The sequence below is a fragment of the Polyodon spathula genome, chromosome 2, assembly GCF_017654505.1.
Source record: "Polyodon spathula isolate WHYD16114869_AA chromosome 2, ASM1765450v1, whole genome shotgun sequence".
Classification (NCBI taxonomy): Eukaryota; Metazoa; Chordata; class Actinopteri; order Acipenseriformes; family Polyodontidae; genus Polyodon; species Polyodon spathula.
The window spans coordinates 9319046-9379993 of record NC_054535.1 but is presented as its reverse complement, the minus strand read 5'-3'; the positions used below and the strand labels follow the sequence as shown (position 1 = coordinate 9379993).

Here is a 60948-nt window from a genome sequence, read left to right as displayed (position 1 = left end):
TCAAGCAGGTGTACTCAAACTTTTGACTGGTACTATATATATATATATATATATATATATATATATATATATATATATATATATATATATATATATATATATATAATATATAATACATTAACTTGTTTGCGTTATTGAAACACTATGGAAGTTGTGCATTTACATGTCTGTTGTGACCATTTCCAATAACTGGGTACCCTAACTAGTATTTTTTTTATTTTATTTATTTTTTAAAATTGAAATCACCCAACACGCAACACATTATTTCTCCAGAGAAAAAAATAAAATTAAAACACAATGGCTGTTCAAAGTGGTCAACAATTAGAATATTTCAATTTCTATACAGTGCATGCAAATGTTTTAACCTTTCAAAACATGCCTGCACAACGTGTTCCATGTTAAGTGGTTACAGTGAATGACATTTTTCAATAAAAACAAACAGGCATTAAATATGGTTTTGTTTCCAAACCTCATAACATCTAGGCTACAAAGCAAATGGAAGTGCACAACAGATACAGTGCATGGAAATATTTTATTAGCTATAATCATTAAGTGCATCAGAACCATTGTTTTAAGTGAGCACATGAAGCAATCAACATTATAAAGAAACTACATTGATGTACGAGAAAAGCCAAGAAATCCACACACACAAATTGCTTAACTTAAGTGCAAAAGCATCAAAGTGCTTTAATACAAATTACAAACTTAAAACACACTAACTAAACAATTAAATCAGTACAAAGATCAAGACAAAAATACGGTACATTTACAACACAAGACCGTTAGGTACACTATTTAATTTGAAAATATCATAAATTCATGAATTATAGTGCAATTGATTTATGCATAAATATAACTAATTACCTAAAAATTAGTTTATATTATCCAAACAAAAAAAAGTAAATAAAAATAAAAGAGGCTTTTAAATTAATTTAAAAATCAAGGCTGCCACAGAAATGACTTCGTACTGTACTGTGACAATGAAAATACTGCAATTAAAACACCAGTAAGTGGAAAGTATTTTGTAAACAGCTACAAATCAAATCACTAAAAGGTAATATACAATTGAATATAAAATCGTCAATAGCTACCAGAAAATGGTGAAACAACTTCTGAGTAGTAGTTCTAAAAACAGAGGCACTGTTTTGTTATACAAAATGTTTTAGGAAACATTCAAACAAGCTGCAAGTTAAAACACCACTTTAGCAGGACTTGCTCTTTAAACTGATTTCAAGATCACTGGCATTGTTTAACATGTAAAAACCAATGCCCTTTAAAAAGAATCAACACATAAATAAATAAATACAATAAAAAATACAAAAACACTTACAATACTGGGAATAATTTGAAATCCAGGTAAATTGATGCAGGTACATTTGTTTTCCCCAAGGGAATGCATTAGAAAGGGTTCTAATTGGGGCCTACATTTGATAAAGTACGGTTTCATAACAGGATTACATTGTTTTAAAATAGCTTTACCAAAAAATTAGAATAATCTGCAGTTACAGGTCCAAACTACCAAACAAGTGACTGCTTTACATAGGCCTATGGCTAATGTAATATGACAATAACACCAAGTTCTTTAAAAAATATGATATGAAACATCAGCTTTATTTTACCAATAAGATACTAAATCATTGCCCTGTTTTAATCCACCATATTATTTTTTTTACATAAAGACAAACCATGTGGGTTTGAAACAGCTTCTAACTTGACTAGTGAAATAATGAGACCCTGAACTGTAAAATTTGGTATTAGCTGAATGACAATGTAAAGGACCATTCTGATATTTGGACAAATGATTTGGATAACACAGCAGCAACGTTAGTTTAAGTGAGGTTTTCAGTAGTAGGAGTGTGAGACAAACTTTAATAAATACAAATGAATCAATAAAACCTAACCAGCACACATTCACTAAATATACCACTCAAGCTTAGTCTGTGCACATTTTGAACATGCTCTATTTTGCATTCCAACTTACCCATTACACTTTGCAATACAACTTTAAATCTTTTAAATTATTAACTGCCTAAAACTGCATTTAAAACAAAATGAATCTACAGTGTGCTCTAATTTAATTCAACATTTCTGAACTATAAAATTCAGCTTTTATAGTTACTTAAAAAAAAAAAAACAAAAAAAAACAAGTGCATTTCAAAATATTTCTCATTCTCATGTTCCATATCTACAATGTTTTGGTTAAATTAACCTTCAACTTGTCAGGCTTCTCTCTTTTGCCTTTCTTTTTATTAGACTTATATTAACTGAAAAAAAATAAAATGCTGCACAATCAGTAAGCTCATAGTGTTTTCTCATAAAAGCATTTTATAGAGTATTATCTTCCCATGATTTTTCTGTCTACTTCATACTCAGTATATGTGTTTAAATAAAGTATATACTAAATCACCAGCTACCTTTAATAGTAAGTCACTTTATTCAGTCTGGGTTTTTTTATCCCACCGTGAAAGCTGCACAACAATCATTAATGCTCCAAAAAGCTTGTTATCTTAAATTAAACCTGAATATTTCTTGATAATAATGCAGTAACTGAAACTAATAGTGCACCACATATTTATATCCACAGTGAAAAAACCTGAATAAACTATTTTTTTTCTTTTTTTTAAAGGCATGTTTGTGTTTTGAAGTGTTTACTTAAATACCTCTGGTCTAGGTTTGAGTGTTCAAATCAGACCAATAAAATAAATCTACAAGTGTTTTGAGCTGCTTGTCCCCGAATCATTCACACTAAATATACCAGTGTCTTGTAAGCGGGGCTTCTTTTTCGGTGGAGTTTTCAGTGTTCCAGATCGTTCTTTTACTTTGTACTCTAAAGTGCTATGAGGTACACCATAAATTCCTTGTGCTTTAGAGACGCTCATTTTCCCACCCATCACCATTGATATGGCTTCCTCCAGGATGTCGTGGTCATACTGGCGGTAGCGGCCACGCTTTTTCCTTGGCTGCTTATCCCTCCTATCCAGATCATCCGCATTTTCATCAATCGAACCATTCTTTATATTAAGACACAATGGAGAAAGGTCACCTTGCATTATGCAAGAATCAATACCAGAGTGGACTAGAGGTACAGAACATTCAATTTTGCTCTGCTTAGGTAGTATAGTCTTGAGTTTTTGAAGAGCTGACCCTTCTGGCATTGAAGAAGTTTTAGACACTTGATACATTACATCCACAAGACCAGAGATATCAGCTTGAGGTTTTGACACAGAACTGACTCGTACCTGAGGGATTTTTAACTGTACAGGAGGACTGTTTGAACTTTCGTAGTGAAGGCTTTCATTTTTTTCATTTAGCTGAGTTACCATCCTCTGTACAGTTAACTGGTGGAGGTAAGTGGAAGCTCTTGGGAATTTCAACCCTGAGTTTTCAATTAGGCTGAATTTACACTGTTCTGTACGTTCAGCTTGAGCCCGAGCCCAAGAAGCCACCTTCTGCAGAACAAGATGAGTCTCTTTGCTTTTTGAAAAGTAGTCATCCCGAGAGTCTTGGCTGATGCTTTCTGAAGTTGTAAGCTTTCCTTCAGATAAGGCTTCCAACTGGAGAAGTAAAGTTTTTTGAGGTATGCCGTAAAGTATGGCTGCTTTGTGAATGTCCAGTGCTCCTGACTGAATGTCTTTCAAGGCTTTTGAAAGCAAACCTTGCCAAAGCTCAGTGCTTCTTTCCACATAGTCGTCCTTCTGCAGTCTCCTAGGATGGATGGAATGAAACGTTGGTAAGCTGATGCATGACAGACTGGCACACAGCTATGGAAGGGAAGGGTCCACTCCTTTATTACAGTCCTTACTTGGGTAACATCACTGCTTCTCACATTGTTTTAAGTGTCTCTGAGTTGTGGCAGTTATTGTTTATAGTTGCAAAGGTTAGAGTCCTGGTAGGACAGTCTGTCAATCATGCGGTAAAAACTTCTATGGTCGCCCTTCATCAGATTGTGTATGCGTTATATGCTTGCTATCCTTTCAAAGTTGCTTGAAGTGCAAAACATTTTTCCTATTGATAAGCTGTTCGGTACAGTTGAGTATACTGTACTGTACTATGCTGTCAGAACTGTGACGTTACCGCTGAACAAGTAATAAAAGAGTCAACCCCTTTGTCAAACAATGCACTAGTTAAACACATGCACGAAAAGCTCACAACAAAAAAATTATAATCTGAAATTTCTGCTTGTGAAAATAAATGATGACACACACACATATACACACACACTTGCAGACAAAAGCATTTGAGCAGTTAAATGAAAAAAACCACAAAGTGATTTCTATAATTTCTAATTGTTCTATTGAAAGATATACATTATATACAGTAATATGATATTACATTACATAGAGATTCAGCTTTGTAATAAAACACATTATTACATAACATGCATGAAATGAAAAACATGCAAAAACTAAATTTCATACTTTGACGAAAGCATTTGGGCACCCTTACATTAGTATTTTGTGTGCCCACCCTTCATTTCCTTTACAGCTTGCAGTCTGTTTTTGTATTTTGAAACCAGTACCACACATTTCACCCTCAAGCACATTCTTCAGCACATGCATCTCTGAGTTCAGCAATTTATTTTGGTTTCCTTTTTGCAACAGCAGCCTTCAGGTCAATCTACAACATCTCGATGGGATTCAAGTCTGGAGACTGAGATGGCCAATCCATAAGTGTAATCTTCCTTTTTTTCAGAAATTCCTTTTAGACTTCAAATCCTGCTGGAATACAACCTTCCATCCAATAAGCCTTCCAGCACTGGGTAACAAATGAGTGCAAAATTTATTGATATTTTATTATCATTATTTGTTTATTTAACAGATCCAAGGCCACTTAGAGACCAGGGTGTGTGAACTATGCATCAGCTGCAGTGTCACTTACAACAACATCTCACCTGAAAGACGGCGCACAAGGAGGTTAAGTGACTTGCTCAAGGTCACATAGCGAGTGAGTCAGTGAGCTGGGATTTGAACCCGGGACCTCCTTGTTACAAGCCCTTTTCTTTAACCACCGGTAAACACAGCCACCTCATTTTGCAGCATTCATTGATCCTTCTACAACATAAAGGTCACCCGTGCCTGAGGGACAAAAACAAGCCCATACTATCACACAACCTGGGCATGATGAACCTTTCTTTAAATTCTTCTCCTCTCTTCCTCCAAACACATAGTTGCTTTCTTGGTGAAAAGTTATATTTTGGATTCATCTGACCATAAAATTTGGTTGAAGAAATAATTAGGCTTCTTCACATATTCAATGGAAAACTCCAATCACTTTTTTGTGTTGTTTTTAAGAAAGGTTTGCATCATGATTTTCACCCATGGACATTCATCTTAAGGCATTCTTGACCATCTTCTTTCAATTTGTGTCAAATCTTTTGCAGTAATCCGAGGATTTTGTCGGGTTGCTCGAACGATTCTTCCAAATTTTGCAGAAAGTGCTTCCACACCTGGAGCTAGTTGCAGTAGTTCCTGTTCTCCTGTGTTTGTCAATAACAGTCCACACAGTGCTTTTCGTTAAACTGAGTCTTTCTGCTATTTTCTGGTAGTTTCTAATTTTTCGTTTAGTTGTATCACTGCCATTTTTAAATCATTGCTGTACTCCAGTTTTAACCATTATTGAACAAATTTCCAATTTAATTTTCAGCATTATACATTTATTTATTCTATAATTATCATCAGGTGTTGGTTTCCAATCATAATACTTGTCAACAATTAGCAACAAATGGGTTTCATACGAAATATGTTGATTGCCCAACTACTTTTGTCAAAGTATGAAATTCGTTCTTGCATGTTATTTTTCATTTTATGCATGCTACGTCAAATACTTATGTCTGCGACCATGTGTGTGTGTCTATATATATATATTATATATATATATATATACACACACACACACACACACACACACACACACACACACACAGTGGCTTGCAAAAGTATTCAGACCCCTGACCAATTCTCTCATATTACCGAACTACAAATGGTACATTGAAATTTCGTTCTGTTTGATATTTTATTTTTAAACACTGAAACTCAGAATCAATTATTGTAAGGTGACATTGGTTTTATGTTGGGAATTATTTTTAAGAAAAATAAAAAACTGAAATATCTTGCTTGCATAAGTATTCAACCCCTGTGCTGTGGAAGCTTCCAGTTTGTACAGATGATAGAAATTGCCCTAAGGAGGCCACAATTACCTTACCATTGGCCTCCACCTGTGAACCACTAAAGTTGCTGTCACATTTTCTGGATAAAAACCCCACTGTTGAAGGATCATTGGTAAGGCTGTGAATCTGAAGGAAAATGAAGACCAAAGAGCATTCTACAGAAGTTAGAGATAAAGTAATACAAATGCATAGATTAGGGAAAGAGTACAAAATAATATCAAGTGTTTGGATATCCCAGTGAGCACAGTTGGATCAATAACACTGTGTAACAAATTTTTTTTTTTTTTTGTTCCTGGGTAGTAAGTGTTATTTCCTAATTGCTTATGCCTCAAAGGTATAGAAAATGGCTATTATTCCCCACAAACTTTGCTTCTGTGACCAGGACAGTGATATTTCAACATATCACTATTTCCAATTGGAAAACGGGCGCTTTTGTGTCTTTTCGTTCACATAAAGTCAGAAAAAAACAACATGAATCCAAATTAACATGTATTTATACTAAAGTAATACAAAAATGACTACAAAAGATTTAGAAGCGAGTAGTTTTTCGAGATTTACGATTATACTGTAAATACTTCTTGGAAATAGTGATATGTTGAAATATCACTGTCCTGGTCACAAAAGCAAATTTTGTGGTGAATAATAGCCATTTTCTATACTTTTGAGGCATAAGCAATTAGGAAATAACACTTACTACCCAGGAACAAAAATTGTGTTACATAGTGTAATCAGGAAGTGGAAGCTGCATCACACCACCCAGGCACTGCCAAGAAAAGGCCGTCCCTCAAAACTCAGCGCTCAAAGAAGAAGGAGACTTGTGAGAGAAGCCACAGAGAGGCCAACAATCACTTTGAAGGAGCTACAGAGTTCAGTAGCTGGGAGTGGAGTAATGGTGCACCATTCAACCATATCAAGAGCTCTGCATAACACTGGCCTGTATGGGAGTGTGGCAAGAAAGAAGCCGTTACTCAAAAAGTACCATCTGAAAGCATGCCTGGAGTTTGCCAGAAAGCATGAGAGTAACCCAGCTGCAATGTGGAAAAAGGTTTTGTGGTCAGATGAGACCAAGATAGAGCTTTTTGGCCAAAACTCAAAGTGCTATGTGAGGTGCAAACCTAACACTGCCCATGCCTCAAGACACACCATTCCTACAGTGAAGTATGGTGGTGGCAGCATCATGCTGTGGGGATGCTTCTCATCAGCACGGACTGGGCATCTTGTTACAATTGAAGGAAGAATGGATGGAGCAAAATACAGGAAAATACTGCAAGAGAATCTGCTTTAGTGCGCTAAAAACTGAAGCTTGGGAGGAAATTCACCTTTCAGCAGGACAATGATCCCAAGCACAAGGCCAAAGCAACATTGGAGTGGCTCATGAACAAAAAGGTGAATGTCCTACAGTGACCCAGTCAAAGTCATGATCTCAATCCCATTAAAAATCTGTGGCACTATTTCAAAACTGCGGTCCACAAGCGTCGTCCAAACAACCTAAACAATCTGGAGCAAATCTGCCAAGAAGAATGGACCAAAATCACTCCGACACTGTGTGCAAAGCTGGTACATACTTACCCCAAAAGACTTAAAGCTGTTATTGCAGCGAAAGGTGGCTCTACCAAAATTAATGTGTGGGGGTTGAATACTTATGCAAGCAAGATATTTCAGGTTTTTATTTTTCTTAAAAATATTTCCCAACATAAAACCAATGGCACCTTACAATAACTGATTTTGAGTCTAAGTGTTTTAAAATAAAATATCGAACAGAACAAAATTTAAATGTACCATTTGTAATTCAGTAATATGAGAGAATTGGTCAGGGGTATGAATACTTTTGCAAGGCACTGTGTGTGTGTGTGTGTGTGTGTGTGTGTATATATATATATATATATATATATATATATATATATATATATATATATATATATATATATATATATATATATATATATCTCAAAGGTTATATCAAAATATTTTTATATGCAATTAATTTCCAAAGGTTTTCGTCAGGGTGTGTGAAATAAATAAATAAACGAGATCCTTCAATAATAGTCTGTCACTCTTCACTACTTTATAAACACGTAAAGGGATACATAAAATAGGCAGCAAACATGATGCATCAGCACTCCCAGTAACTACCAATACAATTTAAAATGTAATAACTGAGACTGATATTTCCATAGTCAGTGTGCTCATAGTTAAATACAATCAATAAAAATACAAGCATGGGTGCCCAATACTGCCCTGAGAAATTAAAGTGGTAAAAAAAAGCAGGGAAAAAAAAAAAAATCAAGTAAAAGACCAACCAAAACATCTAACCGCTGAAGAACAGAAATCACCTCTGAAGTAGACTGTGTTGAACAGAACTTACCCTGACGCTACATCAGATGGCATTGATGCTGAAGTGGCACTAGTTTTCTTCGACAGATCAAGCACCCCATCTACTACAAAACATGAATAAAAAATACAATAAAAGTCAAACTTCAGTTTAAATGGACAGATCAAGACACTGGTAAGAGTATCGTACATTATTATTTCTACCTTGTTCGACATTCTGTTGGTTTCTATTCACAGTGAGGTCCAACGGTCCTTCTTGATCTTGTGGTTGCTGGAGACTGCTACAAACTGTATCCAGATCCACCAACGATACAGTTGTCTCCTGAATCTGATGGCTTTTTGAAGCATATTCAATAGCAAACTGGCGGATCATTTTTTTAATTAATTCCTGAGCAACTAAGGGGATGTTCGGATCACAGTTCTGAGGAAGGTCTAGTAAAGAAAGACAAAAAATAAAACAAAACACACAAACTGCATTAACAAATATGTTAAAATTATCACTACATACCCAACCATGTACATTCTGACTCCAGAATTGTTAATTACAAAAAACAGGTGATTTCTGTTACATCTTCCCAGCTTTCCGATCCTTTTTTCTTTAGATACCGAAGGCTTGAAAGACCTTGAATCACTATTTAATAACATAAAAAGCACCTGAATTATGTTTTAATTAATGCAACTAAATAAAATAAAGACAGACCAGAATTAAATAAATAATCCACCAATATCTTTTTGAAAACAGGTTAAAAGAAAAATAAACCAGGCACCATTTTCAAGGTTACAAGAAAAATTATTTACTGCCACAAGACATGAAATGAAGAGCCAATTTGAAAATGATGATCTCACATCACCTCTGCTTTTACCAAAACATTTCCATTTTACAAAACTATGTCCATTATCTTTGGCATTGTTCAAGACTTCCAAACAGTACGTCTAACAGAGGGTTTACTTTACCTTTCTTTCGAAAGACTGCATGAAGAAATTTGTCTGCTTGGCATTCAATTTGCTCAGTGTTAGACTGGCCCTGAGATGGAGATTCTTCTGTTGGAGTTGTCTGTGATGAATCAAGAATAATTGAGTAATTCCTTTTGTATACAGGCATAACAAGCTCAAAAGTTAAATCTGGAGTGTAACAATATGTTGTGAATGGGGGCCTATTTCTAGAACTCTATTGCTATGCTATGTGTTTATCTGTGTGGTAGTTTGCAATTTCCTTTTTACTTGCAGTATCATTTTTGGTTATACAGTACTGCAGGGAAGGGGAATGAGACTCAGTTCCACTTACTCCAGGTATTAGTAGGAACTTGATTAGCCACTGTGTATGCCATGACCAAACGTTCTGCATCCCCTATAATTTTAGGATCGAGACAATAAAAAATAAAATAACCTGAACAGAATTTCATTATTTGATTCATCATCATGTAATAAAAAAAAAAAACTAAATTATACCGCAGGAGTCAGCCAGAAGCCATAACAGTAGTACAGTATTTCCTGTTAGATTTCAAAATGTCACATGTTTTAATTTGCTCCTTTTTTGTTAAGTATATGGAAAACTACAAAGTGGTATGTAATTCAATATGTGAATGTTACATTATTCAGCAGGCTTCATTCGACTTTATGAAACTAAATTAGTTAATTCTACAGGGTGATACAAAACTTTTGGCAACAGCTGTCGGGAACAAGCTCAGGTCTTACTAAACTGAGTAAATCCAGGAGTGGATCAAACTGCTGTTGAAGCTTTTATTTCCTGTATTATGCTAGATGCGATTATACTTCATTATAACTAGCACATAGTTGTTTTTTGTCTCTTATTATTTAGAAAAGCAGCACCATTACAGGATTACATTCCTGTGACGGAAATATACATGAGTTCTGGTTGGAAATCTCCCTCCCGATCTGTGAGGGAGCTAAGTAGCGAAAGGGGAAGTCTTTGGACGGAATGGCTTGGGAAGTCGGTCAGCCAGGAAGGCGGCGACACTCCGTTGCAGGAATGTATTGACCTGGAAGGTATATGAGGTGGCAGCTGCAAGCAATAAAGGCAGCTGCAATCATTTATCAAGGAGTCACGCGTAACAGCATCAAGGGGCTGAACACTCGTTAATCTTTTCCTTCCCTGAGTTTTGTGCATTAACCTGGAAGGGCTGAGACAGCTGCAGTAGTAACTGGTTGAGAACTGTCTGTGTGAAAAGAATATTCATGAGTGTTTGTTTCTTTTTCCATGTTGTTAGTAATTGTCTTGTTTGTTAAACCACCAGACAGCTAAACACGTTTCCGGAGCTGTCGCTTTTGGCCAGCCCAAGCCTGAACAGCACTTCACAACTGTCACAAAAATTGCTTGTTACACCCACCACAAGCACTAATATACACACCCTGGACTGGTGACCGTATTTTAGTATTGTGGGGTGGATAACGATTATTATTTGGGACTATAAACCTGTTTATTTGGCTCTGTGCATTACACATCGTTGTGTATTGCCGGAGCATTTTCTTTTGGTCACCAGACACGGATTAATATAAACCTTTGCAAACCAGATTACAATTCTGCGATTACTCCTGCACTGCATCACCTCTACACCTGTTCACAATCACCAGCCACTTTGTCACAACTCCTTACATAAATCATATCCAAATATCTATTAGTTATGCATTACAACTAGGGATGTTACAATATGAATTCTCAGACGATTATTGTGTAGGATATTATCACAATATATGTCGCAAAGAATCCCGCAGCATGATACGCATTTAACATTAATAACTATTTAAAATGGAGATTTATTATTATGTATTCTTATTATTACAATGCTTCCAGTACTGAAAAAAGTTACACAAGTCTACAGATCTGAAGGGATTAAATGTGTGTGTACTATATCGTATTTAAATATGTATCATGCACGTAAAACTTTTTTTTTTAATATATATTATAATATATAAATAATATGATATATTTTTTATATATTATATATTTTTAGATATTAATATACACACACACACGTATATATATATATATATACACACACACACACAAAAAACCGGTCAACAGTTTTAGAACACCTCCATTTTTCCAGTTTTTATTGAAATTTACGCAGTTTAACTCTGAAATTAAAGCATAGAACAAATAAACAATTGGAGATAAAAAAGAAATCATGGAATCGTTTTGTTTAACAAAATTTAATCTAAATTTTTGACTCAAAGTAGCCACCTTTTGCAGATATAACAGCCGAACACACTCGTGGCATTCTTTCTACAATGGAAATCAAATATTGTTCGGAAAGTTCTTCCCAACACTGTTGCAGAAGTTCCCACAAATGTGTTGCTTTGCCTTTTCCCTTCTGTCCAGTTCATCCCAGAACAGCTGGAGACTGTGCTGGCCATTCCATGATTTGAAGCCTACAGTCTTGTTCTTTTCTTCTAAGGTAGTTCTGACATAGCCTGGAGGTATGTTTTGGGTCATTATCTTGCTGTAGGATGAACCCCTGACCAACTAGGCGTATACCAGAGGGTATTGCATGGCGCTGCAAAATGCTGTGGTAGCCGTTTTGGTTCAGGGTGCCACTCACTCTGTGGAAGTCGCCGACTCTGGATCCAGCAAAACAGCCCCAGATCATCACGCTTCCTCCTCCATGTTTGACAGCTGGTGTCACACTCCGAGGAACCATCCTTTCGCCTACTCGACGGCATACAAAAACCCTGCGTGATGAACCGAAGATTTCAAAGTTTGATTCATCGGTCCATAAGACCTTCTTCCAGTCTTCAGTAGTCCACTGGCAGTGCTTCATGGCCCAGGCAAGCCTCTTTTTCTTATTTTGCCATCTTAGCAATGGCTTTCTTACTGCCACTCAACCTGTCAAACCTGCAGCTCGAAGTCTTCTCTTCAGTTGAAACTGAGACTTGCTTACTTCGACCAGTGTTAAGCTGTGCTTGAAGCTGTTGTCCTGTGAGATCAGGTTATTCACTGGACTTGAACTGCTTAAATTTCAATAAAAACTGGAAAAATGGGGGTGTTCTAAATCTTCTGACCAGTAGTGTGTGTGTGTGTGTGTGTATATAAACTCAGGTTTTTCTATCCTACTAATATATATAATTAGTAGGACAGAAAAAACTTTTATTTTATTCACTCGGGGCTGCTGCAGTGTGTGCCAGGAGTTCGTGTCAGTGCGTGCGTGCGTGCGTGCGTGCGTGCGTGCGTGCGTGCGTGCGTGCGTGCGTGCGTGCGTGGCGTGCGTGCGTGCGTGCGTGCGTGCGTGCGTGCGTGCGTGCGTGCGTGCGTGCCGTGCGTGCGTGCGTGCGTGCGTGCGTGCGTGCGTGCGTGCGTGCGTGCGTGCGTGCGTGCGTGCGATCACTGTGGAAAAAAAAGGTACTGTTGAAACTAAGTTATTCTGTGTTTTATGTGAAAAACTGTGGGAACCGTTTTAAAATCAGAGGAACGGTTTAGTTGTCCGATTTGTTAGTTATGGGATTGTGAAAAGTTTAGCAGGTTTAAAGGTTTTTATTGAGAAAAAAAATTATACATTAAAAATACAAAACTGAAAGATCGTAATTGGATAAGTCTCCACCCCCCTGAGTTAATACTTGGTGGAAGCACTTTTGGCAGCAATTACAGCTGTGAGTCTGTTGGGATAGGTCTCTACCAACTTTGCACACCTAGATTTGGCAATATTTGACCATTCTTACAAAGCTGTTCAAGATTTGTCAAGTTCCTTGGGGAGTGTTGATGGACAGCAATCTTCAAGTCATGCCACAAATTTTCGAATGGATTTAGGTCGGGGCTCTGACTGGGAAACTCAAGAACATTTACCTTTTTGTTTGTTAGCCACTCCAGTGTAGCTTTGGCTGTATGCTTTGGGTCGCTGTCATGCTGAAAAGTGAACTTCCGTCCCAGTTTCAGCTTTCTTGCAGAGGGCAGCAGGATTCTCTGTACTTTGCTCCATTCATTTTCCCTTCTATCATGACAAGTGTCCCAGTCCCTGCCGATGATAAACATCCCCATAACATGATGCTGCCACCACCACGCTTCACAGTAGGGATGGTGTTCTTTGGGTGATGCGCCAAACATAACGCTTCCATTTTAGTTTCGTCAGAACACAAAACTTTTTGCCACATTGCTACATAATCTCCCAAGTGTTTTTTTGTATACTTCAAAATGGGATTCAAGGTGGGCTTTCTTGACTAATGGATTCCTTCTTGCCACCCTACCATACAGGCCAGATTTGTGGAGTACTTGGGATATTGTTGTCACATGCACACTTTGACCAGTCTTGGCCATAAAAGCTTGTAGCTATTGCAAAGTTGCCATTGGCCTCTTGGTAGCCTCTCTGATCAGTCTCCTTCTTGCTCGGTCATCCAGTTTGGATGGACGGCCTGATCTAGGCAGGGTCTTGGTGGTGCCATACACCTTCCACTTCTTAATAAGCGCCTTGACCGTACTCCAAGGGATATTCAAAGCCTTTTATATATATATTTTTATACTCATCCGGTGATCTGTGCCTTTCAACAACTTTGTCGCAGAGTTCTTTTGAAAGGACCTTGATACTCATGGTTGAGTCTTTGCTTTGAAATGCACTACCCAGCAGATGGAACCTACAGGAACTGCTGAATTTATCCTGAAATCATGTGAATCACTACAATTTAACACAGGTGGAGCCCACTTAACTTGGTGTGTGATTTTGAAGGCGACTGGTTACACCTGAGCCAATTTAGGATTGTTATTTCAAGGGGGTGGAGACTTATCCAACCAAGCTATTTCAGTTTTTATTTTTAATTAATTTTCTACAAATTTCTAGAATATTTTTTTCACTTGGAAGTTGATAAATTTAAAAAAAAAAAAAAAAAAAAAAAAAAAAAAAATGCATTTTAATTCTAGGCTATAAGGCAACAAAAGGTGAAAATTTTGAAAGGGACTTTCAATAGGCACTGTATATTGTGCTTAAATTTCTTTCACCGTGTCAAGCAAAAGTTTGTGTGGTCATAATAAAATATATTTTTTGGAGTGGGTAGTAATGTTGGCATTTTTTTAAACGTTGTGAAAATATAAGCTTAATATTTTTGTAAACAGGTTTAGCAAGACGCCATTGTCCTGTGTATTGTGCACGGTTGCAGCACACTAGGCACTGCAGGCTGTGTGAAAGCGGTAAAACACTTGTGTTGTATAGGATTCCTACATTATATACAAAGTAGTTGTACGAGCAGAAAAATAATTAAAAAGGCAACTGCAGGATAAATATGAAATAAAAAGAAAGCCTGTACATATGTTTTGTTACAGTTTTGCATTTAAATGTTTTTTTTTTTTAAAAAAACAAGCAAATTAAAAGGCATTCATTCAGAGGACTCCAGAAGGACGACATTGATTAAAAAGGAAAAATGCGCACCCCAACACGAACATTGGTTTGACCCATGGTCTGCACTATTATCAGCGATGTGTATGCAACAGAAGCCGCTGGTAGATTACAAAAACAATTAAAGTAGGTAGGTAGTTGTTACCTTAGTATGTTTTTATTCTCTATTAATTCAATTATATTCATTGAAAAAGGCAAGAGAGAACCAGATCGTTATTTTGTATTTTTTTGGTTTAATATAATACAGCAGACTAATGTTACTACTGAAGTAGGCTACAATATATATTTTTTGTCATTAAAATGTGGTCGTTCTTTGTTGAAATTAATGTTCAATTTTCATATTTTGTTGTGTACTACTCATTTAATCAAACCAAGTAGTGTAAGAAGTTGCTTGTATCATTCATAACGTTTTTCAAATCAAGTAAACTTATTTGTGTATAAAAAACGACAACAGAGTTGCAGCCAGTGTCATCTTATTTAGCACTCAAGCTGAAAGCGTAAAGTAATTTAAAAGTAGGCTACAAACGTGGTATCGGACTGTCTCTCTTTACCACGCACACAAGAACTTGCAGATTTGATACAACGGTGTTGAGAATTTAAAAATAAAGCATTTTATGAAATTTTTAACAAGAGGTACCAGGAATATGACAATGCACACCCAGAGGTTCCGGGGCTCTGCCCCAGCAATCCCCGGGACACAAATTAAGCACTGGTTTGCACATGGGAAACAATACATTTGTGAAAATGATCAGATCACGAGCCTTAAAAATCCCAAATATTTTGTACCTATTTTCATTATTGTTCATTTTAAAATAGAAAAAATAGATCAAAATCATCTTTCTGCATTTCTTATTTTATTAGTTTGTGGTTATTGTGGTTCCATTGCTTACTGCTAGGGCTCTTCCGTTTTATTAAATTATGTTGGCTCGAAACAAACTTAAAAAGGAACATGAAGTCATCAAAAATAAAACCCCAAAACGAAGAGCCCTATAGTAGAGCTTTTACAAAATACAGCACAGCACTGGACTGCATATATTATACACAGTATAAATGGTTGTTATGTCACTCAGGACATTTTTCCGGTGGAAATAAGGGTAAAAAACACGTTTTAAAACAACTTCCGATTTTGCTACACCCACTTCCGGTTTGACAAATATACATCTGCATTCATAAGCAAACGAATAGCATGGGCACAAACAGTCAACCTCTGTTAACTCAACTGGTGGAAAACAGCACCTTCGCTTCATTAGACAGTCTTGGTCCTGAAGTTTCTCCATATAAAATATGTATCCTGCCTCTTTAATTCGACACCACGCTTTACTCGTAACTCGACACTTATTACAGGTAACGAAGGGATAAAAACTATTGAAGAATAGTGGATAACTCAACACTGTCATTTTATGTGACTGACCTCTGACTGGAAATGGATTGTTCATTTGGTGCTGAAGACTACTTTATATCATTACTGATGCCAGCCAAAGTCACAAAGCAAATGGAGCTGGTCATATCAGCCTGTGAAAATGAATTAATAGAATTAATAGACAAGCTGTGGTAAGGCTCTCCTTACAGCTTTTTAAAATGTTTCTTGGTCTAAACTTTTTTAAAATAAAAAAAATAATAACAATAAAAAATTAGGTGCTATAACTGCGTTAAGACAACAGATTTAAGAACTATAACAACAATGGCACTAGGAGTCAGGACCCAGGGGTTTTGAAATGCAAAAGGTTTATGACTTTACCAGAGATGCCAACTTATGGAAGGATAATTTAATAGCATGCGCTGAGCTAAGCGAGGAAGAGGTTTTTTTTTTTTTTTTTTTTTTTTTAATGCGGTGTCGTACTCAATTAATTTAATTATTTAAAGCGAGTTAAACCGCAAAACCTATTTGCACAAACATACAGTAATGGGGAGGGTCAGATTTTGCATATTGCTGGTGTTTCTTGTACCTCAGTAATATAGCCATGATGCCCACCATCTTTCACAGAGAAGTCTTTCCGGCAGTATTCACAATAGATGTGAGATTCGGACACTCGACTTCTTTTAATGAATGACCATTTTGTGGTCAATTTTTCTGGATATTTCTGACAAGCCAATCTCGATCTTTTAGATGGCAGAGAGTGACATTTTCTGTTTGATTTGAGACGCCTATTTTAATAACTGATAAGTAGGCTTGCTACTATACAATTTAATTTTTTTTTTTTTACCAAAATCGAGGATTAATATCAACGTTTATTTTTGAAAGAATGTCGTTTTTTGATCTTTATTTTTCAATTCAAGCAGAGAATGGGTGAAATCGACCTTTAAGCTTAAAAAAAAAAAAACTTTTTATGCCATTGAGAAACATCTCATTTAGCAACCCTCCTTCTCATATTCAACATGCAACAAAACCATGGTTACCAACATTCTAATTGAAATAACACTTGTCACAGCAGAGCTATACCTTGTACAGATAAAGATCCTACACATTGTAAAACATTTCTCAAATAAACCATAGAAAATGCAGCATATAAAAGTGTATTACACAAACTTGTATAGTATGCATTCACAAGTAAAAATAATATGCAAAGAACAAAACAGATAGTTGAACAGAACTAACTTGCTCTTATTATTCAGAGTCTGAGCTCCCTCACCCTCTCCTGATTCAGCACAGATGGATTCACTGGAAGGCAAGGCAGACAGTGCCGCTTCAAGGTAACGCAGAGACTTCAGCTGTCAGTCAGGGTATTGTGCAGAATACTCTTCTTCCTCCCCATTTTCAAATCTAACTAGTAACTGTCACTGTTATACTTATAACAAAAGTTTACCTACACCTTAACCCGCTAATTTCAAAGTAGGCGCTTTGAATGACAGGCGCTGTAGCTGGCAAATGAAAGGGCGGTCGGTGCAGGTCTTGATGATTGACAGTTATTTAAATGAATAAGAGCATTCTAGCACTGCTTCAGTCAACAAGATCTGCATGAAATGACTGACAGTAAAAGTACAGCAGCTATTAAGGGACCACCGAGCTGACTGACAGCAACCCCTAGCCATTCAGCACGGAACGGAGGCAGGAAACACTGCAAGTATAAAAACTACACAAACTAGAGAGGATTTCTAAAACTATTATTTTTGTTGAAAATAAAATAGCGAGTGGTTTTACCAACGTTTATCCTATATAAATTTATTTCAGTCAAACTAATTTTTTGGGGAATTCGACATTTAACAAGCTTTACCGATTAAAATCGAAAAGTAACAAGCCCACCGATAAGCAACCAAGTAAACGTGCGTGATGATAGCAAGGCGACATTTGCGCAGCAGTTTCTGAAGGACCACTACATGGTTACTAAACAACCCGACTCAGAGGTTTTAGTATGTCAATTAAAATGCCACAATAAACTGTCAATGAAATACAGTATTAAGAACAATTAATTCATTGAACAAAATTAAAACAGGAACACACACACATGGTATTTAAATTGTATTTAAAAAACATTCACGGAGTATCCATCATTTATTTATTTAATAAAAATCATAGTATTATACCCCTTTGATGTAGTGCTGTAGCAGAACCTCCAAAATGGTAGCTGCTATGGCCAAATCGTTGCTGCTGGCATCTCTGTTTTACTGGTGGCTTAAAGAGGCAGTGTGGTCCAGTGGTTAAAGTCCAGGGCTTGTAACCAGAAGGTCACTGGTTCAAATCCCACCTCTGCCAATGACTGACTCACTGTGTGACCCTGAGCAAGTCACTTAACCTTCCTTGTGCTCCGTCCTTCGGACGAGATGTTAAATCAATGTCCAATTGTAAGCGACTGCATATAATGCACAGTTTACAGCCTACTTCTGTAAAGAGCTTTGTGACGGTGGTCCACTATGAAAGGAACTATATAAAGATAATATTCTATTATTATTATCAACAAAAAGTTAATTCATGTTTGAAAACACTAATATTTAGTTGAAAATAAATAATTAGAAAACATACGCAAGGATATAGTGAGTGTTGTGTGCGCTGAGCATTTAAGGAGTGGCCTTTAAATATACTGACATTCCTGTTTGAGTACAAATAGTGTTAATGTTTGTCCTCAAGCTATGTAGATAAAAAATATAATATATATATATATATATATATATATATATATATATATATATTAATATATATATATATATATAATCATAAAACGAAAATACACATTAGGACTATTATAGTTTTACTTAACACTTTGTTCCTTACCAATGTTGCTTCTTTATAAAGTACTTGCTGGTGATCACTTTGTGTGAACATATTCGTCGCGTTGCTGCTCTTTGAAAAAACAGCTTGACAATTTACAAATTGGCCCTCTCTCTTCAATAACCTCACCATCACCATTTTTTTAAAACCCAAATGATCCCAGATACTTGATTTTATCTTTTTTTTTTTTTTTTAGGAAGAAAGGGTTTGTTTCTGTTTTTGTTACCCATCACATTTGGTGTGCACTGCTCTTGTTGATTTTTGTGGCTATATAAAATCCAGTGAAAGGTTCATTAATCTGGATGTTCCTATTTTAGTTTTCTCTGCATTCTGTCCACTTCATGTGTTTCTCAATCCTAAATATAACTAAATAAATTACCACAATAAAAATACTGACAATAGAATAATCGTTAGAATTTATATTTATCCTTTTATCATTATATTGTAAAACCCCTAATTGCAAAACAGAACACAAGTGTGTTTAATTTGGCTTAGTAATTTCAGTGAAGTTCAGCACAGAATGGAGAACAGAAAGTAATTAAAAGATTCTATAATTACATCTATCTAATAATGCCAATCACGTAAAAAGAACAGGCCTACATTTTTAAAAAAAACCTATTAACACATATACTCACATTGATTTTCTCTATTTGTAGGTTGCAGAATGAACAGTTTTCAACCATAGACCAATCATTCACCTCATCTGGTTCATAGTCTAAAAGAAATGTAAACACACTACATTTAGTTTTGATTACCAACAAAAACATTTCATCAATACAGTATTTCCTACATATCCAAGAAATCTATATTAAAATATCAGCCGAAAGAATACGAAAACCTGATCCACCTGTGAGCCCTTCAAATCTTCTGATAATAATAATAATAATGAATCAATAGATTTGTTATATTTCCTTTGGGTTTTGTTCCCATTTGTAGATTTCATTCGCTTAGATAACAAGTATGGACAATACATCTTTTCAAGGAAAGCTACATTTTGTTTAATCCTAAAGTTTGCACATTTAGGGAATTAAATACTGACACTCTGGGAAAGACATTACTTAAGCAGACATCTGTATTTAATATGAATGTATTGGTAAAACGTTAACTCTTACAGCCTGTTGGAAAACATGGGTCGAGAATTGATTAGGAGTCTGCTACGCATGTGGACTGGCAGAGCTATACTGGTGTTCTTTTCTGAAAAGAGACTAATATTGCAGATAGCAGACTGTTTGGTTCAAATTGCATGTACTGCTAACCATTGATAGAGACATTGCGTCTACAAGCTCTTGCCCAACATTGACTGCAAGCTAACGAGATAACAATGCTGTGGACTAGAAGGGAACAGGCTCTAAAGACTTCAGAGAGATCGAAAGAGATAATGCCACTAGGATCAAAGGGGGTCCCAAGAAGATAACAAAAGGCAGATGTATGGACCTTTTGTCTCCAGGAGTGTGAAGAATGCACTGAGTTCAGAGGTTGTCACACTAGACACACACACACACACACACAATAAATTAAATTACCTTTGCAATTGGTTAAGTGTCAGAGAAAGGGGAGGTGGACCATCTATACAGAAGGGTATTTAATGTCATGCAAACATTGTAATGATGAGTATTCTGTTTGTCCTGTACCTGGGACCAGACTCCCTGCATATTTCAATAAACCTGGCAACTGATTGAAGAAAAGGACTCTGTGCATTTTCTTGAATCTACTTAATCACCATCATCAGTTACTTCACAGCCAAGCATTGTTTTCATCCCACAGTCAACACTATTACTGTATGAAACTGGCTGTGTAAATATTATACATTTTACTATTTTACTGTCACATTTTACTGCATGGTCCTTTTTAGAAGAGCCATACCCTCAGGACTGCTTTCTCTAAAATTGCAGAGCACGTAGTTCTGGATATTATTATACAGTTAGCCAACACATAATTTTACATACAATGCTTAGGCCTATTGGGACCATCACTTGGCTCCAAATACAAACCTTTCTAAACTATCAGATCACAAAATTACTGCTTCTAGCAGAGTTTTCCCACTTTTTCTCAAAAACAAAAAAAGGAATAAAAGTGGTCTATTTCCCTGAGAAATGGTGTCTGTCACATATGATGAGGGTACTTCAGTTGCACATCTTTAAAGAGGCTTCATCTTTCTTGTACAGTACCCACAATCAATAATTAAAAATAATAAAAAAAAAATAAAAAAAAACACAAAACCCACATGCTGGTCCAATTGCTTCCTTTTTAACATAACATGGAAGCATGGTGTACCCGAGTGGGACTGTTTCCAGTAACAATTTTGCCTTTTACAATTTAGGAGAGATTCTTGGGGCATGTGACTCTTTGATCCTGTATCCATGCAAGATGACAACTCCCAATATTAAACCTGTGTCTACATAAAACATATTACAGCGATAAATAAAAACTAACTAACAGGTCCAGAAATCCTAAAAATACAAATAGTTTAAACTTACCCACAAATGCACTGAGGTCCCTAAGTAGCCTTGGTCCGTAGATCCCTTCTAGTATACTTTCAAAACCTGCAAGTACAAAGAAATGCAGTTAAATAAACAAACACGTACAAACATATCCAACATGTCCTATAAATACTCAAATTAAATTGCTAAAACTATCATCTGTTTGGATACTGTAATTAACTGGTTTAACATAACATACTTGAGGAATAACCATGGTAAAATAGGAAACTCCTTTATTTAGTGCATCATGAAAGAGAGAAACATGCAAGCTGGAAAACACCTTTAAAATGCAAAGGTGGTAGAAGAATGATTATCAAACAGGAGCTTTATATAATGTACCAAGCTGTGCTCTTGACTTCTGGTTCATTGCATATGAAGAAAAATGAAAAGTACAGAAGCCCACTTGCAGTGTGAATGTAACATGATTCAAGCTATAGCAGAACACAGCAACCACCCAGTTATTTCCCTGCAACTTTCATTGTAGCTACGTTTTCAAAAATATAAAATGTTCCCCCTGGAACAGGAGACAATTAACATAGATTTTATGGTTAGCCAATACTTTAGGCACATGCAAATCCCATTAGTACTTAACCCACACAAGAACATTTCTGAGCAGTAAATTTAATGCCCGACAGAATAATTTGTACTTATATCCTCACAACTCACAATGACAGGACCTGTACTAGAGAGAGATGCTTTGTATAACCAAATATACAGCAAAAACCTAAGCCATTAAGACATGTTCACAGTAAACCAGTCGAGAGAAAAGGGTGAAAAATCTAACGAAATAAATATTTCAGGCAATATATACTGTGGTGTTATACCGTAAAGCTTCCAATAATTTCCAGGTCTCCAATAAGCGCCAGGGCTACTGCGAAATATTGTAAATAAACGCCAAGTTATGAATAATAGAATGTGCGTCATACTGAATGTTCCAGCCAATACACCCAAAGTGAGCTTACCAATTCATGGAACACAGTTAATAAAAATAAAGTTAAAATACACTAAAGAGGCAACCCTGTTAATATCAGAAAATAAGTTTGTATTTGGTTTACTTTGAGCACGCCCCAAAAAAAGCTTCAAAGCTAGTTTTATAATGTATTATGGACAGTAGCTCGTTGAAATGTGCACGGTTCCCCTTTTTTAAAACAACGAATGTGGTCATCTTTGCTTCAATCCAGAGACACAGTGAGTTCACAAGCACTGATTGACAACTTTTATTTATTTATTTATTTTTACATGCTCGATGTTTAACTTTCCCCAAGCTTCCAGGACCCACTGGACCAGCAGAGAGTGTGACGGAGCTTTTAAGTTACCATCGGAAATGCACTGCTTGTTTTATTGTTCATTTTAAAACCATATTTTGAATTTTTTTTTTATTGTGGTGTAAGCCTACCATAATACACGCTTGTGTTCTGATATTTACAGGGCTCTTTAATGGATTTTACTGTTTATTATTATTATTATTATTATTATTATTATTATTAACAGTGGTAGATACAACCGAGTTTTTCAATGCAGATTCGTTCTTTTGCGTGTTTATTTTCCAGCATTTTGCATATCCTTGCTTACCAATATATAAACCACTGGAATTGCAAGTGGTTGAGATGCGGAAGTAACTTTTATGTAAGTGATAAAGAAAAGTCTTATAGTGAAATAAACCGATCAAAATTGCGCAGTTCATTAATCGTTCAAAGTTTAATCTGTTTCGCTGTTTCATTTAATAAATTGGAAATGAACCACACAATAGCTCATCACTAGTTAGCATAGCTCTAAACTGCTTTTACTTTCAATACTTTTCTCTATTTGTTTTTTTTGCTGCCTTCCTGTCAGCCAAAATCAACCCAGAAAAATGTGGAGTATATTTTTGTACCGATGTTCACCCGTTTTAATTGTTTTTGTAATAAACACTGATAAATTCCCAGGAAATTAAAATAAATAAAAACCGAAAACGAAGGGCCCCAAGTGTATCACACACACCGTGAAGTGCCTTATTGCGCATAGAAATGGGTCAACTAACTAAATAGGAAAAAATTATTGAAAACATTTTTTAAATGAACAAGTCATTTTTATTAAAATATCCTTCCGTCAACTTATTTTTTATTTTTTTTATATAAAAGTTCTTAAGAACTTTAAAAAATGAAACCAAAAATGCATATCTCTTTGACGTCTAGGTAGAATGAATGTGTTTAGCGTTTGTAGACTGGCAACCTTACATCAGAAATATATCTATAGAAAGACCTTTAGTAGCTGTTCCCAATGATATAATATATTTTATTGTGAAATGTATTTTATGTTTTTATATAAACTGGACCGCCCAAAAAATAAATGAAAAATGTATAATATTGACAGTTTCAACCCATTTCCAAGTAGATATACAAAAATTATCAGAATATGACATATGCAAAATTTTATTAGGATTTGAAATTAAAAAAAAAAAAAAAATCAATTATCAAAATTTTGTCCGAGCCATGGTTTGTATGCCAAAATTCCCAAAAACGGTCCTATTTTTAGAACTGTCAACTATTTTATTAAAGTCGTCTAGACTAAGCAAAACATCACAAAGTTCACTGCCAAATCTTATGTAAAAGATTTTCATGGTAATGTATGAAAAAAACAAGAGAAAACAAAGTTTATGAAAAGTATTTTTTATTTAAAAATGTGTGTTTATATATTATTTACAAGTGCATTAAAAAAAGTTACATTGAGAACTTTTCATGTAAAAAAAATAAATAAAAATACAACTGAATAACATAAAAAAACGTATATTAGGCAATTTATTACCTGTCAAAAATGACCCATGGGACAAATTAACAGTATAATTAAACATTTATAGCTACGCGGAAATCGTGAAATTAGCCCAATACTGCGATTTTTACAGTATTCTTAAGAAATTAAAATAATTTCTCTGCTCGAATTTGTCTACACTGCCCATGTGATTATATTCGTGAATGGTGGCAGGCTGAGCACCACTGCTCGAGTTCAACACCCCTCGGTTCTTAATAGCATTTGCACAGTGCTCGATTCGCTGGCACTATGAAATGATGACAAACAAGTAACGGCTCAAGCATCCCTCCACTGAATTGCTAAAATGTTCCCTTCCTCGATACACCATCTCAAATCCCCATGCTTGCTCCGACGTTCCCATTGTTCAGAGTCCCTCAGAATAGCAGGAAAGTTTATGCTATTTGTGTTGCATGTGACACAAGAATTACAACCAAGCCTTTTTAATTTTATCAGCATATTTGGTGATGTGTAAAAATTATCGAACCACACATTAAGGCCTTGATGGACAAATGGCTGGACCAATTCTAAGACTACATTATTTGCTAAGCCAATTACCCTACCGTTGCAACTGCAGGTGTAAATGTCAAAATCTACTGTGTAACCGTTGTCTGACGCTGCTAGAACCCACCATCTGAACCTCCACCTAGTTGGTTTATCTTTTATAAACTGTCTAAAACCTGATTGTGACTTAGACCTAACCATTCCCTCATCATCCGTTACATTTTGGTTTGGCTGATAAAGTTTAAAACATGTGGTTTTCAGGTGATCGGGGAGGTAGCGCAGTTTGTGTAACCGTTCAGTGTTGTTTTCAGTGGCGGGATCGACGATATGTAGCGCAGCCATTATCGCCTAGAACTGATTGCATCATGAACTTCCTAGCCCATAAGCCATGATGTAAAGAAGATGTGCTCCAATACCGACGAACATCAGGTAACCGTACAATGCCCATGTATAATTATGTGGCCAATAAATTGCATTAACTCCTCTGGGGTAACTTCGTTCCAACCGCCTTGACTATTACCGTAGCTAGGTTTTTCTACAACTAAATGCCATCCCTAGGCATCTGTAAATTTGCAGATATCAGCGATGATAACCTGTGTGAAAAAGAGGAGGAAAAAATCTGTGGTGGATCGAACAGCACTGTTAATCATGGGGATGTCAACTAGGTCTGAAAGGGAGCAGTCTCGGTGCTATCTGGTCTGCGTCTTCATATGTGAAGAAACCTGGCTCTGCGTCGCTCTCCATCGATAAAGTGGACAGCAGCAGGTTCCGCAGAAGCATCAGGTGTGGAGGCAGTAGTGTGAGCAAATGTGTAGCGAGTGGTCACCAGACAGGTCTGCAGCCAGCAATCTGGTGTGTTGCGACGACATGTACAGCGCCATTTGGTGGGCAAGGAGTGTGCATGGTATGCATCTGTGGTGGCCATACTATAAAAGAAAAACAAACAATTAGGAATACATAAAAAGCTATTTTGAATATGCAAAAAACATATCAAACAATGAATGCTGTAAACAATGAACTTACTTGACAGTGGAAGTGCTGGGCTGGGGCTCATCTGGAATGGCTTCTTCCTCTTCATCTCTACCCTTTTCTATCATCAGCGCCTCATCCAGTTGATCCTCCTCTAGTGGGTCCACCCCCTCATGGTCCTCAAGCAAAAGGGTGTTGATATCCTCGAGATCAAGGGGCTTGCTGGTGGTCTTCAGGGCCTCCATCAGTTTCTTGTAGTTTTTTCCAGCCATTTTTCAACCCTGCAAACTCCACACCCATGCACAAAGCAATTCAACAATCAATTAACCAATTTATTTTTATATAGCACCTTTCATGGCAATGCCAGGCCAAAGCACTACAGGAAAAATACAAAAAATACAAAAATTACAATGGCATACAAAAACTAAAATCAGGATTACAAAAAATAAAATAGCATATATACAAAACTTATAGAAGTCAACAGCAGCAGAAAAAGAATAGTCTATAGAAAAACGAACAATATGGTGATAAAGCCGTAAACGTAAAAATGCAATGAATGTGGCAACCACTTTTACCAAACAAATAAACAAAGATGTGTGCGTACCGTCAACAGCACAAGCTTCCTCTTGTCCTTTAAGAGTCTGAAGAAAGATAACAAACATTGAAATACTATTCAAGTTCTTATTTTAGATATTGAATCTAAATGTGAATTGAATTATAAGTTCAGAGACAATTACCTTCAAAAAGAGCCGTAGAGCAGGTGTCTGTTCTGTTGTGGCCGCTGACAGTTCTGGAACATTCTGAGTTGTGTGATTCAATAAAAACTTCAAAATATGCACCGATAGATGCATTTCCTGTGCATCACTTTGTTGACGTGTATCATCTAAATTTGCAGGTATGGATCCATCCCCCCCCCCCCAACCTCCCAGTACATAGCCTTATTTTAAGTCTTGAAATTAGAATGGCTCGGCGCCAAGGTTTTTTTTTTTTTAATTGAACATTGCCAATGAAAGTGCAGTTTTTCTTTATTTGACTTTATATTGTTAATATTTGACTTGTTTTTTTCATTAATTTTTTAAGTAAAATATTACTGTCCATTTTCATCGTGCCACAGCACAAATGCCTTTAATCACGCAGACCCCTCTTCACAAGACCTGTGACAGTATCAGGTGACACTATTTTATTAATTTTTTTTATCATCCTTTGTGATCCAAGGTAGTGACAGGAGGGATCTAAACAAATTTGCTTGAAACTTGAATTTGTTACTAAACAAGAGGACACAATAATCAAAATGCTACCGAATACAACCGCAACCAATGCAGATTAAGCTGAAGAAAAATTACAAATGGTAATTCCCACTTAATGTTTAGAGAGCCAACAACTACTTGGATGTTAGGGAGATTGTTGTCATTGCTGTTGTAGTCTTGGTTTTAAAAAAAAGTGCTTTTCAGTTAAACTGTTTACGTTCAAGGATCTGATCAAGTGAGCTACCAGGTGATGCCAAGCTGCCAAAGACAGAGACGGAGCAGAGATGTTGCAGAGGCAGTTTTGTAACTAACCTCACATCGACGCTGTATTTGAATAATAATTTGCCTGGTTAATACTATTTTCTTACGAATAACAAATACCCCTGTATTTATTAGTTTTGTCAGCCTGAAACCAATTACAAAGCATTACTTAGGGTGATTGTTAAGCTGGCAACTGTATAGGCTACATGTACTCTAAACTACGAACAACAACAACAACAACTTAAACTACCAATGTTATTTAGGATTCGACCTATTTTTAGAATAATATCCTATTGTTGTCTTCAGATATTTAAAAAGAAATCCAAACAATTGTGTCCCCGCCCCCCCCCCTAATATCGGTGCCATGCCGATAAGCTATCGATTATCGGTGCACCAGTGGTGCAAATTGGAAATGGCCAACTGCACACTGGTGGATTAGCCAATGGCGTAAAGTACAACAACTGCTCAGTTCAATTTGATTGGCACTGCTAAAATGTATAAAAGCAATGTTGAATGGAAATGTGAAAAGAAATGTGGGAATGTAAAACGCTATGTTGTTTTAAAATCAGCACATTTTACATTTCAGGTAATTTCTTGGACCAAAACACCGCTCAGGAAACATTATCATGCTATCAATAGTAAATGGCTTGAAAAATTCACAAACACAAATAAACAACAAATATTATATTGTATATATGTGTAGCAGGGAGAGATCTGTGCTGACTCTGCTCGCGTGGTCACAGTCTGCCCACTTAGTCGCGCCGAGAGTGCAGAAGCTCTGATTCAGGACCAGGAATCAGCCAGGAGAAAAGAAAGAGTTTCACAGCGAGACAGTGAGAGCAAGGAACCCTTGGGCAGATCCCAGCGTATTGTAAATTGTAAAGAGAGTGGTATTTCCGTGGTGCTGTCTATCATCGTTGATAGGCAGCCCACGGCCAACAGTGCCCTCTGCCGGAGAAAAATAAGAACTGGCCTAAAAATAAAACTGGGCACCTGTGTGGTGTTTTCAATTACACCTGTCTGTCTCCTGGTCAGTGAATTACCCACACCCCTTCCACAATATGGAAACTCAACATGTAGAAAATATAATAAATTAAATATATTTGTAAATATAGCTCTGCTTCAAGTTGCATTAACCCTTTGTAGATTGAATTATATCCTTTTCAGGTCCGCCTGAAGTGCTTGGAAATGTGCTAATATCCACCTAAAGTACACAATTTAAACCTTTGTAAAGCACTAAAAGCCTGAAGATTAAGATGTTTTCACTCTATTGGGAAGAATTTATTTATTTACTTATTTTTAATTCCGTCGTCTCCAATTTTATGGCAAAATGTGCTCCTGCCAATCCGTCATTTTTCGCACTGCTGATCCACAGCGAGGCCACCAGACTTATAGCGCCGGAGGACAACACAGATCTGGCGGCTCCACTGCAGAAACACTGGCTGCGATCCCCTGGCTATAGGGGACATCCTGCACCTTTACTGGATGCGCCAATGGGGAGACCCATAATTAGCAATGTTAAACCATGACCATTTCTTAATTAAATTATATGCAAGCTCAAAGCTTTTTTCAAGTGGTACATTCTTTAAAGGAAAATGATCGCTTTACTGTGTATTTTTTTTTTGTTCGTTTTTTTTTTTAAAAGTAACAATATCCTGCACTCAGAATGGAAGAGCTACCGGATATACAGTAATTCTTTTGTAGCAGATGTTTAATAGTTTTTTCCCCCAATGTAGCACAGCAGCAATTTAATGGTATATATTAAAAAAAATAAAAAAAAACTATAGTCTATTTTGACTTACTGTTATGGTGTGTAGCGGGGTGACGGTCTGAGCTTATCCCCATCCACAATCACATTATTCTCTCAACATATTTATTTATTTTCGTAATGGATACTTAACTCAGGCTGCAAATGACTATCAGGTTGTACTCAATGACTGACATTCACCACCTAATAGTGCTACTGCTCTCTCCTAAGGAAAGGGAAGGTATTAAACAATAATTTATTATTCACTAACCGGTTACACCTGGAATCATTTTAAACAAAAATAAACTATTTAACATTCATTCCATTTACAATAAACATTCATATAATTTACATTCCACATGTTTCTTCTCAGTTATATGTATTTCTTTAACCTGCATGAATACCGTCTTTGTTTACAAACACACTTATTAAACTATTCTGTTTGTTCGTTACTATCATTGCCATCATTATTATTATTATTATTATTATTATTATTATTCTCTAGTCCCTAACCATTACAAGTAAAGGCTGAACGTCAGCATTACCCCTTCTCTTGGAAGAATACTGAAAATATGGCAATAACAAAACCCTTGTTCCACATGTAGCTATGGCAACTTCATTAAGGGAAGCGTCCTAATCTAAATACAGCAATACACCATAATTATCAAATAAGCTTTGCTCAACAACATGCACAATACATAATAAACAACTGCTCTATTGCCAGTAGAATAACAAACAATAATAATCACAACAGGCATTGAAATATTACAGAAAATACAATGTTGTACACTTTCAAATTCTAAGCAAGTTACAAGCTTACCAATGCCATTAATCAATAACTTTTTTTTTTTTTTTTAACTTCATATATTACAAATAGTTCCCTGTTTAAAAAAAAAAAAAAAAAAAAAAAAAAAAAAAATTTTATTCAACCCAGTCTTCGTTATCCAGGTGGCTATTGTAGAACTGGAGATGCTGGCATTCAGCACAGAAAAGAATCCCAACTTTGCTGCTTTTACATTTCATTTAATTCAATTTGTTTAGTGCTTCCCATTATGCAATAGTTTGCCTATAAGTATAATCTATTGCATTGCTGCATGAAGTACAAAACAGCACATTACCATCAACGTGAAATTCGTCCTTGCCAAACTCGTTGATCCGGTATTTAGGGGTGATTGTTACTGTTTTTGGCATTTTTGAACAACTCTGGATACTGACTGAAGTAAACTGAAGCCTCAATCAACACTGAACTTGAATACAGAAGCAGTTTTATTAGACAGGTATGGTTATGTAAATGTAAATCAAAATTGCCTGTGTTAATGTTTATATATGCAGGGCTTGAAATTAACTTTTCCAGGCACTAGCCACCATGGCTTCTGCATCCAGCGCTCAAAGAATATCACAGACATTTGCAGAGCTTTCTGAGATGTTATAGTAATAAAATAATGATGTTGTCTTGGATTGCATTATTGAGGAGTTTGGTGATAAAACGAGTGATCAGGAGAGGATTTATCAGTATGCATGTCTATAACAAGGTATGTGTAAAATACAGCGAACAAGAGGTGGGGTTGGTTGGAGATACAATACTGAGTGTACTTTTGCGATTCAGTGCCTTTTAAACCTGTTTTGAAAAAATGTTTACAGTGCATGTGAAAATACATTGGACCTGATGCTCCTGACAAGCACTGAATAAATGGACCTCTAAGGGTTATATAAACATTTAGAATGTAATATATTTCAGGGTTCTCCCCAGGCCTTTTCAGCTGGACGGGTCGCCTGGCAAAGTGACTGTCGCCGCCTGCCTGAAAAAACCTGATCCGCCTGTCTTGCAGATGCTGCTGTGCCTTAAGGATTAACAATAATGATTGATTGCGCTTCTAGCAGACTAGAGTTGCGCACTGCTGGGTGAAAAAAAAAAATCTTGGACCCACACGACAGCTGTTACATGTCTTGACACAACATTTAACCAATCGGAAAGTTGAAGGGGTGGGTTTTCTGTGTTAAGCACTTAGAAAAACGTTAAATGACTGCTAAGAAAATTACCAATTATTTTCAAAGCAAAAATAGTGACAATGAATCCATGGTGTCAAAATAAGCCAGCGAATGGAGCATTTCACCGCCTAATAGTATATTTGCACCAGCACCTTTATTAAAAAAATATTATTTTCACGTATTATCATTGTCCATATTTTGTATTATTGTACTAGGTGATATATAGTACATAATAGCTAAACATATGCACCAAAAAAAAAAAAAAAAAAAAAAAAAAAAAACGCGTATTCTTTTTGTTGTGATATCGTAACAATATATGCCCAGGTGCTTGTGAGATATATTGGGGGTTCATTTACAGAGGCTGTACGCCTTTAAGGCGGCGGCGTGACGGGATATCAGCTGTTGTCAGCTGACATACAAATGCTTAAGTGCAGAGGTGCTGGATTATTACACTGCGTTTCATGCACCAGTTATGGTAGTGACCAAACATGTGCGAGTACTGTTGTGTTAAATAAATGGTTAAAATGAACAGTTACATTAAAAAAATGTAGAACAGCAAAAAACAAAAATAGATGTGCATGAACAAAATGCTCTGAAAACTTAAAGAAAACAATTTAAATGAAGCAATAAGCTCTGCAATTAAGCTATCGTTACCTTTCCCCAGCCAAATCATAGTGCCTAAATAAGAATGGTTATTTACAGTAAGAAAAAACAGTAATGAAAAAGAAAATGTAGAACATAAAGTGCAACCAGATATAGTCAACAAAAGACAACACAATATTTTAATTTTGTTCTATTATATATTTAGCTAAGGCAAATTTATTTTTCCGTAAAAAGTGCTCCCGGCTATAATGTTCTGCCGCCCGGCTGTACAGAATTCCTGGGCAGTACCCTGTATGTACGTGTATCTGTTTTTGTAAACATATGAACTCTCATTAATACGTTAACTTTTAACTGTTGTTGAAATGATACTATGATACCTTGTGTTCCTGTAGAATGTTGTCTTTCACCAACATTCTGCATGATTTAGTAAGTGTTTTTATTACCTATGAATAGCTAAAACTTTTTTTTTTTTTTTTTTTTTTTTTACATCAATCAGTGATACAACAAAAAGTACAAAAGGATAACATGTTCCCTACTTTGCAGGCTATGAAATGGTTTGTTGTAAAGGTATGCATTGTATCATCTGATTGGAAAACTGGGTAAAAATTTGTAATTTAGGGGTAAATGTGAAATCATTTCCAAAAATTTTTATACAATACTTCATGCACCGTATATCTTCAGGAGATGACTGTTTGAAAACTGTAATACTGTTTTTTTTTGTTTTTTGTTTTTTTTTAATTAGGCTTCCAAACCAAAGGCTGGGAGGCCTATTGTTATTGTTAAAGTTTTTTTATAATTTTTTTTTCTTCTCAAAATTAAACTGCTGCTGCTCAGAAGCTGTGTAACTGATCAGGTTCTGACTTGGCAGGTAACAAGCTGGATACATTGGCTGTCAAATGCTGAAAAAATTTTGCTGCTGCGTCCTTGCAATTGGCACTGTGACGCATTTTTCGATAAAACCTTTTGAAATCTTCTTCTTAAGAACCGGTGAAGCGATTCATCTGAAACTTGGCATATATCATCTGCATCCAAACCTGCATCAAGTTTGCGAAGTAGAAGTTGCTGTGATAAATTTTAATTTCAAAATGGCTGCCACAAACTTTAATGAAACCACCCTTAACAGCAAACTGCTGGTATTTGAACACCATTTGACCAACAAACTCCAAACTTGGTAGTTATCGTCCCAGTAACAATGGGATACAAATATGTGAAAATGGCGATGTTTTATAAAACAAGATAGCCGGCAGTTATACGTTCACATTTGAAATTTAAACCTGCGTCAGTTGACAAACAATTTACTTGACTAACTCCAAATTTCACAAGCGTCATCCTTGACACTGTAGCAATTCAACTGGCTTTTAAAAAACATGGTGTTGACCTGAAATCAAATGGCTGTTTGATGCATTTTTTATTATTATTATTTTTGTTTTTTTTTAACTAAGCCCGCTTCTTCCAGTAATTGTTTGGTACTGGGGCTTGGAAGCTATAAAACTGCCTGGCAGTTCTAGTTAATCTTTGTTTTTGTTCTTTTTTAATACACAAAATTTGAAACAAAACAATAAATATTTCAACAATGCAAGTTGTTCAAATTAATATAGGGAGACCACAGATGCATATTTTAGAAGTAATTTTTACATGTATAATTTCACTATATAAAATACATTCAATAATTTGTCATTTTTTACTTTTTAACACAAGACGTTCCACTCACTGAAAAATTGGGATGTTACAGTCTGGACAGTATGAGCTTGTCAGTATCCTAATATTCATTCACAAGTGAATTATTTTCTGCAGCTACCCAAAATAAATAATTTTATTAAAATTAAACAGTGATAAAACAATAAAACAGTGATTCCAATGCTTGCTAAACTTTTTTGTTATAAAATATAATAAAACAGATTGAGTGTAAATTATAGATTGGAAAGGTTAAAAAAAAAGTGTGACCATAAAGAATAAGAATACTGTACCTAAAAAGGTATGGAAATAGATGTGTGTAAGCCACACAAATATACTGAGCATCAAAAAGAAACTTATCACTCATATTTCAGCATCAAAAGAAAAATAGTGCGAATCAATAAGAAGTCCCCACAAGTATAGGAATACAAACGTGTGTGTGTGTACTACACTAACTGCCAGCATTCGCTGTGGGACATACAAAACCAGTCAAAAGTCTGAGTACACCTGCTTGAAACCAGGTTTTTCATAATTATCTATGCTTTTAACTGTATAAACTTGTCTATAAACACTTAATATTTCAATATATGATGCATGTACTTATATAAGGTGATAATCATAAGTGAATTGCATTCAAAAATTAAATTTTTAAATGAAAATGTAAATCTTGTCAATTTCCATGAAATGTTCACCCAAAGCAAGGGGATTTCAGTCTGAAGCTCAAGTCAGTTAAAAGTCTGAAATGTGTATAACACGGTGTTAGAACACTGGCCTAAGTATAAACGTGTCTTTGTTAGATGTTCTCTTAGTTAACTAGCATGTTACCTAATTAACCTTTTGTCACCAATTATTGGTAACAGGTGACGGTCCATGATTACTATAAAAATATAGGTAGCATAGGCACAAGTTTGTCATTCTTGAATGTAAGGGAGCAGAAAATGGCAAAATACGCTCAGTTAAGCAAAGAAAAAAGACAGTCTGTAGTTACTTTAAGAAATGAAGGTCAATCTTTAAGACCAATCGCAAGAACTTTGCAAATGTCTGTAATTGCTGTGGCCAAGACCATCAAACGATTTGAAGAAACTGGCACTCATGAGGACCGAACAAGGTCAGGCAGGCCAAGGGTGACCTCAGAATCAGAGAACTGGTTCATTCGAGTCACAAATCTGCAAAACTGGTGATTAACTGCCCCTGAAATACAAACTCAGCTATCTGCTACTAGAAGTACAGATGTTTCAACATCAGCTGTTCAGAGGAGATTGCATGAAGCTGGCCTAACTAGAAGAATTGCTGCAAAGAAACCATTGTTAAGAGTGCAGAATAAGAGGAAGAGACTTGCCTGGGCCAAAAAACACAGAAACTATGAGTCTATGAAACCTATGAGTCAAAATTTGAAATATCTGGGTCCAACCGCAGAGTATTTATAAGATCCCGAGAGGGTGATCGCATGAGCTCTGCATGTGTGATTCCCACTGTCAAGCATGGAGGAGGCAGTGTCATGGTCTGGGGTTGCTTTGCTGGTGACAGAGTTGGTGATCTTTACCAAGTCCATGGCAAGCTCAACCAGCATGGCTATCGTAACATACTTCAGAGGAATGCCATTCGATCAGGATTACGGCTAGTTGGGCTTCATTCTTCAGCAAGATAATGACCCGAAACACACCTCAAAGTTGTGCAAGAACTATCTGGAGAAGAAGGAAAGTGAAGGACAACTCAATCTAATGACCTGGCCTGCCCAGTCTCCAGACTCCAATCCCATAGAACCTGTATGGGACGAACTGGACAGGAGTCAAAGCCAAGCTACCCACAAGTGCCCTACATCTCTGGGAAATGCTGTAGAACAACTGGGAAGACATGTCGGGTGATTTCCTGCTGAAACTTGTTAACCGAATGCCTCGTGTTTGTGAGGCTGATATTAAGGCAAAGGGTGGCTATTTTGAGGAATCCAAAATTTACAGACAATTTTCAATTTTCTTGAACGTATTTCAACGTGTTTTCGTAAAACATTGTCAATTATGAAAAAAACCTAGTTTCCAGCAAGGGTACTCAAACTTTTGACTGGTACTGTACATTGAACAGTTTCCTCTTTTTAATTGAAATTATTGTTCCACGTGTGTTTTGTTGTACAATTGTACTTAATTTAATGTACGTCTCGTCAGCCTCACACCCTCTTTGTGTGATCCTCGTGTGTGTATTTCTTGCCCCCAGTGTGTTATGCTTGCTGTCTGCTTATCCTTTCCCCTGTTTGCGTCTTTATTCTCTGCTTAGTTCAGCGCTTGTAAATGCTACTTTTAGTAGTCACCGTTGCAGAGCAAATAAAAAAGCAACAAATTGAAATCATTTGCTTGTCTCTTCCTTCTTTGCTGAACCTGTGCTCACAAACGCCACAATATGCTTTTATTAAAGACAGTTATTTTTTTTTTTTATCCGTGACTTTATTCTCCCTCTGTCATTTTCTCTGTGATTTTGAACGCATTGATCATGACTGCTCCGTGATTTACGTCCAAATTTTGTGTGACACACTCCTAGCCCTATTCATTAATACTTACATTTTTACCGCGTGTATCTGCGTTTGCCTTTAGGGTGCCTTTTAGCAATTACTTAGCTGTAATCTTGAAGCTGCATGTTTCTGGCTTGCTGTCTGTGTAAACGTTCTTTCGTGACCAGAGGGTATGTCTGAAACCATGACTGCCTCACCTCCCTGTCACTAGTATGACAGTCATATTTTAGTTGTGTGCATGGGTGACTGGTATTCCTTGGGCTGCATCTTTTGGATCATGATTCTGGTAATTGGTCTGTACAATTTGTTTCATAACATTCTCCCCCCCCCTGTTTGGATGCCATGTGGGTTTCTTTGTTTTTGTAACTTTTTTTTTTTTTTTTTTTTTTTACAAGCAGCGCCGTCCATTGATTACTTTAGTATAAATATATATTCATTTTTATTCATATGTTGTTTTTTTCTGACTGTGAACGAAAGGACACAAATTTGCCTGTTTTCTCATTGGAAATAGGTAAATTTCAAAATACTGTCCTGGTCACAAAAGCAAAGTTTGTGGGGAATAATAGCCATTTTCTATACTTTTGAGGCATAAGCAATTAGGAAATAACACTTACTACCCAGGAACAAAAATTGTGTTACAAAGTGTTATGCGCATATTCAATCTTTTTTTATTTCAAGGTCTTTAGAAAAAAATCCCAAAGCTCCACAATTTTACAACAATCCTTTTGTATGACTTCAATTTCCCATAAAATGCTACCAGATTTTTATTTATTTATTTATTTTTTTAAAACGTGCCTGTATTTGTAAATTTTAAATAGTTTTTATGCAAAATGCCGTCTGTTTTCTCTCTACACTTCTGCATTTGTTGGAAGAAATGCACGACTTTTGTTGAATTGCTTTCTGACTTTGTTTTAAAGTAGAACCCTAGTTATGCTTTCAAAAGCATAACCTGTTTTTGGATTTGTTTGGCCACTTATTGGTCTGAATTTTGAAATAATTTTACATAGCATTTTTAGTTTTAATTGTATTTTATTTAAATTAGTTTAACAGCAAGGGTGCGTTCAACTAGGCGAGCTTGTTTGTGTTTGTGGTTTGTTCGCCGCAAATGTTTGCCAACGGTGGCGAACACTCTACAGAGGCAGTTTAATGCGAACAAAAGGAGCTACTGTAGGGGAGAACATTTCTTTGACTCTCAGCGAGAAGTTTTGTATATGACAAAGCAAGAAGCAAAGTTACATCAGGTACGTTTATATTGTGTTATGTTTATAATATAATGTGAATTAAAAAAAAATAGAAAATTGGTAAAATGTTTTAAAAAATGGTGAAATATATAGTCCTATGCATATTGCTGATGATAAATATGAACTAATTAGTCTAAAATGCTGTAATATCTAATTTGTATAAGGGTCGGTTTACATAATTTAAAAAGAAAGAAAAAAGAAAAATTGGTTAGTTGATTTCTTGAGTTTATAAATGATTACAAACACAGTTATTCATTAAACCGCAGGATTTACACCACAGCACATACAAAGCTGCAAGATAGTATACTGCAGTAAATATAAAGATGCTAATTAAACCGCAAAAAAATAATAAATAAATAAATACCAAACTTGGTGAATGTACGAACGTCTATGAATTTAAAATAAGCAAAGCACTTATTTTAGCGGTGCTATTTTTCAATTCATAAACGTTCTTAAGTTCACCGACTTTGTCCGTTGCAGCACCCGTTTTTTTTTGTTTTGTTTTTTTAACCTGTTAGTGTTAACCGCCATAGAAATCGAAGAAAAAGAGAAATCCAAATTTCTCAGAATCCAGTCAAATAAAATACAAACAAAAAAAACAAAAAAACACTGTCCAAAACTATTAAATAAATTGACTAAGGATGACTTAAATATTTTAAATAGGCTACTCAAAACACAGCCTTGCACAAAACTGGCATCAAATGGCAAAATATGTGTAGCACCTCTACAGCTGGGGAATCATGTATTGCGTTGTAGGTTTCACTATTAAATAATATGATTATTAAACTAGTTGATCTAAGCACCATTTTTAAATGTTCGTGGAATGTTCAGTAAACCGTTCAACTAGCCTAACACAGTTCACTGTGAACGTTTCGCCTAACTGAACGCACCCCAGTTTTCCACGAACAGTAATTGGCTGAACTCTAGCCCCTCCTCCTTCCCTGTGCCTTCTGAGCTAGCAAATCGAGTCCTGTTTATTTATTTATTTATTTATTTAATGACTCACTTAATTTTTTTTGTAACTTGAAGTCCTATTCGTTCATTTTAAAATACAGAATAACATACCTTTGTCTAGGGGCTGCATTGTTTACTAATCAGGGTGTAGTTTTACTGAAATTTGTGATAAAAAGCTGGCACATCCATCACATTGGTAGGTAAGATATATATACATACACACACACACACATACACACACATACATACATAAACACACAGTGTTAACATCAGTATGTACTTAAGCCTAGTAATAGGTATTTCATAGGTATATTATGACCCTATCTGAGATGGGGGTACGTGGTAGACTACATTTTTTGGAATGGGGTACGGGCCTAAAAAATTTGAAAACTACTGGCCTAGAGCGTGTAACACCCCCAAAAACGAATAAAACAATTTACACAAATACATAAGCAAATCGAGCAGATTAAGTCTCTAAAATCTTCCATCAAGCAAAGATTTTATGAACTAAGGATGATATAGGTATAATACATTATGAAAAAGTTGCATACAATTATAGCTTTATTTTTGTGGTCACATGACTACAGCCACAAAAACTTGTCAATGAAAAGTTTGACAAAAATGAAATTATACATATTTGCCTGGGGTATCTTAAATGGAACATATGGTAATTCTGGTGTAAGACAGCTAACCCCCAAAATTACACAAGTCTTGTAACACAGTGCATCAAAAGGGTCTCAGCATACAAGGGGTTAATAACCAGTAACTTTTGGACAAAGTACATACATGGGGAAATGAGAAGAACAATTACTTAAAATCAGAAAGAGAACCTTTAGAATACGTTCGGTTTGTAGATTATATTTTTGGGGTTTGGACACATGGAGAAGAAGCTATTTTCCAGTTTCATAAAATGGCAAACGAAATACACAATAATATTAAAGTGGACCTTCGATGGACAAGAAAACAAATATAATTTTTAGATACCGTAGTAAAACTTGAAGATGGTTCAATTGAGACTGACCTCTTCTATAAACCTACTGACATGGACCAGTATTTGCATATGTCCTCTGCACATCCAATACACACTAAAAGGGCGATCCCAAAGGGGCTAGGAATAAGAATACGAAGAATATGCTCTAAAGAAAGTGACTATGAAAGATACAAAGACATGTTGTTATGGAATAGCCTGTGAAAAATGTGATGAAATAAAATATGTTGGAGAGACTGGAACAACTTTATATAAAAGAATTCAGAACCACCTTTCATTAATTAGAAATAAAAAAAAATGAATGAAGCAATAGTACAGCACTTCACCAGTCAAGGACATGACATAAATGATATAAAGTTTGTAGTATTAGAACAAGTAAAATTAGATAATGTGACATATAGAAGAATAAAAGAAAGTAAATGGATAAATAGACTGAACACAATTATGCCAGCGGGACTCAACAGAAAAGAATGAACTAATTAATTCCAATATATATATATATATATATATATATATATATATATATATATATATATATATAAATATATATAAAGTTAAAAATAATTAAATAAACAAAATTAATTCAAAAGTTGTGCATGCTGATGCGCTGGGGAGACCATATCAAGGCTGATCCTCAGAGCCAGCATTGCATGATAATATAAATATAAGTTTATATAAAATAATGTTAATTAGAATTAATATAGATTTAAAGATATAAGTAAAAGTGATGTCACATATAGAACACCATTACATCATGTAGGAATAAATCATGGATTTGAATATGAACAATAACAAGTAGTTGTCGTGCCCTCAAACACCTATAAATACCTCCAATGTTTTGATTCAAACACAGGCTCCCTTGAGAAAGATATGTACAACATATCGAAACGTTGGGCAGCTGGCTCTTTGAGCTAATATATATAATTTTTTTGTTTGTTTACTTTGTAGTTAAGTCTTTGCGATGCTAAAACGTGATTTGCTTATGTAGGGTTTCTTTGCTTAGAAAATACTAGCCATGGCTATCTGCACACATCAGAACGCAATATAAAGAAGAGTATGTTTGTAAATATTGTTTGAACGCTGACACTGCTGCATAGCATTTAATATATATATATATTATACACACCAGAATGCACATCCTTAGAGGTAGTATTCATTGAGGAATTGTTATATTTCACCAACTAAACCACCTTCCTGAGCTCCAGCCTGTGTGACATGTGTCAGACATACATAAAAATGTGCATTTGTAAAATTTAAAAACTATTTCAATCGTGCTGTTTGTTTAACAAATACAAATAAACAAGTTGCACTACACATAACTGCATCTGCCTCGCACTGGTGTGTTGGCAAGTACGCAGATGTTTCCACATTCGCTTTTGCCATTAAAATGCAAGACCCTCTTTTGAATAACATTCATCACAAATTTATGTCACTGTACATAAGTTCAACTAATGATATCCCATCCTCAAACACAGTAACTCCTGAAAACGAGTTTTACAACAGTATGTCAAACGGCTAAGCTATATCGTTGTGGATACATACATGGAAGAAACCGTACAGATAATTCAGCAGTGGTTAGAAACGTAGGGCATGCCAACAATAGATAACTGTGCAAAGATATATCCCATTCAAAAACAAACTTCGGGTAATGTAAGAGAAAAGGGGCTGTGCTGTTTATGAAGCAAATTGTACACATGATCCCGGAATTTAGGATGGCAGTTAGGGCTCGTGCATACTTCCCTTCCTCCTTGGCCAAAAATACACCGTCTCCATGGCAGCTGAATTAACACAGATTTAAAAAAAAAAAAAAAACCAAAAAAACAAAACTTCAAATCCCAACCGTCACCGCACGACTCCCCTCTTAAAGCTGCAGACAACTTAGTCCCAACTTTACACATGAGAAATATCTGTGAATGCTGCATAAATCTCACGAATAACTACTTCCAGCTAAACCATTTCTTTTCTATAGCAGAGAATTCCCGAGGGGGGCACCGGACGTCCACCGGAACAGCGAGGAGTCAAGACAAAAGAAAATGGAGACAGGAAAGGCACCTCTTATATTGAACTCGAATACGGGCACGTTTTGATTATGTATTGAACCTGTTTTAACCAGCTTACCGCATTAACATCAGCAAGCAAGCGCACAGATCGAAAGCGAATGTAAAGTTCAATTTGCTTACCTACACAGTGGACCAGTTTGTGCCGCCAGGAATCTAGTTCCCGCCGGAATCCTTTCCTCTCTGCCGTGCATTTGGAGCTACGGCACTGTGCAGCCATTCTGCCTGTCCTCTCTCGCTGTACGCGTGACGTCACTTGAAATATTTACATACTGAGGTTCTCGTACGCAAGTGATTGACACGTGTCTTCACCCACGAACAGAGGAGGAGCTTCAGATAGCGAAGCAATAAAAACAAGACTCAGCTCCACGCTGTTTGTCATTAACCCTTACACATACTGCTTGTGGCTTTTATCTGTGGGCTGTAGTCTAAACATTTATTTACAGTAGTTGTTTTTATTTTTAGAGTGAATACTAGGCAATACATTATTGCAGGAGAAGATTCAGGTTTTCAGTATTTATTTAATAACCTACAGTTTATATTTTTAAGTGAATGAACATTTTTTAAAACTAAATTTTTTAAACCTGTTACCAAATGCATGTTTGTAAAACAATAACATAATTAGATATCACAGTGATGTTACTATTTATTTCATATGCTGTATTTTTTTAAATCTTTTTTTCCTCCAAATAACAGAGTAGACAATGAGTAATTTCTGGATAGATTTGCTAAAGATATTGGTACATTTGGTAAGGTAATAATATATATTCTTATACAGGTATACAATGTATAAGTAGCCTACTGTCACTGTAGAGTCTTGCCCTTATAGGGTATACATACATTGTTACAGAATATAAATAAGTGTAATCTCTTACTATTATTGCAAGATCAGTAATCAAGATGTAACAAACTTGGGTGAATTTAGCAACACCTGTATTTCTCTTATTAAATGTTTTAATGGATGTTATTTATCACAGCACAGAAGTGAATAAAGGCTGATCAAATTAATTAAAAGCATAATAGCTGAACACTAAATCAGTGTTTCGTGACAATGTTTACTCAATAGAATTACATTTGAACTGCATTTTTTTCAATAAATAAAAACACCATGGGTGATTGGATTTATCTGAAACATAAGCTACCTAAGTGACTCGTTATTATAACATCAACAGAGATTGTTCTCGTATTTATTTTACTTGTTGATTGTATTTTAAAATGTGGTTACGAGTGTCAGGGAACATTTTTATTAATAATTGTATATTGCAAACAGACATGAAACGACTACTTTAAATATATTGTCTTTGTCATGAAAATGACTGTATGTCAGACATGATTTTGCTGGGATATTTTAACCTTAGCTTGGACAAAGTGTTAGTGTTAAGAAAATGATAACCCCTAGTGAAATAAATTTAAAAAAATATATAATTGGAACTGAGTTAAAGCTTATAGGCCTATAATAATTCATAAGCAACGATAATTATTTCAGCACACGCAAACTTACTTGCAAATAAGTAGGTCTTTTCCATTTTGAATGCCTTTATAAAACATTTTATATCAAGGCATGCAATCTCATATTTGCTATATACAGTGTTGACAGAACAGCTAATGCATCTACAGTATAAGGGGACTAATTTAAATCATATGAAAACTCCCCAAGGCCGATCTTCAAAGGCCTGCTCAAGCATGCACCCTAAATAGTGTTTTCGGCTATTATGAAATACTGCACACTCACATAGTACAGTATATAGTAAGGCCAATACTATTACATTATTTAAGATTTTAACTGAATTACCGATATTGTCAGGGCTCGTTGGGATGGTCAGTGTTTGGTTGGGATGAACTAGGTGTCTAAGTGTTAAACAATTAAGTGACCCATGTGGGTAACTAGTTCTAACACAGCATACACCTTTATTTATTCAAGGGAGAGTGTCGGTGTGATCATAATGTTGTCACTCTTAATTTTAGTAATAATTGTATTAACTGGCAATACAATCACCATTACAATAAAAGTAAAGGATTACAAGTAATGTAAACTCAAAATGCTGACAGAAAAAAAAAAAAAAATGTATTATTTACAGCTCCCAAAACCAACGTATTATTTACTTCACCATTTATTCTATAACAGCTACAATGTAAGTTAAAGGTAAAAAAAACAAAACAGACATTCAAATATATATTTCACGATTGAGGCACAATTTAAATGGTTAACCATATTAAGTCTATCAACAAATGAACATTGCCAAATGAGAACTGCAATATAAATGTGTTTCTGAAACAAAATAAATTCCTCACTGAATACTAATAATTGTATTACAATTTTAAATATATATTATGAAATGTCACAGAATAGATCTAAATATGTAGCAAATAGGAAGAGATTTAAAAAGGGAAATCTGATCTGTACCCTTTCTGCTTTCAGGGCTACTTGACATTTCTAGTGCAGCTTCCATTAATGGAATTCAATATGTTCATAATTACAAAGGAAAGTAAGATTGCATTGTTAGGTATTACTTTCAAACAGAGGGTTGTAGTTAGTTTGATTTTAGTTGTATCCAAATGATTAACAGTATGAGGTTATTAGAAAAAAAATACATTTAAGATGATCAATTTATGGATAATTCATCAGTCAAATTATATATTTGTTCTTTTTTTTCTCTAGAAAATTACCAGACAAACTGAACTCGACTGAGGAAGAAATACTTTTCATTTAAGGACAGCTAGAAACTGCCAATCTCTTCAGTACAGTTTGAGCACCTTCTTTTAGCGCTTTGGAATGCCAGAATATTTAATTCCAGATGTTAAAAGAAATCCTGAAATGTCAGAATAATTATGTCACAGCAGGCAATTAAAACACTAGAAAATGTCACCTGACTAAGCATATTCTGTGTTATTTAAGAAACTAATAAATGACTGACAATCATAGCGCACCATACGTGACAGATGCGCTTTAAATTGGCATTTTTTTCCCCAAAGACCTAATTATGGTTCTCAAGGAATACTTTATATGATAACCCTATAATATAAAAAAACACAGAATAGTTTCATAGCAATTATTTAATGAGCATAATCATTATGAAACAGTTGAATTATCCTAATCAATGCAATTAGCTACTTTTGTATGAAATGTTTTTTTTTTTGTAATGTATTGTAGAGCTATGACCAAAAGTTTAGCATCACCTTATAAAATGAACTCATTTTGTATTAACACTTCTTTGTTTTAATGCTTATTTTACTGGTTTATTGGGGAACTCCTGATAAAGTCAACTACTTATTCTCACTATATTTGCTCAGTCTACTGTCTGCTTGATGTCATAACAATATCAATTTAAAAACCTCAGTATGAAATGAAAGGCTGTAAAATATAACATGCATTTAAATGATCTTTTTAAAATTAAATTAAACTCACAACTGAAAAACTACTTAGGGGGACATAATAATATAGACAATGATTGCTTAATATGGCATACAGTAAACATGAATCAATCAATAAATGCATTACATTATATGCTTTTTCTGAGTGCTGCTGAGTAAAGGTCCAACAATACAATAGCCTCTACAGTTCCTGCTTCATAAACTGAAAATCTAAATTCTACAGTAATTCCAACTTCACCTCCAATACTGTATATCATCTGTATTCTCTGTATTAAAAATTCACAGCTCATTTTACACATACGGACCAACAATTCAGTCCTATACCTCCAGATGTTTATATAACCAAATAAGGTTGTTCTTAATGAGAATCCAAAAACTAGAAAACATGTATTTTTCTACTTCTCATTTATTAATCAAATTTGCTTTTAGCAACAAATGACTTCAATTTACCAATCTTTCCTTCTTTAAGAGGTCATATGAATAAACGTAAGAAAACATGCGGCATTGGAAAAGCACTGATTGGTTACTGAGTAACATAATTGCTTCTGACAAATACTTAAATTACCTGAAGCCTCAGGTTTTGGCTCTCCTTCTCAGTAACCATAAACTGCTTACCCAACGTGTTGCTCAGATGTTTACTGACGGGACAGATCAGAACTAGAAAGTTTCTTATTTTATTGGCAGATCAAAAATGAAATGTAGTGAAATCCTAAAAGTCACAAAAAGCCTAAAACTGCACTTTATGTTTACGATCAAAAATAGAGCAATAATGCCATAATTTACAGGGTATTAAAACTTAGAAGTTACCTTCATTTACTATAACTAATTACAGTTTATTTAAAAAAAAAAAAAAAATCTTGACAATTACTTTGGAACCCCAAACAATGTGGATTCAAAGGTGGGTTTCTCTGGAGCTAATCTGAGAGACAAAAGATGTGTATAAGCTACATTAGTGGCCCTTGTATTCATTTAAATTACACATGTTAGCAAAAAAAAAAAGGATGGCAGTCAGTGTTGTAAAGTGCAATTTAAATATAGTAAAATAGATGTTATAGTATAGCATAATACTGTACAATATGATCAAGTTCACTCCACACTATGGTAGCAAGCAGCTACAAAAGATAATGGTATAATTCAAAATATTTACAGCACAGTAAATTGCTTTACACTCATAAAAACAGCATTGTTTAAAACAAAAATAGTTAATAATATTAATCAGTACTGCATTTTTTAAATTGTTGAAGAACATCATGTAACGTAAATATTATGCAGGGGAGTTTGTTTCAGGGTTTAAAAAACAGCAATATAGAAGATTTATGGGATTAAGACTGCTCTGATTTGGGTCAAAAGAGTATCCCGCAACAAGAATTATTTACCAATATCCATCTGGTTATTCTGTAAAAAAAACATCAAACCTAAAATTGGTCAATGTTATAAATGGGACCAGCATTATTCATAATCTACCACCATTAGGTTGTTGTCTAAATAGGCTTGAAACATACCTTTTCATAAAGGGAAATGTAATGTAGAATGAGCTGCAGTTTAACTGGATACATCTACCCTTGTTTAATGCATTGAACTACTTGTAGGTTTGTTTTAAATGGAAAATAAAAGCAGAATTTAGAGGTCACTTAAGCACAGTACAATGAGTGCATTCTGGCAAAAATCACCACTGAGGCAGACTGAAAGCATTTATGACTGAAAGGCTGTAATAAATAGCCTAGGTAGTGGAACAAAGCTCAACAGACCTCAGTTTTTGCTGGTGCTGGCAACTCATATCACTAGGACAACAGTTTTACTGGTGGATAAAACAGGATATGTTGGCCAAGTTTTGAAGACATTTTCACCTTTAAGATAGTGACTACAAATTCACGGTTTCACTTATCTTTTTGTCACAGGTTATTTTACAGTTATTTTACTGTGCACTATTTATTTACCAGCAAACAAGACCAATTCTAACCTACATTTATAGCACTTACTGTGTGGGTGACTCAGACGGCTGGATATTGATGATAATAAACTGTGGGCTGTATAGTAATTCAGCAATCGTTACTTCTTGGCCTCTGTATTCTTGTAACAACCAAAAGAAAAACAATAAAAATAACTTTCATTAGGTTTTGTTTTCATTCTTTTAAAGCTAGTGTTTTCCTCAGCACTGTATTATTATTATTATTATTATTATTATTATGTCATGGAACTCTTCATAACAGACACATTCTGATATCACCATATTACCACTGTTCTTATCATCTGCTAAAGATCTTTTGGTTATTTGCTTGTATTTTATACCTAAATCTGGACTTACAATGTAAATATTCAAATATATTAGTCAACATTATAAAGAGAAGTGGCTGCTGCTTTCTGGTACCTACTGTAATTACTCAGTGGACTGTATTTGAAACTCACTCCAGTGGTACCTTCAATCGACCATGTGACCTGAATAAAATAAATCAGAATGCAGAAGCTTATCTGTAGCACAGTATTTGAAATATCTGAATATAATACATGCTGTACTTATTGATAACAAAAGGGTGAGGTCACTAAAAAAGTTAATAAGCTAATAGATAATTAAATAAATTTGTGCCATGCCTGTAACACTTGAACTTTTGACTCTTTAAAAAAAAAAAAAAAAAAAAAAAGTCTATGCTTTGAAGATTATCCTGAGAGTCTAAGGGGCTTTTCATTATCCATTATGGGTTGAAAGTCTTTATTTGGCAGATTTATTTCTGGTATGTTTATAATGTGACTCATTGTCTTCAGCCTTTTGACATAGGATTTTTTAAAATACAGTCTACCCCACTTAAGTGTGTTCAATTCCAAAATCCAAAACAATTACTAGTGCTGCATCATTAAATGTACCCTGTTTAAGTGTAATATTGTAAGAGTATATTTCCATTTCACTCTTTATACAGTTAACCAAGCTCGTGCATTGTGAACGGCAAGAAACAGACATAGGCACAGTGTCAGGAACCTGAATGCTTTCGATACATTCCCGCACTGAAATGGTTGAAGAAAATGAAACTGAAAGACTTCAAGCTCACTGCATTTTGTAATGTTCATACTTTAAGTAAATACTCTGTTTAAGTGTATATATTCAACGGTAGCCCTAGTGCCAAACGATACGTACTAGGCAGTACATGAATAACAAACTCCAAAAACAAAACACAGTTCAAAAGCAGCTAAGAAAGGGAGGTCCCGCACCAGGAACCTCCTTTCTCACATAAACTAAATAAACTTGGTAGGATTAAGAAACCCTAAAATAATCTCTACAATAAAGTCCACGATCCCAGTTAAACACACAGCGACCGCGCTGAAGCTCACCCTGGTTCCACACACAGTGGTAAGAGTTCTCTTCCAGACAAAGAATAAAACACACAAAGAGCACAGAACAAAAAAAACCAAACTGCCTTTTCAGCCTCTTTTTAAAGTCAGGTGACCAGGGTTAATTGATTGTCAATTGTTCAATTCCCCCTGGCCACCTCCTGCACATTCATTTTAATTAGGCAAGCAGGTAGGTCTAACCTCCCAGCCCTGCCATCCAATTAAACAAATTAAACACATTATTATTTACAACCCAACCCACAACCATATTTTATTTAGAAACCCAAAGCAAAACATAATATTTACTGAGGCAGGCCTCAGCCTTGCCACATTGAGCTATTTCAGTTATTTATTAAGCTACATGTCGCTACAAATATACAAACACAGTAAGCATGCAAATAAAAACACTGCATTTTGAAGTCTGTGCTGCTGTTTTAATATTATTTTAAGTTTTAAAAACAACATAGTCAAGAATAGATTTACTAGGAATATTCAAATGTGTACTGGTTTTGTATTTGTATTTTTTTTTCAGACACAGAAAATATGTCTTAAATAAATTCCTATAATATAAAAAATATGAACAAGGCATCATGGAAAATATGCTTCTACATTATAAAGTATAAATACTACCATGACTACTACTACCGTGTTTATTTTTGGGCATCCTGTTCATGGCTCCACCAAGAAGGGACATCTTGGTGAATCAGCTCCTGGTTCTTGCTAAACTGACAATTTACAAGGCCAAGAAGCGCAAGATCACAAGGGAGGGTCTGTTTGACTGAGAAGCCATGTTCAGGGCCCTGGTCCACTGTCGGGCTGTTTTAGAGCACGCCAACGTTCAGTCCACTGGCGACATGATGGCCTTTGTCAACCAGTGGGCTCTGAGTGGCGTGCTCTGTACCATTTCTTTTGGTTCTATTTTATTTAACATTTTATTTACAGTCCTTTTTCTGTTTTTTCTTTAAAATCAGTTAAATGACCGTCCCTATTAGCATCCTCTTTTCTCTAGCCGTCAAGTGACTGGAGTAGTCCCCTCACGGTCATTTAAATAGGACTACTACTACGACTACAACTGCTACTACAGTAATAATAATAATAATAATAATAATAATAATAATAATAATCCAAGGGGTTCGACAAACATTGACACCGTAGATATAACGTTTGAATATAATACAAGTCAATAGGTTTGAGCCCTCCACTGATTTTTCCACTAATTGTATTACTGCAGCTGGACTCAACATTAAGGGGATACACTCACCAGTCTTTAACTGCACATTATGGGGGGAAACGTGTGCAAACCAAGTACCCCCGCATCCATAACTGCACGTTATGAGGAAATACATTCAGTTTGTGAGTGTCAGTGACAGAAAGGGCAAACGCAATACATTGATAAGCAGAAATCAATATTTTGGAGATGATTATTGGAGGGGCCAGTGCCCCTGCCCCCCCCCCCCCCCCCCCTCCCCCCCCCCCCTCCCCCCCTCCCCCCCCCTGGTTACAAACAGACTCGACTCTCAGTTATAATGAAAATGTTACATTCTAAAGGCTTATCGTAAATTACTCTAAAACAAGCAAATAAGCAAGATGTTAAGACTGAAATTGGAAAACAGGCTGCATTAAAATAACTGACAAAAATGTGAACTTGATGATATCAAGGAACATATCATAACCTGTTTGATTCCAAGAGCTTTTGAAAAAGGAAGTGTGGATTGATAAACCAAACCAGAGTCCAAAAATAGACTGATAAGAAGTGAAATAAAACTAGAACTTACAGTGTGTGATCAAGTCGGGTTACATTCTATTTAAAATGAGCAGCATGCATCCGAAACAGATCCAGTCACAGCATTTCTTATTTTGAACTACCTTGTGCTTTTTGGAGATGACCTTAACAACAGCTTTTTACAGCTGTTAATTAAGCCTGCACCAGTGCAGCAAGTTACTCACTAACCACTTCTATTTACACATGTTTACCGGCCCTAAAGGCAAACAGTCCAATTTAAATTGTTAGACTTTGACACCTTTAAGTTTTAGGAACTACATTTAGATTACATCATCACACAAATCAAATAGAATGTTCTTTTAGACTCTTTTCTTACAAGAGAAGTTTCCAGACTGTAAAAAGTCTTTGAAGAGCCTGTATATTCAATTACCCTTATAAATGATTATATTTTTGGACGAACGTGAAATGTAGTTCAACAAAACATTAAAACAAAATGTTAGTTTTCTGCTTGTTGCTAAAGGTAAACCATATTTTGTTCTGAAACAACAATGAAGCGCTTGTTAATTTATTTAAAAATCTGTTTGTACAAATTATCAAGATAAAGATTACCCAAGCAGAAACTTGGACTGATTCATTATGCTGTGAAGAGGCCAAACTAAACCTGTTCAGTTGTTTTTTTTTGGTGTTTCTAAGCAACAAAACTGAAAAACCTATATTTAGTATCTGCAAACAATAGCAAACATGACTACAAGTGCTAGAGGTGAAATGTATTTGACTTGTAGGTTTGTTACAGAAAAAAATATTTTTACTCCCTCTTTCAACCCCATTGCAAAACATTATTATTACTTTTACTTTACAGAAATATATTTCCCTTGTGGCAAGTAGGGTTTCAAGACTGGGGAGTCCATTGTCCTTATAGCTAAAACTGCTCTTTTGGGGGAATGGTTGCAAACAACTGTAAAAACCTGGTCAATAAGGCAAAACTCTGGAATACATTAGTAAGCTGATATCAATCAATGATATCTGAGTGTAAAATAGAAGCAGACTGTGCAACATTACAGCTTTATTGTTGGATGTTCATTGTACAATAAAGCGCAATCAATTCTTGAAGTCCAGAGCAGGTCATGAACTTAAGCAATATCGTAAAGTTATCTCTTTTGTTTTAATGGTGATATGGTATGTTCAATTTGACATTTTTATATGAATAGCCACATGATTATATGTATAGTCTGACCTGTTAAATAATGGGGAGAGTTGATTTAAATAGGATTTGATACTTGTCCTTAAGTCTGTAACACCATCACCCACTTAATACTGCTGTAGAATGTCCCACATAAAATAAATAAAGCTTTAAATAATAAATTACATTTATGAAAATATACAGATTAGGAAGTGAATATGTTGGAAATGCCATCTTTCCTCAAGTGAGTGGTCTTATATATACACTTTGTTTTTACTGTGGAATCTTGCACTTTGCAATATATATATATATACACACACACACACACACACACTTTGTTTAGGCACACACTTTTAGGCTACACACTAAGGACTTTGAATGTTTTGACTTATTTTGATGCTTTAGGATTCTGAGTCAATAGTAGAACATATATATATATATATATATATATATATATATATATATATATATATAATATATATAATCTATATATATATATATATATATACAGTGGCTTGCGAAAGTATTGACCCCCCTTGGCATTTTTCCTATTTTTTTGCCTTACAACCTGGAATTAAAATGGATTTTTATTTGGATTTCATGTAATGGACATACACAAAATAGTCCAAATTGGTGAAGTGAAAAAAAAAAAATAACTTGTTTAAAAAAATTCTAAAAAATAAATAACGGAAAAGTGGTGCATGCATATGTATTCACCCCCTTTGCTATTAAGCCTCTAAATAAGATCTGATGCAACCAATTACCTTCAGAAGTCACATAATTAGTTAAATAAAGTCCACCTGTGTGCAATCTAAGTGTCACATGATCTGTCACATGATCTCAGTATATATACACCTGTTCTGAAAGGCCCCAGAGTCTGCAACACCACTAAGCAAGGGGCACCACCAAGCAAGCGGCACCATGAAGACCAAGGAGCTCTCCAAACAGGTCAGGGACAAAGTTGTGGAGAAGTACAGATCAGGGTTGGGTTATAAAAAAATATCCGAAACTTTGAACATCCCATGGAGCACCATTAAAGCCATTATTAAAAAATGGAAAGAATATGGCACCACAACAAACCTGGCAAGAGAGGGCCGCCCACCAAAACTCACGGACCAGGCAAGGAGGGCATTAATCAGAGAGGCAACAAAGAGACCAAAGATAACCCTGAAGGAGCGGCAATGCTCCACAGCGGAGATTGGAGTATCTGTCCATAGGACCACTTTAAGCCGTACACTCCACAGAGCTGGGCTTTATGGAAGAGTGGCCAGAAAAAAGCCATTGCTTAAAGAAAAAAATAAGCAAACACGTTTGGTGTTCGCCAAAAGACATGTGGGAGACTCCCCAAACATATGAAAGAAGGTACTCTGGTCAGATGAGACTAAAATTGAGCTTTTTGGCCATCAAGGAAAACACTATGTCTGGCGCAAACCCAACACCTCTCATCACCCCGAGAACACCATCCCCACAGTGAAGCATGGTGGTGGCAGCATCATGCTGTGGGGATGTTTTTCATCGGCAGGGACTGGGAAACTGGTCAGAATTGAAGGAATGATGGATGGCGCTAAATACAAGGAAATTCTTGAGGGAAACCTGTTTCAGTCTTCCAGAGATTTGAGACTGGGACGAAGGGTCACCATCCAGCAGGACAATGACCCTAAGCATACTGCTAAAGCAACACTTGAGTGGTTTAAGGGGAAACATTTAAATGTCTTGGAATGGCCTAGTCAAAGCCCAGACCTCAAACCAATTGAGAATTTGTGGTATGACTTAAAGATTGCTGTACACCAGCAGAACCCATCCAACTTGAAGGAGCTGGAGCAGTTTTGCCTTGAAGAATGGGCAAAAATCCCAGTGGCTAGATGTGCCAAGCTTATAGATACATACCCCAAGAGACTTGCAGCTGTAATTGCTGCAAAAGGTGGCTCTACAAAGTATTGACTTTGGGGGGGGTGAATAGTTATGCACACTCAAGTTTTCTGTTTTTTGGTCTTATTTCTTGTTTGTTTCACAATAAAAAATATTTTGCATCTTCAAAGTGGTCGGCATGTTGTGTAAATCAAATGATATAAACCCCCAAAAAATCCATTTAATTCCAGGTTGTAAGGCAACAAAATAGGAAAAATGCCAAGGGGGGTCAATACTTTCACAAGCCACTGTATCATTCAGGAGACGTGAGAAGCTGGGGTGATTGAGCCATCCAACAGCCCCTGGGCTGTGCCCGTGGTACTAGTGAAAAAGAAAGACGAAGCCTGCAGTTCTGTGTCGACTTAAACGCGGTTGCCAGGATGGACTGCTTCCCACTCCCCCACATCGATGAGTCATTGGACCTCATTGCTGGCAATTCAAGGTCATGCCATTTGGGCTGCTACGCCCAGGCCACGTTCGAACGGCTGATGGAGAAGGTACTGGATGGCATCCCCAGACAGGCATGTGTGGTGTACCTGGATGACCTGCTGGTATACGGACCAACCTTCTCAGAGGCCCTGCTCCACCTGCGACAACTGCTACAGAACATCCAGGCTGCTGGGCTGGACTGCACTCAGACAAGTGCCACCTTATCAGGCGCAAGATCACCTTCCTCGACCACCAGGTCAGCGAAGAGGGCATCGCCACCGACCCAGGGAAAATCTCCGCCGTGCAGGAGTGGCCCACCCTGCCAACACAAAGCAAGTCTGCAGCTTCCTGGGCCTTGCGTCCTACTACAGGAAGTTTGTGCTAGGATGCTCCACTATTGCCAGCCCCCTTCACAGCCTCCTAGACAAACAACGGCACTTTCAGTGGGCTCCTGAATACCAGGTCGCCTTCTCTCAACTGCGCCATGCCCTAACCAGCGCTCCTGTGCTAGCAGCCACCTCCACGACAGCCCCCTTCACCCTGGATACAGACGCTGGCAACAAGGGTATCGGTATAGGCACCGCTGAAGGCGGAGAGAGAGTGGTGGCCTATTGGGTGGCCTATTGCTCCGCACTGATCATGTCGCGCTGCAGTGGTTGCTGCGATTCAGGGAACCAGAGGGACCGGTAGCCCGCTTGCTCGAGATGCTCCAGTGAAGCACGGGAATGGTGATGCCCTGTCCAGGAGACCATGCAGTGAGGTGGGGTGCGGATACCACTTATTTCATCACTGGCAAGTTGTTCTAAAATGTTGGAGTCTGCCCAGATGAAGTTGCCATGTGTGCTGCCAGGGTACTGAATAACAGCATCCAGTGTTCATCCACGGGAGGAGATTGGATCATCATTTGATAGCCATCTACTGCCCTTAATACTTTCAGTAGGCCACATAATTGATAGAAGTAATTTATCACCCTCCTCCTTTCATGTTCTGTAGGAAATGTTATGTACTGTGCATAGGCGCCGAAGACGGGCGGGCCAATGCCACTACCCATCCACTTTTAACAGTGAGGGCGAGAAAAAAAAAGTATTTTTTAATAATTTGAATCTTGTTCTTCCAAAACACAGTGACATAGATAAATTGAATAAATCCACAAATTAAGACTACACCGGAACTGTGTTGATAGACAATAATCATAACTTTTCGCTAGCTGTGCCACCAGCTTCTACAGAGGTACATTGAAGAAGCTTTTAACAAATCATATGGGAAAGAATGAGCACAGAGAAGCCAAGTTTATGTGTGGTAGCAAATGTTGCTACATTCATCAACTTGTAGAACTGTTGAAACATGTTGAAATATGTGTTACCATTTCATGTAATTTGTGTCCAAAGCAGCAAATAACTTAAAAAACCTAACTCCATAAGCTATAAAGCTAAAGAAATACTTTGTAGACAGTTGTTTAATACTCTTTATCAATATATTCTTTATCAATATAAGAGCTGTACATGGTCATTTTCTTTTTTGTTTGTTTTACAAAACAAACATTTAATTTATTTTGAAGTAAATTAAACGATGTTTGTGAGATATCCCTCACTACACAAATTTCAGATAGCAAGCTTATTAGTAGTCCTATTTTAAGGCCCATTTTAATGGGACTACACCAGCTGTCCAAAGACAGCTGGAAAGAAATTCAAATTAGCACCCTTAGGGGTGCTAAAAAGGATGGGCCTTAAACTAATTCAACAAAAACCGGTCAAAAAGACTGCAAATTAAATATTCAAAACAAAAGGGGAGGTGGTACAGAGCACGCCCCCTAGAGTCCACTGGTCAACAAACGATGCCATGTCGCCAGCAGATTCCGCGTGGGCATGCTCTAAATGAATCCAGGACCGGAGGAGGGCACTGAACATGGCCCCGCAGTCAAAGAGACCTTCCCCGCTCATCTTCCGCTTCCTGGTCTTGTAAATGGCCAGTTTAGCAAGAGCCAGGAGCAGATTGACGAGGAGGTCTCTCTTTTTGCTGGAGCCACGAACAGGGTGCCCGAAAATGAGAAGGGTGGGGGAGAAATGCAGCCAGAACTGCAGCAAAAGATTCTTCAAAAGCAAGAACGGCTGCAGCCTGGCGCAAAGAAAATAAATGTGAGCCACCGACTCGGACTGTCCGCAGAAAGGGCATGCGGAGTCCGAGTCGGTAAAGTGACGCAGGATCTCTCCCGACGCGAGCGCTCCGTGCAGGACCCTCCACCCCAGGTCCCCAGCTCCCCTGGAGACCAGCGGGGAATACAGGGCCTCCCACTGGAGACCGACACCCTCCGGCGGTCGGTGGGTCTCCCGCCAAGCGGTGTCTCGGCGGGAGACGAGGGCGGGGAAATGGAGGGTGTGGAGCGTCATCGCGTACAGGGTCCTCCTCGACGCCGATGGCAAGGGGGTCGAGGAGAACTGCGAGATCCTGCTCAGGTTGTTCTCGAGGGCGGGCCGAGGAGGGGCTCGGACCTTGGGTTCGATCAGCAGGACCGGAGAGCCGGGGGTCGGGGGGGTGCGGGTAGATGGCTCGCCTGTCCTGAGAACTCCCAGTAGTAGTCACAGTCTTCGTAGTGTAATAGTATTGTTGTTGCAAACTTTAAATAACCAGTAACTATAAATACATAACCTGCTTCAATATTGGATGTAGTTGTTAAATTGGATTCATTTATCCTTAAAAATACTTCATATCGCAGCCCCTGCAAAATCTGCAATCCCTTCATGAAATGTAAAATGTTACTTGTGACCTCACTGCAACAGCGATTCCTCGCAGACTGCATTCATGAAACGGACCCCAGTAATACAAGCAAGATAATGAATATACGAAATGAAGTTAATGGTGATTAGTAATATAGTATTTAGTGTGACAATATCAGTCTATCAATGTTAATTTGTTATGTACGGTAAGCTTAAAGTACACATAATTAGGGCGTCTGATTTTCGGGTGAAATGTTTTTCCCAAATTCGGGTAAATGCTTTTAAAAATTGGGTTGAATTATTATTACTATATATATTACACTAAGAAGCCACATTTTTCTAATAGGTAAATCAGCTTACCGTCATCGGCACAAGTTCTGCTCTGTTGCATTTGAATCTCAGACAGCTGTGCATGTGTTTATTCATATACAGTATGTGCCTTTTCGGGGAGTTTTCCGGGTTTAACCCGAATGCAGAAAAAAGCATTGGGGGAGGGGGGGATAGGGTTAAATCGGGTAAAACCCCAAAATCATATACATAATGCATCCAAAATACAGGAATCATAATACTTTATAAGCAACGTTATTATACTTTCAATCTTCAGTTGCTATTGTTTCTCTTTTTGACATTTGAGCATCATTGACATTTTGTGTTTATCAGTTTGTTGCTAAAAAAACGTAGGCAATGTTGCATCACGTCAAATAGTTATTTAATGACCAAACAGGAAAATACATGACTTTTAAAGTATAACATCTGTTTTTCTTCAATTTAATAAAGTTACATATTTTACATTACCTATATGTTGACTCTTTATATTTCCTTGGGAAAAAAAAAAAGCAGAAATAAATCAAACAAACATGACAAATATGTTGATTTTCTATTAATAGCCTTCTTGTGTGTCCTGGAATACTGTGATTTACATACTGGAGTTTGTATATGCTTGTGAGGTCTGAGAGGAAAACATTGATTGGCTGTGCTAACAGTCACTTTGGGCTAACATTTTAGGGCCCTCCCTTTTTGTCTCATAATTCGAGCACTGGTCCTGAGCCTTCCTAAGCCAAAGTGGCTACATCCTGAGTCTTCCTGAACCGAAGTGGCTACGTCCTGAACCTTCCTGAACCAAAGTGGTTATGTCCTGAGCCTTCCTGAGCCAATCATCTCTGCATGATAGCTACAATGTGTCACTCTGGGACACACCATACATTTCGACAAGGTTTTACCTGCTAAACAGCTTTGATTCCAGGAAGTCATTTATAACGTTGGTGTTAGGTGTTTTTTAACACTTCCGTCCAAATCTGGTACAAAAAATATATTGTGGCAGGCTGGTGAGTGGATAGAGGCCCAGAGACAGACTGCAGTTCAAAAAAAAAATATTTTATTATAAATAACACAAAATAAAAGTGCACAAGGCAAAACAAAAGGATTCAAACACAAATAAAGCAATACAAAAAGCAAACTTATAAAAATAAAGTTTCCAGGCTGGGCAATGCCTTCACTGGATTCAAAATTTCAAAAATACAAACAACCATGTTTGTTGGTTCTTTTGTTGGTTCTTTTTGTTGTGTTGTTGTTGGTGTTGTTGTGGGTGGTGGCTTCCTCAGCCTGCTTCCTCAGCTCCCTCCTCCCAAATGAGAAGCAGAGGCCTCCTTTTATGTCAGGTGGCTGGGCGCTGATTGATCATTAATTAAGTTAATCATTTAATCAACCCCAGCCACCTGAACATAATAAACCCAGGCAGGTAGGGGAAATTAACCCCATCCCTGCCAATTTCTAAATGGCAGAGCTTTATATAATATATATATATATATATATATATATATATATTATAGTATATATATATATATATATATATATATATATATATCCTTGAAATACAACATTGGGTTATGAATATAGCCTTTGTTTTATAAAAGGTATTATTTTCATTATACTGAGAACTGCTTGTTGTCTAGCAGCAGCTTTTTAATTCTGTGCTGAAAATGATTAATTCTCAATAAACAGCAAGTAATGAACATTGGAAACTGGGTAAAGAGCAAAGAGCCTCTAAATTTGAAATGATCCAATATAATTACACAGCTGGGTAACTCCTAATAAGGATAATATAATAACATGTAGTCTTTGCTGTCACAGGCTTCAGTAATTTGAAATAGGAAATGTCAACAGAGAGTCATTTACACAAAGATTGCCACTGAAAAAATATATTTACCTGTGGGTGGTGGTTTAAAAAATATTTTGTAATTCACCTGACTAAACACACATCGAGAAATGTAAAACAAATTCCTGGTTACTTGGCCACAATTGCTAAGATTGTTTAATCACTGCAGTTCAAGTGACTAAGGCCATTAGGATTAATTAGTAATGAAATAATATTAGGATCTGTAAACATCACAGAAGACTTCTGGGTGTGCTTTTAACAGAAATGATAGTCTAGCAACTCCAACAGGGGTTGTGGATCTGCCTACTGAATGTCAGGATTGTGAACCAGCCAGATTCACTAGGACAAAGCCTGGTATTTTTTATATTGTTCTCTTGAATGCTCTGGAGCATTCTGTATCAATACTACAGTATTAACAGCCTTCTCTTGTGAGTATTCAAAATGGAGTCTAATTTGACCTTCATCTTCTAGTGACATATAGTGTTCAAAATGAAAGGTTATGCTTTGATGTGATGATCCAATAACCACACAGGAATCTGAAAGACAATGAACAAAGAAAAAAAAAGGTTTTGAGGATAGCATGCATTGAAATCATTCCTTATAGCTATTGCTTAATGTTTTTGCATTGATGTTTCTTACTTGATCTGAGCATAACCCTTTCTTTTGTAATCCTTTTTTCAATGCATTTTGGTACCACTGAAAAGAAGAACACAATTAACACAGTGCAACGTTATATGTGATAAAGTGTATGTGTCACGTCGTGCGCTGGTACCCACACTGGCTGTAATGTGCCAACCCAATGTCCACAACACCTTACTGTGTACCAAATATAGCCACATGTACCGACTACGTCACTTACTAAATAAAGGGCAATAGGACCTTGGATTTCTTTTATATTGATTATTTAAATAATAGACCCGCAAGTTTGAAGTTCTACACCCGGGGCCAGAATAGTTGTACCATTCACCAATATAACATGGACAGAGACACAGGATTTAGCAAGGATAGTTCTTTATTAAAAAATAAAAAGGATTAAAACATTTTAAATTGTAAACAAAAAAAAATAATTAAAGTATTAAGGCTCTGCTATTGGCTCAGAACCTTAAAGTATAAAATAATATATATATAGTAAACCGTGCTTCACTCTCACGGTTCGTTTGCCTCTTTAAAATCAGACCCAGGGGCTCGATCAGCCAGGGTGTCCTCGGCTTACCGCACACGACGACCCCTGTGGTCTGGTCGGGCGCCTGCAGGCTTGCCTGTAAGCTGCCCAGAGCTGCTTTGTCCTCTGACGCTGTAGCTCGGAGGTGGCTGTATGGTGAGTCTGCAGTGTGTAAAGAAGCGGGTGGCTGATGGCACACACTTCGGAGGACAGCGTGTGTCCATCTTCGCCCCTCCCAAGTCAGCACAGGGGTGGTAGTGATGAGCTGAGCCTAAAAATATTTGGACATTAATAAATTGGGGAGAAAACAATAAAAAAAAAAAAAATGGCGACCACTAAAAAGATAAATAAATAAATAAATAAATAAGACCCAGATACAGGAACTTGAAGTTGAGCACTTCTGTGCATTTTTAATACAGAGAAACAAAAAACGAACAAACAAAAGTCTAGCTCTTACGAGCACTTACTACACATACAGCAGGTCCCTGATTGACTCGCAGGACAGCTAAGCCGTTTACCTGCCACAAAACACAAAACAAATACACAAATATACAAACAAACACTTTGCAGTACTACATTTGCAAAGTGTGATTACCTTTTAGAATACCTTTCTCTCTACAGTTCACAACCGGTCTCTTCCTTTGTCAGCCGCCCTGAAGAGACTGACAGCTTTCTTTAAATACCCTGCACCTGGCTCTAATTTACAATAATAGCCAGGTGAAGGTGATAATTAAACAATAGTAGGAGATTTAACCCCCTCCCTGCTGTGCTACTACAGTGGCTTGCGAAAGTATTGACCCCCCTTGGCATTTTTCCTATTTTGTTGCCTTACAACCTGGAATTAAATGGATTTTTTGGGGGTTTATATCATTTGATTTACACAACATGCCGACCACTTTGAAGATGCAAAATATTTTTTATTGTGAAACAAACAAGAAATAAGACCAAAAAACAGAAAACTTGAGTGTGCATAACTATTCACCCCCAAAGTCAATACTTTGTAGAGCCACCTTTTGCAGCAATTACAGCTGCAAGTCTCTTGGGGTATGTATCTATAAGCTTGGCACATCTAGCCACTGGGATTTTTACCCATTCTTCAAGGCAAAACTGCTCCAGCTCCTTCAAGTTGGATGGGTTCCGCTGGTGTACAGCAATCTTTAAGTCATACCACAAATTATCAATTGGTTTGAGGTCTGGGCTTTGACTAGGGCATTCCAAGACATTTAAATGTTTCCCCTTAAACCACTCGAGTGTTGCTTTAGCAGTATGCTTAGGGTCATTGTCCTGCTGGAAGGTGAACCTCCATCCCAGTCTCAAATCTCTGGAAGACTGAAACAGGTTTCCCTCAAGAATTTCCTTGTATTTAGCGCCATCCATCATTCCTTCAATTCTGACCAGTTTCCCAGTCCCTGCCGATGAAAAACATCCCCACAGCATGATGCTGCCACCACCATGCTTCACTGTGGGGATGGAGTTCTCGGGGTGATGAGAGGTGTTGGGTTTGCGCCAGACATAGTGTTTTCCTTGATGGCCAAAAAGCTCAATTTTAGTCTCATCTGACCAGAGTACCTTCTTTCATATGTTTGGGGAGTCTCCCACATGTCTTTTGGCGAACACCAAACGTGTTTGCTTATTTTTTTCTTTAAGCAATGGCTTTTTTCTGGCCACTCTTCCATAAAGCCCAGCTCTGTGGAGTGTACGGCTCAAAGTGGTCCTATGGACAGATACTCCAATCTCCGCTGTGGAGCATTGCCGCTCCTTCAGGGTTATCTTTGGTCTCTTTGTTGCCTCTCTGATTAATGCCCTCCTTGCCTGGTCCGTGAGTTTTGGTGGACGACCCTCTCTTGCCAGGTTTGTTGTGGTGCCATATTTTTTCCATTTTTTAATAATGGCTTTAATGGTGCTCCGTGGGATGTTCAAAGTTTCGGATATTTTTTTAAAACCCAACCC

General features: G+C 36.5%; 1 protein-coding gene across 2 annotated transcripts; it reads right to left on the bottom strand.

Moving 5' to 3' along the window:
• Nucleotides 1–233: 233 nt before the first annotated feature.
• Nucleotides 234–41279, bottom strand: LOC121329841 (ligand-dependent nuclear receptor corepressor-like protein). Of its 2 annotated transcripts, none has more exons than XM_041275740.1 (7): nt 41158–41279; nt 21514–21579; nt 19672–19751; nt 9452–9551; nt 8702–8929; nt 8532–8604; nt 234–3705 (listed from the first exon to the last, which is right to left on the bottom strand). In XM_041275740.1, the coding sequence occupies exons 1-7, from the start codon at nt 41252–41254 to the stop codon at nt 2706–2708; spliced, it is 1644 nt and encodes a 547-aa protein (XP_041131674.1). In that variant the 5' UTR covers nt 41255–41279; the 3' UTR covers nt 234–2705. The 2 variants fall into 2 exon arrangements, with proteins under 2 accessions (XP_041131674.1, XP_041131685.1); XM_041275751.1 differs by having other exon boundaries at nt 8532–8601.
• Nucleotides 41280–60948: the final 19669 nt, after the last annotated feature.

Excerpts from the sequence above, each read along its gene's own strand:
- LOC121329841 (XM_041275740.1), bottom strand. The coding sequence starts at position 41,254 with ATGGCTGCACAGTGCCGTAGCTCCAAATGCACGGCAGAGAGGAAAGGA. Across the intron at positions 21,580-41,157 it reads CAAACTGGTCCACTGTGTAG|GTTTTGAAAGTATACTAGAA; the intron begins GTAAGCAAATTG and ends TTGTACTTGCAG. Across the intron at positions 9,552-19,671 it reads TACAAATAGAGAAAATCAAT|ACAACTCCAACAGAAGAATC; the intron begins GTGAGTATATGT and ends GATTCATCACAG.